Source organism: Pongo abelii, chromosome 1 (genome assembly GCF_028885655.2).
Source record: "Pongo abelii isolate AG06213 chromosome 1, NHGRI_mPonAbe1-v2.0_pri, whole genome shotgun sequence".
Lineage (NCBI taxonomy): Eukaryota > Metazoa > Chordata > Mammalia > Primates > Hominidae > Pongo > Pongo abelii.
The window spans coordinates 42,790,574-42,862,333 of NC_071985.2; the positions used below are offsets into that span (position 1 = coordinate 42,790,574).

Consider the following 71,760-nt stretch of genomic DNA (forward strand, 5'->3'; position numbering starts at 1 on the left):
TGGTGAGACCCCACTAACCACGCCAGACCCCTCCTGGCCCTTCGCCCCAGCCATTTTCCCTGAAAGCCAACCCCAGCCTGAATCCTTGCTGACCACAAAAGCATCCTCCTGAAATGGGCTGAGTCAGGGAAGGAAGCAAAACACAAGGGCCAATGTTGGGCATGAGGACAAGAAGGCTGTGCGACGGGCCTCTGTGGCAGAATCCTGGCCCCCAGTGATGCCCATGTCTTGGTCCCCAGACTGTGGCTATGTTCCCTTACATGGCAAAGGGGACTTTGCAGATGGGATTACGGTTAAGGGCCCTGCAATGAGGAGATTATCCTGGATTACCTGGGTGGGCTCAATCTTATCACACCAGCTGGGTCAGAGATGTGACCACAGAAGGATCAGAAAAATGCAAGGTTGTGGTTGAAGATGGAGAAAGGGTGCCATGACCCAAGGAATGCAGGAAGTCCCCAGAATTGGAAAAGGCAAGGAAACACCCTCCAAAGAGGAATGCAGCCCTGCTGAGACCTGGATTCCAGCCAGCCTAGTGAGACCCTATCACACTCCTGACCTACAGAACAGGAACATCATAAATTTGTGTTGTTTTAAGCCATAAAATTAATATGGCAGATGCTTTGTTAACAGGAAACTAATACAGCTTCTAAAGATAGCAGAACTCTGACAACTTCCTCTCCTTCTCTCCCTGCACCCCTTATTCCTCCTTCTCGGGTTATTGCTTCTAACACCTTCGTAAGTGCAGACAAAATAAGTGGATTTCTCTGAAAGCAAACCCCCATGCTGGTTTGTTTTGAGCTGTGATTTTAGAGTGATGAGTAGTGTCTCAAGGCGAAAACCAACCTCAGCAACCCACTGTCATGAAGGGGAGGTCCAGGGCCTGCTGTTCCCAGGAGCTGAGGTTGGAGACATGGTCCCTCTGGCAGCAAAGGGGACAAGCAGGTCTCTCCTCCAGCGGGGAGAGGGATCTGAGTTCCAATCCCACCATGCAACTGTGGCACATCATCCCACCTTCTCAGTCACTTTCCTCACACATTAAACAGCAATCAGCTGCTGCCCTGTACTGTCTCTTGCTGGCAGCTCTGAGGGTCACATAAGAAAATGCGGCTGACACAGTGAAGGATGTGCTATTTTCCCATCTGACCCGGAGGGACTGCAACGGAGCAGGTAGCCCAGTTTCTACTTTAGGCTCTGCTGCAGGTCAAGTCATCACGTAGTCCCAGCTCTGGGCTTCAGTCTTCTCATCTTGTGCACTGAGAATGGGCCACAGGAACTGTGAAGTCTCTTCTAGCTCCGAGGTAGAGCATTTGGTTTCTGCCTGACCCCTATCACCGCCTCCTGGAGAGTGCCGGTACTACACTAACCTGCTCCCCTGGTATCTTTACCAGGATTTCAACCAAATTCACCAGCACCCCCTCTTCCCGGGACCCTATACCAGCTGGCTTTCGCAGGCTAAAGGTGCCAGCACCTGGTAGTAGCTATGTAGGTCAAAGAATCATATGCCAAAAAGAGCTTGGCTCCTGATTCTGCATTTGGCAAAAGAAGATGGGCTTGAGCCCTTGCAGCCTCCCTGTCCTGCTTTAAGGATGCCCTACACACATCCTGCCCAGGTCCTCACCAATGAGGCGCTGGCTCCTGCTCGCCCAGGAGGCCCTCCGCTCCTCTCCCAGGAACCCCAACCCACACCCTCACCACCCAACAAAACCCCTCTGCACATAGAGGCAGTGGGGGGTAGGGCCTGAGCTCCAGGAAGAAAGAGAAAGAAAAACTCTCAACTATTAAATCTGTTTAGTAAAGACAATTTCGCTCATACAAAACAACAGTTTACAACAATCGAGTGCTGGACACACCATCTGAGACAAGGGAGGCGCTGCAGGCACCCAGCGCCTTCCCCCATACACAAAGACGACCCTGGGCGCCCCTCCACCACCTGCCCCTGAGGGAGAGGAAAGGTGAAGTATTCCTGCCACCTCTCCCTCCAAGGGAAGGGGGAGTGGGGGGCCATGGCACAGACAGCCTACCCCAGCTGCTCCTCATCTGTGCTGGGGGAGGCCCCTCCCCTCACCAACCCCGAAGCTGAGTTGTTTGGGGTGATGGCAAATGGCTGATGGGCAAGGGGGCAAAGTCGGGACATCTTTGGTGCAAAGACCCCCCCTGACCCACCAGGCCACACAATGGAAATCTGAGGGAAGACCTCAAAAGTGGCCCTGCCTTTGCCCACAAGGGGTAGCTGGCTGATGCCCCAGAACCCAGGAGAAACACAAGAAATGCAAAAGCTCTGTCAACAGAAGCTGCCCAGGCTCACCTACATGAGCTGGGCGGCGGCCCATGGAGAAATGGCTAAAAATTTAAGGAAAATAAAAATGGGTTAATAATGGCAAGAAGGGGAAGTAGAGAGGTCATTCAGTAGATGAATGCCTCAGAGGACCTAGGACCAGCACTAAGTAGGGGGAGGGGGGCTCTGGGGGCTGGGGGTCCAGTCTTCCTGATCGCTGTGCCAGTGCCCGGTCACTCCTCTCTGCCTCCCGGAACCCAGCTAACAGAGACAGGCCACAGAGGGCCTGTTTCAGAATCTGGGTGGGCTTCCCAGGCACTTTGGCAGGCTCAGTATGGGCAGGGCAGACCCAAGAAGGGAGAAAGTTCCTAAGCCCCAGCAGGGCCGTCTCCCTCTGCAGCCCTGCCTGCCCCTGGCCCCTCAAATGCACGATCCCAGGCACAGATCTGCGCACTCATACACACGTGTGCACACACACACACATACACTCACTATTTGTCTGGCACACTGGAGATGTCTGAGGGCTCCGAGAGAGGAAGTGCGTGGCATCCTCCTCCAAGGTGGCCTTGAGCTCCCAGAACGCCTGAGCCAGCGGGGACAACCCCAGGCTGTTGTGGAGAAACAGGGAGGGCAGATGGGACAACACAGGGACAATCCCTATGACAGTTTCCACAAATACCCTCTAACAAACCACAAGCCTTTGCAGTATCCAGAGAGGAAGGCGTCTGGTGGAGAGGAGTGGGGCAAGGACAACAAAAGAGGTTTCATAAAAACTCTAAGTCAAATTACTGATAAAATTGTAAAATGAGCACAGGTTCAAGAGCACCTTGCTCACTTCTCTCCACAGCCTCCCAACCTCCCAGCCTCTCCCACTCTGGGGTGGCCAGAACCAAGGCAGAATTCAGCCACTGATGCAGTTCCAGGCTCCATGCAGCTGAGGAGGAGAGGAGGCAGATGTGGACAGTTCTGTGTCTCTTCGTTTAAAAAATATATTCCTGTAGAGAGTTATTGCTTGTCCTCCCGTGGGCAGGAGGGTGCGGTGGCTCAGTGGGCCAGAGCCGCAGCCTCCAGGGCCCGAGCTTTCTTCCGCCTCTTCAGCAGCAGAGGGTTGGATGCATCTTCAATCTTTTTTATCTTGATCTGCTCATAGTCAACGCGCATTGTGGCCAAGGCACTGGTCATCTCCTCCTGGGGGCACGGCAGCACCAGGAAGGGTACAGAGAGAGCCAGAAGACAGGTAGGAGAGACAGCAGAAGAGAGACGTGAAAGACAGAGACAAGGGCAGGGTGAGGGCGGCAGGGGTGGGAGCAGAGAGAGAAGACGGGCTGGTTAGTGGTCCACGCTGCAGCCTCACCCCAGTGCTGGGCAGCAGAGAGCCTCGCCACGGCACTGCTGCTGTTCCCTGAGAGCCCCCCAGTGATCCCGCAGGAAAGGAGGAAGAGACTTGGGCCAGGAGTCAGGAAACCTGGGTCCAGTCTGCCCCAACCAGTCACCAGCTGCATGACCTTGAGCAGACTGCCCCCCGCCTCTGGGTCTCAGTTTCTCTTCTGCAAAATGAGAAGATGATACCAGATGGTCTTTAAGGTCCCATTAGAGACCCAGGGAGTAAAAGGATTCTAAAAAACAGCCCTGAGTTTGGACAGGAACACAGAATCCTCTGCTCATAACCTGGTCAGCCAAGTGGCCTGGTTGCTGTTCTTGTCATGAAGACACCCCTGGGATGAGAGAGGCAGAATCAAGCTCTCCCCTACCAGCACCACGCCTCACACCTGGGCACTCCCTGCAAGCTGCCCACCCCACCTGGAGCCCCTCTCATCCAGTGGTGCCCCTCACCTTGACATCCTCCCACCGCTCCTTGTCCTCCTTCAGGACCCGGCTGGTGTGCAGTGGGGTTTGAGGGACCTTCGTCGATTGCTGAGAAGAGAGAAAAGGGGTCCAAGTGAAAGCCTGGGGTAGGGTCCTGGCTAAGACTCTGTCCTGTGGAATAGTCCCATGAGACCCAAGGCTCCCCAGCCTGCCGAGCTTACCATGATCCAAGGGTGGTTCATAAACTCAGTGATGGTCATTCTCTGGGTGGGCTCTGTTTTCAGCAGGTTCCGAATGAGCATCTTCACTGTGGGGTGGGACAGGGGGCAGTGACAGCTCAGGGGTCACTCTCCCTGGACTGCTCCTTTCTCCAGTTTTCATGGGGAAACCAGGTTCAAAGAGGGGGTGCCTGGAGGCAGGCTGCCCGAGCAACTGGCCCCAAGGACCATTACGGCTGTGCTGTACCACTTGATAGGCCCTGCACAGCCCCACAGCCTCGGCCCTGCCTCCAGCCCTCCACACAGGCAAAATGAGGCAGGACGTACCCTGCAGGCGTGGGCACAGGTGCTAACCCACAGTTACACCACGCACACGAGATGGAGGCCCATACGTGTGTCTGCGTGTACACACATACACACACACACACACACACGGGCTCTTCCCCTTGTCCTGAAAGCTTGGGTTCTTACCTTCCTCTGATACTTCTGACCATTCTGGGTTGGGAAATTCATACTGGCCCATTCGGATGCGAGTCTTCATGCCCGGAGAGATGGCAAGGCCGTGGTTGGAGTAGAAGGGGGGATACCCACACAGCCTGCATCAACAGGAGGAAGGAAGTGGGAGACAGAACAGCTGTTACTTAGGGGCCCTGCATCAGGAACAGGATGAGAAACAGGCTCTTCTCCTTGTAAAGGTCACAGAGAAATCAGGGCTCATTGACACAGGCACAATATACAAAGTCAAGCACGGGGCCCGGGAATCCAGCATAGCAAGTATCTAAGGCACACACTTTCCAGCCCATGAGCTGGTTTACACCCGCCACTTAGCTATCGGAACTGAGAGAAGGGGCACACAGGGGACTCCCCTGTAGAAAGGGGAATGCTAATGTCTGCCTCTTCCTCTTGTCCTGGAGAAGTACAGGCCGCCCTGACTCCCTGCCCCACCCAGCCCCCTCCCCAGCACACTCACAGGATGTACATGATGACACCCAGGGACCACATGTCACAGGACTTGTCATACTTCTCTGGACCCAGCACTTCTGGAGCTGCAAATCAAAGGTCAACATGGGTGGGCCGGCCCTCAGAACCCTGTGATCCACTCAGTTTCTCTGTGAAAGATGCTCCCCATCCCAACCTTTCAGCCTATCATGAGGTGGCAGCAGCTGGGGCACAGAAGGAAGAGCTGAAGCCCAGCCCAGGGACTGGAACTGAACACCCTCCTCCACGAGGAACCCTGGAACTAGGATCTTAAGATTCTAAAAATCCTGAACTGCATGAGACTTTTAGACCCATGCCGTCCACTTAATTTCACAGATGCTCTGAACACGCTTTGAAAGCTTCTTCCATGCCAATCGGCTGAGGCTCCAGAATAAGACCTGAGTCCAGACTCCACTGAGAATCTGATGGAAACCATGGCTCTTCTCAGAAAGATCCCGGCAGATCCTTTCCTACAATTCCTCCACTGTAGCTTCGCTCTGACAAGCCCTACTTCTCAGCAGGTCCCAGCAGAACCAGCACCAGAAGGGGCCATACAGACACAACTCTCCTAGGATTTGCGGCCCCCCAGATAGCCAAGAGGAGGGGCTGAGAAAAGTTCTGGGAAAAGCCTAGGTCCCTGGGCCCCCTGTGGACTTACCCACATAGTATGGCGTATAACAAGGAGTGGTCAAAGAGTTGTGGCTGGTGGTTTCCTTGGCAAAGCCAAAGTCAGTGAGTTTCAGGATGGCGTTGGGCCTTTTGGAGGTGTATAAGAGATTCTCAGGCTACAGAAAGAGAGACAGAAAAACAGCAACCCTGCTGGACCTGGGAGGGGCTATCAGAAACCAAAAGGATCCTGGTTCCTCCCTTCCTCTACTCATCCAGCAACCATTTGCCTATCCCGGGCACTGCCCACCAAGAGGAGTGGCAGCTCTCTATGGGCAGGTGCCTGCCTCCGCAGGGTTTCCAGAGTGCCTGGACATAACAGACTGACACACAGAACCCGCAGTAAACACCACAGGAACAGAGAAACCAAACGTGTGACTGGGGGGTTCTGCCTGAGGAGAACCACAGGGCTGAGTGGGGCCGGAGAATGCTTCGCTACTGGGTTTAGGGGTTTGCCCATGGGCAGAGAGGGCAAGGCCCTACAAGGCAGAGAAGGGCATGCTCAGGAACCAGGCAGCAAGGACGCAGGGTGGCCTGGCAACCATCTCTGGGGTGGCCACAGCCCCTTTGTTGCCCCCTATAGCACTTGGGCTCAGGGTTATGAACAGCTGGCACCTTGACATCCCGATGGGCAATGTTGATTGAGTGCAGATACTGGATGGCCTCACCGATGCTCTTCATGATTTCGGATGCTTCTGTAGAGGGGAGAAAGAAAGTCACAAAGACACGTCATTAGGCTTGAAAACTCAGTGCACCGGTCCTACCTCTGTGCAGCCTAAGGCTCCCCACAGCCATCACCCACCCCAGAAACAAAGCCACCAGGAGCTGCCCTGGTCAGCTGAGGCAGCCCTTGCAGCATGCTGGAGGGGGCAGCAGCCTCAGCACCCTTCCCCAAGAGCAGGCACTGCAAAGGCCCCCTTCAGACCCCCACTGCCCTGCCTGCCTGCACCTGCTCCCACAACAGACCCTTTCTACCTCTTTCTGTGAATGCCTGGTCTCCTCGATCCTGGATTCGGCTAAAGAGTTCTCCACCGTCCAAACTGAAATGAAGCCACAGTGAGATCCGGAGAACACAACAGCCCGCCGCCACTCTCCACTGCCCCCCAAAAAATCAAGTGTTTACATTTCAGGCTTCAGGCCCATCCCTGGGCTGTCCTCAGAGGGCGAGGTGCCTGAGTGAGGAGTGGGAACAGGCTGGGCTGGGACCAGAACAGTGGCTGCTTACCATTCCATGACAATCAGCAGGCACTTCCTCCCTGCGTACAGATTCTCGTACACATCCACGATCCGTACGATGTGTGGGCACTGGGAGGCCCGCCAGTGCAGCTCCACCTCCCTGCGGGCCTTGGGACAGTCCTGAAGCATCTGCAGGCCAAACAGCTTCCTGAGTAACTGCGCTGTCACATGGGCCTGCTCTAAGCCCCTGGCCCCCATGCCCTGACATTGCCACTGACATACCACAAACCCCCCACTCCTGCTGGCCCCTCCCTACCAGCCCCCTTGGCACATTTCGTGAGGCCTCTGCAGTTCCTTATCTGCTCTATATGAAATCTCACGATGACTCTCTTGGGGCCTTGACAGTTACACTGAGATCAGCCCTCAAGCCATTCAGTCCAGCTTAGGCCTGTCTCCAGCTTAGGCCATGAAGTCTACTCTAGAAGGCAGGCAGCACTCAGGTACTGGGAAGCAGGGGGTGAAGGGGCTTCGGGGAGAAAGGCAGACTGAGAAAAACCAATACAGTATTGGAAAGAGGGCTAGAGAGAAGAGAGACTCCAGAGTCCATAGGAAAAGGCACCTTCTCAATTACTCAGACCCAGCACAACAAATCCAGAGAAATGTTCTCTCTACCTCTGTAGCTGACTTCAACCAGCCTTGGAAGTCAGCCGGATGCCAGTTTGAATCCAGTTATTACTAGATTTCCAAGCTTGAGCAAGTTACTTAACTCGTCGAACCTCACTGATGCCCCTTCTTCTCCCTGGACCAGTTAGTTGGCTAGGGGTATTAAAGAAGGCTGGCTTCTCACCAGCCTCAGGGGTTCAATCTTGACCTGTCTAAGCCAGTCTCGTTAATTCCAGTCCCTTTGCTAGTGACTGGCTTGGGAACAAGCCTACAACCCAACTGGCCAAGAGCCTTGTAAGAAATCTGCTGCCAGGCACAGTGGCTCGCGCCTGTAATCCCAGCACTTTGGGAGGCCGAGGTGGGCAGATCACGAGGTCAGGAGATCAAGACCATCCTAGCTAACACGGTGAAACCCCGTCCCTACTGAAAATACAAAAAAAAAATTAGCCAGGCGTGGTGGCGAGCGCCTGTAGTCCCAGCAATTCAGGAGGCTGAGGCAGGAGAATGGCGCGAACCCTGAGAGGCAGAGCTTGCAGGGAGCCTAGATCATGCCACTGCACTCCAGCCTGGGCGACAGAGCAAGACTCCATCTCAAAAAAAAAAAAAAAAAAAAAAAAATCTGCCAAGAGGCTTCTTAAAGGGAGCACAAGAAACCTACATCATCTCTCCTGTATATGGCACCTGGGACCATGACAGTCACATTATTACCAGTAAGGGGGGCCTAAGAGGATAAACCAATGCACTGAGGAAGGCAACCAGGAGAAATGGCAATCACCTGGATCCTCGCTGACATCACCAGGGATCCCTCAGGACTTCTTTTTGACAAGATAATGAACTCTTCTTACTGTTTAAGCTGCTTTTCATGAAATTTTCTATTGCTTGGAGCCAAAAGCATCCTGATCTACCCTTCCTTTGTAAAGTGGGGATGGATAATGGCTTCTGTTTCACAGATTTGTTGTGAGGATTAAATGAAATATTTCCACAAAGCACCTCACAGAGTATCTGACATGTGCTCACTAATAGCTGTCATTTTTATCACCAATTGTCTAAGTGCAAGCACAGGTGCCAAAATAATTAAGACAAGGACACTCACAGATTTAGCATCTTCATGGGAAGTCTAGATGAGCCCTACACAGTCCACACTCCAACTGCTTTGGACATTCAGAGGGCTGGGGTGTCCAAGAGACATGCTAGGAAGGAAATGGACAGGCAGAGGGAAGGCATGCAGGCAGAGAGAAACGTGGGAAGCAGGTGCTGACTGACCGAGATGGAGTGGAGCTGGGGTGACGCCTAAGAACCTGCTGGAAAGTGTCTGAAGCTTGCAAATAAGATCAGATGGCCATGATGGAGCCAGCTTGCAGAGGGAAGGGAAGGGCAAACGAGCATTTCCAACAAGAAAGCTGGCATACATTTATGCTATGGCCCATGATATGTTGGGTTTTCCCTAACTGTACATTTGCCATTTTACAGGATGGGGAAGCTGAGGCTCAGAGAAGTAGCATGCCCAAGGCTAAGTTTCTGAGAAAAGGCAGAGCCAAGGTTGGAATCCAGGCCTGGTAGACTCCAAAGACCAAGTCTTTCCACCACACCACCCAGCTTTTAGAGGAGGCGGGAAGCCAAGATTTCTCAGACTGACTTTGCAGAGGCAATTCCCCAAACAGGTGACTAGAAGGAATCAATGACTAGATAACTCGGTCTCTCCCATGGTGTAACAGGTGGCCGGAGCCAATAGTTGCAGGAGGCAAGGTTCCCAGGAGGTCACACTGCCACCTTGTGGCCATATGAGGACACCGCATGGGTCTTGAGTTCTGCCACTTTCAACTTCATTCGGGTTTGTTTGTTTGTTTCTAAGACAGGGTCTCACTCTGTTGCCCAGGCTGGAGTGCAGTGGCACAATCTTGGCTCACTGTAACCTCCGCCTCCCGGGTTCAAACAATTCTCCCACCTCAGCCTCCTGAGTAGCTGGGATTACAGGTGTGAGCCACCACGTCTGGCTAATTTTTTGGTATTTTTAGTAGAGACCAGGTTTCGCCATGTTGGCCAGGCTGGTCTCGAACTCCTGGTCTCAAGTGATACCCCACCTTGGCCTCCCAATGTGCTGGCATTACAGGTGTGAGCCACCATGCCCAGCCTTCAACTTCATTCATTTGGATGTACCAGGAAAAAAGTTTACTTTCCCATGCTCTAAGGGGAGCAAGAGAAGGCACTGGCCAATTTCCTTTGTATATAATTCAATCCAGCAAGCATTTACCGAACTCCTACTATGGGCCATGCATTGCACTGAATGTCAAAACCAAATAGAGCAGTCCTGATCTGGAAAAGCCTAGGCTAGTGTGGGGCAGAAGAAGATATGAGGGGAGACACAGAAAATCCTTAAAATCCAGTGAGATTACATACTGTAAGAGTGCTAAATTCAAAGGGTTCAGGAGGAACAAGGTTTCCACAGCTGCCAAGCAGAAAGAACCTCGATCGCCCCCTACAGGCACACAGGAACTGGAGTCCAGAGGAGAAGAATCAAAGTTGTCAGATTTACTCAGAAGCAATTCCTGGTTGTAGAGTTACAATCAGGGAAGACTTGGCCCAGTCTGAAATTTGTCAATTTCTTCTTGCACAGCCTCACAGAAAGGTCTACCTTTCAGAGCCTGTGCCACATGCATTTAGGAGCGATGATACCTGCCTAGCCTCCCTCTCATAGAAACATTATGAGCATCTAATGAAATAATACCTCTAAAAGTGCTTTATTATCAGAAAGGCATTCATCACTGTCAACCAGTACCATTAATGCCACAGTACAGGGGAGTCCCTCCGTCACCACTGAGTTGAGCCTGGAGCATGTGGATGTAACCAGCACAAGTCACCAGCAAGACTGTAGGCTGGGTTTCTGTCCTCAGCCCAGTGACCACCACCAGGACATCTGCCAACCAGAGCTGTGCTAAGTGAGGATGCACCAAGGTCCAAATCTAAATGCGTGCTCCTTAGCACCCCCTGAATTCCAAGCGCTCACTGCAACTTCCGCACTTTCTGCCCTAGACACGTTAGTAGTGCATGGCACAAGGCAAAGGAGAGTTTGCGCAAGAAGGGCTAGGTTCACATCGCACTTCCAGACTTGCACAAACTCTCTACCCATTAGAGGAGACGGATGTAGCACAGTGAACCTAGGCTTTGCAATCACATGCATTTTGAATCCCAGTTCTGCACTTCCTCGCTTGTATCACACAAGCCCACCTATCTTTCTGGAAAGGGCTTCCTCATCTGTAAAATTAGATTCAACTTCGTGAAATAACATCCTTGAAGGTGCTTCAGAAACTCTATATAGGGTAGTTTTCACTTTGAAAAAATTTACCATTTTGTATATTTATGCCTTATCTGCCCAACCTGAGTTTCTAATGGACAAGATCTAATTTGATTTCTGCTTACTCCCTCCCCTCTTCCTTCCCTCACCTAGTGGTTAGGAACTTCTGAGCTAACACCCCCTCATTCTGTTGCTTCTTCTCCCTACTAAACTCTCTCCCCCAGTGACTGAGTGAGGGTGAGCTGTCCTTTCCGTCCTGAAATAAATTGGAAAAGGTAGTATTTTAAATTTCTTAGAGAAACTTAGCAAGAATTTCCCATGAAGACTGGTCATTGCACATCCTGCATTTGTATTCCAGAACTTAAATTAAATTAAAAAAAAAAAAAGACTGGTAATTGACATCCATCTAGGCACATGTTTATCAGAAATCCCGGACTGGATAGGAAAATCAATCCAAGCAATGAAAGCCCTTCAGATGGGTGAGGCAGGCTGGCTGACGTCATGGGGGCACAGCCCTGAAGTGCCAAAGTGGCTCTGTGGACAAGTGTGGAGCGCAGAAGGCCTGGAGAAAGGAAACCAAGAATGTGCTAATCTGGAGTACAGGGCTAAGTAAAGAACAGCAGGGGAGGTGGCCTGCACTCCAAGCCAAAGAAGAGACAGGGAAGGAAAGCAGGACTCCTAGGGCACTGCCAGAGGCCACCAGCAGAGCGAGGCGGCAGGTCCACCCAGAAGCCAAGGCCCCTGCTCCTTGAGCATGGGCATGGCCATGGGCAGTGGAGGCCAACAGGCCCTGAACCACACTCTGAGGACTGGAGACTACAAAAAGGAAGGGTCTTCCCACTAAAAAGCCACAGATCATTAGTCAAGGAATGCCTGGAGGAATTGTGAAATATTTTAAGCCCAAACTAAGCCCCGGTCCAACATTGTGACTCACCTCAGCCCCACACAGTTTGTGCCTGAAATTCTCTTACATGTAGAAAAGGTTAATGATTGCGTGTGCTCAGCTGCAATGCAACAGGCAAGGCCCCCTGCCAACTGTGGCAGGGGCAGGGGGCCAAGCCACAGAGCCCATTGCCTGGGAAGGAAGCTCTAGGACAGCGGCAGTGAGGGAGCTGCGGGAGCTGCCTAAATACTGTCCCATGCCTCTCTGTCTCTTCCAGAACCTGAGAGGAAGAAGGACAGGACCCCTCCCCCTATTCAGGGTGTGCATGGTTCCCCTCATCTCCTCCTGCAAGTCTGCCATTGTGGAGCCACGTGGGAAGACTCAGGAGTGGTCAGCATTAGAAGCCTGGCTGAGCCAGAGGACAGGAAAGCAACCGGCACTCAGGGCCTGACGTGCTACTCGCCAGCAAGGTGGACATGAAGACAAGACTGGGAAGGAGCAGGCCCCAGGCCCTCAGGAGGACCCCCTTCACAAGCGCCACTGCTCACTAGCTATGTGAACTTGGGAAAGTTTCCAACCCCTTTGTGCGTTGGTTCCCTTATCCATTAATAGGACAGTAATAGCCCCTACCTCATGGACTTGCTATACGAGATGAGTTAATAGATGTGCATGATGTAAATAACTAAGAATAACGCTTGGCACGTAATAAGTACTGCATCCGTGTTTGCTATTATTATTCTGCTCCCCACTCCCCATGTGTTGGAAGTCCCACTGGGGTGGGCAACTGGGATTCCATTACACCCATTTCAATGAAGGTGTTATTAATAGCTCTGGGCACTGGACAGAGGGGGGACCCCAGGACAGGGGGAGGAAAGCAGGCTGTGGCATCCCAGCCCTGCACACTCCCTCACTACACCACCTAAGCTGGGCAGCTAGGGGCGGGGGTGCGCATGTAATGAGAGAAGGAAGACATCCCTCCCCAAGACAGACTCTGATTCAGCGCCAAAAGCGATGCAAAAGGCTGATTCTGGCACCAAGTGTGTTGTGGGTGTGTGGTGCGGTATGTGGTGCATGTTGTCAAACAAGACCTCCTCTTCACTCCCAGGAGGCAGCTGGGGGTCAGGGGGAAAGCCACGTGTGTCACACACTAACCCACCGTGCCTCCAGGCCAGGGCCACCCACTCTGGTTCCTGGACCACCGGCGCCTCTGCTGCACCACATGGAGGATGGCTGGCCCAGGTGCTCTGCGGGGTGTAAAGGAAAGAGGACTCGGGAGGGCAGCTGCTGCGGGTGAGCCTCAGCAACCTCTTAGCAAGGTGCTGGAGCAGGCTGCAGGCCGAGGGGGGCTGGCAGTGCTCTGTGCTAAGTGGCTGCTAAGTATTGTTGGCCCTTGAACAACCCAGGTTTGAACTGCGTGGATCCATTTACACAGGGATTTTCTTCCACTTCTGCCAGCCCTGCAGCAGCAAGACCAACCCTTCCTCTTCCTCAGCCTACTCAAAGTGATTTTCTTAATGATGCTTATTTTCTTCTAAGAATAAAGATATAATACACGTAACAGACAAAACATGTGTTAATCAACTGTGTAATCAGTAAGGCTTCGAGCCAACAGTAGGCTATTATCTAATAGTAGTTCTCGGGGAATCAAAAGTTTTCTTTTGTTTCTTTGTTTTGTTTTTTTTTTTGTTTTTGTTTTTGTTTTTGTTTTTGAGACGGAGTCTCGCTCTGTTGCCCAGGCTGGAGTGCAGTGGCACGATCTCTGCTCACTGCAAGCTCCGCCTCCCAGGTTCACGCCATTCTCCTGCCTCAGCCTCCCGAGTAGCTGGGACCACAGGTGCCCACCATCACGCCCGGCTAATTTTTTGTATTTTTAGTAGGGACGGGGTTTCACCATGTTAGCCAGGACGGTCTCGATCTCCTGATCTCGTGATCCACCCGCCTCAGCCTCCCAAAGTGCTGGGATTACAGGCGTGAGCCACCGTGCCCGGCCTTTTTTTTGTTGTTTTTTTTTTTTGTTTTTGAGATAGAGTTTCACTCTCGTTCCCCAGGCTGGAGTGCAATGGTGCAATCTCGGCTCACCGCAACCTCCACCTCCCGGGTTCAAATGATTCTCCTGCCTCCGCCTCCCGAGTAGCTGGGATTACAGGCGTGTGCCACCACGCCCGGCTAATTTTGAATTTTTAGTAGAGACAGGGTTTCTCCATGTTGGTCAGGCTGGTCTTGAACTCCCAATCTCAGGTGATCTGCCCAACTCAGCCTCCCAAAGTGGGAATCAAAAGTTTTATGTGAATTGTTGACTGCTCAGGGGTCAGTGCCCCTAACCCTTGCATTGTTCAAGGGTCAACTGTGCTTCAAATGGGTCATCTCACCCACTTCACCCCCACCCTGGGAGGAAACATCTTATTTTATAAATGAGAAAACTCATTGAGTCATTAGTTCACGACCTTTTGGCCAGTTGTCCCTGGCAGGGCTGGACTTTGAATCCTGCTCTGGCTGCTCCTAAAGCCTCCTTTCCACCACCCCACAGTAAGGCAAAGAGTTCAAAATCTGCCCAAGACTGTCCACAACAGCAACAGCCAGAAATGGAGGCTGAAAATGCCTTAAAGTGTAAACCCTTTGATGTTAAAATTCTACTTTTAGAATTTCATCCTCAGGTATTAATCATAGATGTATCTTTAAGAAAATATACATCTCAAGAGTTATTTACCTTTACTAGAAATAGCTAACAAACTTATTAGTCTACTTTGTGTTGCTATTAAGAAATACCTGAGACTGGGTAATTTATAAAGAAAATATATAACTGGCTTATAGTTCTGCAGCTGGTACAAGCGTGGCACTAGTATCTGCTTTTGGTGAGGCCTCAGGAAGCTTACAATCGTGGTGGAAGGATAAGGGGGAGCAGGGATGTCACATGGCAAGAGCAGGAGCAACAGGGGTGGGGTGCCACCCACTTTTAAACAACCAGATCTCCTAAGAACTCACTATCTTGAGAACAGCACCAAGCCATTCACGAGGGATCTACCCCCATGGCCCAAACACCTCCCACCAGGCCCCACCTCCCACATTGGGGATTACACTTCAACATGAGATTTGGAAGAAACAAACATCCAAACTATATCACAAACTTAAGGCCCAGAGATAAGTAACAGAGGTTGTTTTATGTAAAAGTGAGTTTAGCTACACAATCTGCAGCCACTAAAATGGTGTTTCAGATGAATATTAAATGGGGAAATGTGGATTCCTGAGTGTCTACTAGATTCTCAGGTATCATCACTGTCATTGTCTAGAATACTATCCTAGTTTTTCTTTTGCATCCCAAATCCCAACGTGTACTTTCTTTAAATTTCATTATCAAACATGTCTGATGGTAAGTGAAAGTTACAAACCCTTATGTACAGCACAAACTCAGTGCTATATGGATATTTATTGGATCTGTATATAAAAAAAAAAAAGGCATAGGGGCCGGGCACAGTGGCTCACATCTATAACCCCAGCACTTTGGGAGGCCAAGGCGGGCAGATTACTTGAAGTCAGAAGTTCATGACCAGCCTGGCCAACATGCTGAAACCCTGTCTCTATCAAAACATACAAAAAAATTAGCCACACATGGTGGCATGCACCTGTAAGCAATCCCAGCTACTTGGGAGGCTGAGGTGGGAAAATCACTTGAACCCAGGAAGCGGAGGTTGTAGTGAGCCTGCACTCCAGCCTGGGCAACAGAGCGAGACTCTGTCTCAAAAAAAAAACAATAAAGGCATTAAGACTCAATGAGTTGTTAATGGTAATGATCTCTGAAGGACAGAATCACAGATTTAATTTCCTTTATTATGTCTTTATTTTCTAGGTGATTTACAATTAGTATATGTTACTTTTTAAAGAGACAAAGAAGCTTAGCTCTCCGAATTTTAGTCAGAGGGCAGCCATCCACGCCTCAGGCCCTATGGCCATGGAGCATATCTCTGGGGCTTCCGGAAACTCTGCCAGGTGGAAGATCTGGAGCCAGAGAGGGACACAGGAGGAGACATACAAGCACTTGATCCCATCCTCACAGAATGGATCACTCAGTGAAACTCCAGAGTGCCTAGCATGTGCCACACACTGGTTTAGAGGATGCCAAGGGTAAAATAGAGAACATGACAAATAAGGCCCATGACCGCCACAGAACTTAACATTTTAGTGCAGGAGGTACACCAAAAACAAGCTCAAAGAAAATAGTTTTAATTATACACTGTGATTTGTGCTGCAAAGGAAAGAAATAAGATGCTGCCACAAAAGCAGCAATGGTTTAAGGGAGAATCCTTCTCATCTCTCAAAATCACAGACAGCTGCTTATAGGCTGGAGCAAGATGTCACACACTTCTCAATTAGCCCACCTTGGAAGCATAAGAGGTAGCAGACAGAGCAATCTTGGCTGAACTACTGACCTTCCTCTACGTTGATTAGGGAAGAGAGTATGTCCTCCTTTCAGAGCCTCTGCAAAGCTCAAGAGGAGTGACGATGGTTCTCCCCTAGAACCATGATCTAAACATAAATCTAACAACAGGTTTTAAAAGCCTTAGAAGGTTGATGAGATAAAGATACCACACAGACCCTTCACGTGGGTGCACACATTCCCAAACATTTGGTTGGGAGGCAAAAGCATGTCTCTATTTGTTATTAATGTTCATTAAAATGATGGGGAAAAGTCCCTACCCAAAACAAAGCTAAAACTTACAACGGGGAATCCCAGTACCAAAAGCCTTAAAACAACCACGCGTCACTGCCCAGAAGATGGGACCTGGCTCGACTGCGGGCCACCGTCCCTGTCGGCCCCCTCTCCAGAGCTGTCACAGGCAGTCACAAAAGCCTAGGGCTCAACAAAAAGTCAAGAGGCCTAAAAATTGCACTGTAGATGACAAATCTTTAAAATATTTGCAACACATCATGGATAAAAGGCTAACTTAACTCAGGCAAATCAATTGTTGAAGATCAACAACCTAATATAAAAATGGCCAAACGATAAGAACAGGCAGTTCAAAGCAAGAGAAACACAGATGGCTGAATGGAAGACGCTCAGTGTAGCTCAAAGAGAAATGTTTATAAAAAAGATGATAATTTCACCAGACTGGCAAAAAAAAATTTTAATGTTTGACCAAAATAAAACTCCCAGGTTTATGCAAAGATCTGGGGAGAACAGGCACTCTCTTACACATTCAGTTGGTAGAGAAACAAACTAGTATTTTTGGGGAGGTATTTGGCCATATCTATCAAAATTGTAAATGTTCAAACCTTGGACCCAATAATTACCCAGCAAGAAACCATCTTACAAATTATATTCATAAAGTATTTTAATGGCAAAAAAACTGGTAATAACCTAAATGCCTACCAATAAGAAGGTGGTCAGATAAATGAAATGACAGCAAATCCATACAATGGAATAACGTGCAGTGTCGTAGAAGAAAGAAGCAGCTCCCCATCCACAGCGACGGGGAGAGCAGGATGCTATTAAATGGGAAAGCAGATAAGGACCAAGATGATATAATACTTTGGCTTTATCTTTAACATCCTGATTTTTTTTTTTTTTTTTTTTTTTTTTTGAGATGGAGTCTCGCTCTGTCGCCCACGCTGGAGCTGCAGTGGCACGATCTTGGCTCACTGCAAGCTCTGCCTCCTGGGTTCACGTCGTTCTTCTGCCTCAGCCTCCCAAGTGGCTGGGACTACAGGCGCCCGCCACCATGCCCGGCTAATTTTTTGCATTTTTTAGTAGAGACAGGGTTTCACCATGTTATCCAGGATGGTCTCGATCTCCTGACCTCGTGATCTGCCCGCCTCGGCCTCCCAAAGTGCTGGGCTTACAGGCGTAAGCCACCACGCCCGGCCAACATCCTAATTTTTTAAATAGAACTTCTTCCACCTTACTTAAGTAGCTTTTAAAGTATATTCATAAAGACAAGAAGCAAACACACCAAAAAGTTAATTAGTGGTTAATTATAAGTGGTAGTAATACGGATGACATTTTCTTCTTTTGCATATTTTTTAAATTTTCAAAAACAAAAAAATACTGAACAGAATATATAGCATAATCCCATTTGTGTAGTTTTGTTGTTATTGTTTTGTTTTTTATGGAAGAGGGCAGAGGATATATGAAATTGTAGATGTTTAAATTTTTTCCTGGAGGAATTTACCTCCCCCACAAAAAAAAGGTAGCAGTGTTGACTACTGGGGAATAGGTACTAGAGAGAGGTGTGTATTTTTTTTTCTTTCTGTTTTTTATCTCTATGTATTGTTTGAACCTTTATCATCTGAATGAAATTTTTTTAAAAAATTAAGTGAAAGGGTTTGGATTCTGAGGTGCAGTACGATCCAGGTCTTATATTTGAACCCCTGGCTTGAGACAGTGACACAGATGTGCCCCAAATGTAGGCCAACCTTCCTGCTAGAGGCAGGAGAGCAGAGATGAGAAATTTCACATTGGCCACAGGAGGAAGAGAGGCCTTGCATAACTCTAGGTCAGAGGCCACACTTGACCAGGGCTGGCATCTTCCCAGAGGATGTAACCCTAAGAATTGATAAGGAGCGAGCAGAGGCCCCAAAGCCCCAAACCACTGCTGCAAACCACTTCTGACTTATATGGACATGAACACTGCACACAGCAGTGATGTCAACCACACAGGAGTCTTGGGTAGGAAACTGAAAGATGGGGACAGAGATATTTCTGCTTCTTCCAGCAAATGACATTGAAAGAGAAAGAGGAATTTTCATTTCAACCGCATCAATCATGTACCAGGTGCACTTTATATATAGCAAATATTGCTATATTTAAGCTTCCTAGCAGCGCTACAGAACAGGATCCATTGCTGACTCCATCGTACAGGTGCAGCAACCAAGGCCCAAGGAAGTATTAATAATTTGCCCAAGGCCACATGGCTAGTAGGTAATAAAGCCAGAACTCAGACCCAATTCAGATCTAACCTTTTATTCACAACAAAGGAGGCTTTGACAAATAAACCCTGAGCTGGTAATATTAGTTTACCGTTGGCCTCTCTCGTCCCCTCCTAAGTGACTCGTCTTTGCTCTGTTCACAGGCCTGCCCTATTCGCATCAGGCCTGGGGCCAGAGCCCCGTAGAGAAGAGTCACAATAAACACTTACTGATTAAATGGGCAGACTGTACACCAGAACAACACGATACACGGCATCTTTCCCTAGGAGACCAGGCAGACGGTGGTAGGAAGGAAACACCCTAAATGCTCCAAGTTGGCTTTAAGCTAAAATCCAAGTGGCAAGAAGAAAAAGATCACGTTCTTAGTAGCATCTAAGTATCTAGTATCTACTTTAAAAAATCCACAGAGATGGGCAAACTAGCAAGAGAAAGTAAGACGGAAGGAGGTCAGGAACACTGCGCCTCTGGCCTAAGCAGCCCCCATGCATATGACCCTGTGCGGCTGCCAAAGCAAATCTAAAATTTTACTTTGAAGCGACAAAAGCAATCTCACCTTCATCACCCCAGCTGAGCAGAACGAGACTCACGGCAACGTATACCTGAGTCCACAGGTCTCACAGGGGTTGGAGGAGAGTTGAGACAGAATGTGGAGGAAGAGAAGGATCCTACAAATCAAGAGGGCAGCCCACACACACACATCCCCCACCCAGTACACAATTCCACACGCCTAAGACTGGAGACAACTGGGTGAGGAGAGAAGGAAAAAGAACCGGAAGATAGATCATTGTTGTGCTGACACACAGCAGACTACATGGCCAGAGAGAAGACAGGAACCACCCTTTCCTACACACTGTGAGAAATGGCCCAGACACAAGAGTGAGTTCAAGCCACCAACACAAACACAAGGTCACTGTGAGAGAGAAGTCGAGGTCGTACCTTCTGCTACGAGCAGGGCACCTGATAAATAAATTCTCATTCTACATCACCTCTCACACAGCTGAAGATACAAGGAAGGGAACTATTACCCTGAACTTACTTCTGACCAGGAAGAAAAACCTAGTAAATTATGTTTAAAAACAAAAAAAAAAAAATGCTTCAGCTAGCAAAAACAATAATAACAAGAACACCACATTGGGAGGAAGTAAGCTTGTGAATTCAGAGTTCAAAGGAGGGAAATTACAAAAAAAAAAAAAAAAAAAAAAAAACTGAGACAAAAACAGTTGTTTAGCCTAGACTTCAAAAAAAACCAATATTTAGGTCAGGCGCGGTGGATCACACTGAAATCCCAGCACTTTGGGAGGCTGAGGCAGGAGGATGGCTTGATGACTAAGAGGATACAAAAAGGAGAAGGAGGAGTTCAAGACCAGCCTGGGCAACACAGGGAGACCCCGTCTCTATGAATAATTTAAAAAATCAGCGGGGCATGGTGGCACTAGCCTGTGGCCCCAGCTACTCAGGAGGCTGAGGCAGGAGGATCACTGAGCCCAGGAGGTCAACGTTGCAGTGAGCCAATGATCGTACCACTGCACTTCAGCCTGGTCAACAGAGTGAGACCCTGTCTCCAAAAAAAAAAAAAAAAAAAGAAAGAAAAAGAAAAAAAAAACAATATTTAGATGTTGAGACCAAGAAGTATGATGGGCAGAGATCCCAAAAGGGAATGCATTTTGAAAGACAAGGTCCAAGTCTCTAAAAAGTGAATTCTGATCATCTAAAACACAATAATCACCTAAAGAAGAAACCAGGAGGAGGCAGCCACAAATGTCAGGGAGAAGTGAAGAGCTGAGACAGTAAAGGATGTGTGCAAAGACACGAACAACTGGCCATGCGCCAGGACAGGCCCGAAGGGAGTAGTCTGCGCTCACTAAACGCAACAAGCAGAGCTTGTGAAAATGCAAGAGCTACTAGGAGCATGTCTTCAACCTATATCCAAAGCCGTAAGAAGAACCAGGGAGGAAGTGGCCCCGGGATGGGGACAGAGACTCTAACACACAAAATGACAGAGAATGGGGAATTTTCATCTCCAGTATTTCCCATCTTTTCTATGAAGGAGAATGCTCCACAGACTAGAACAAGCTAAACATTTACACACATGCTCTCTCCCAAGAGAAGCCTCAAATCTAAGCTAGACCGTAAACCAACTTAAAATCACCCAGAATTACATCCCAGGATGCAGAAGGAAAGTACAGGTTGATTCCAGAACCACTGCTGGCAGTGGTTCAGGAGCTGAGGGGAGAGAAGGTGGCAAAGATCTGCTTTCTGGCAGCACACATTCTCTCAAAACCTGGTACCCACAATGCTCCAGGCACTAGACCACGCTCACAGGGCTTCAAGGTTCACAGTCTAGCCAAGAGGGAAAAAGAAGCAATATGTAAACAAAACTGTAATAAACTATGATGACTAAGACGATATAAAAAACTGGGGGCTGGCACTTCTTTTTTTGTGTGTGACGGAGTTTCACTCTGTTACACAGGCTGGAGTACAATGGTGCGATCTCGGCTCACTGCAACCTCCATCTCCCAGATTCAAGCGATTCTCCCACCTCAGCCTCCCAAGTGGCTAGGATTATAGGCGCCCACCACCACACCCGACTAATTTTTTTTTTTTTTTTTTTTTTAAGTAGAGACGGGGTTTCACCATGCTGGCCAGGCTAGTTTCGAACTCCTGACCTCAGGTGATCCGCCTGCCTCAGCCTCTCAAAGTGCTGGGATTACCGGCATGAGCCACTGCGTCCAGCCGGCACTTTTGTTTGTTTAAAGGGAAGGGGATAATAAATAGGATAAACTCCTTAACATCTGCCTCTGGAAAAGCTCTAGAACAAATCATAATCTGAACCATCACAAGCTAGCCTGGGTCGCTTAAGAGGCCACAGCGAGCTAGTCTCGTTTCCTTTTTAGCAGAGTTTACTGAATTATAGACCAAAGGAATGCCAGACGCAAGGGGTCTGGACCTCTATAAAGTATATGAACACAGTCTCTTGCCCAGACCTTAGGGATGACAAAAGAGGAGGCAGTGAGATGACAAAGCATTTAGATAATATTTGCAGTTGTTATAAATGGCCAGTAATAAAGTGCTGTTTGGTGGATCTAGGACAGGCTGCTGAACATGCACCAAACTGAACTCACTGCCCCCTTGAATTTGCTCCCGGATCTCAGTAAACGGCAATGACATCACCATCTAGCCAGGCTCCCAGATATAAATCTTGAGTACTCATCCTCAGCCTCTGTCCCTCCGTCACCCACAGAAGCAATCCAATTTTGTCTCTGGGAAGATCTCCCAAATCCATCTTTCCTTTTCCAGTCCTGCTGTCGCTTACTGGGTTGCAGCCCCCTTTTCTCTTGTGTGCTTTCTCTTTTTGAGACAGGGTCTCATTCTGTCCCCCAGGCTGGAGTGCAGTGGCATGATTTCAGCTCACTGCAAACTCCACCTCCTGGGTTCAAGCAATTCTCCCACCTCAAGCTCCTGAGTAGCTGGGACTACAGACATGCACCACCACACCTGGCTAACTTTTTATTTTTGGGTAGAGACGGGGTTTCACCATGTTGGCCAGGCTGGTCTCAATCTCCTGACCTCAAGTGATCTGTCCATCTCGGCCTCCGAAAGTACTAGGATTACAGGCATGAGCCACCATGCATGGCCTACTCTTGTGTGTTTTCTAACTAGTTTCTAGAAGGGAGACTTACTCCATCCCAGTACATCTTGGGTCACATGCTGAAAGGCAAAGCTGAGCAGGACATTTTCCTCCTTAAACATCTCCACTGGCTGACATGATAAAATCCAAATTCCCTAACTTAGTCTTCCCTAGCTCCTATCCACATCATCACTACCCTCACCTCCCAACACATCCCCTATATTGAAGCTACGATGCACTTCCTGACCTCAGGCAAGCCGGGCCTTGTCATGACTTCACGCCTTGTCATGACTTCACGTCTGTAAGAACCATGGCAATGTCACCTCCTCTGTGAAGCCTCTCTGACCACTTCCAAGCAGAGTCAGGCCCTCTGCCTCTCTGTGCCCACAGACTCTTGCTAAACTCCTACTTCAGCACTCACCAGTGGGATTTATAAAACGGTTTCTCTTCTCACTGTGGACCATGTACCTCTTGGAGGCTGGGACAATGTCTTGTTCATCTTTTGATTTCAAATCCTAGACCCGGTACATGACATTTAGGAGGTGTTCAATAAGTATCTACTTGTTGACTGAACCCAAAGAACAACTTCAGTGGCAAACCTATTTGTGTGTGTGTGTGTGTGTGTGTGTGTGTGTGTGTGTCATGGAGTCTCACTCTGTCACCCAGGCTGGAATGCAGTAGCGCAATCTCGGCTCACTGAAACCTCCACCTCCCGGGTCCAAGAGATTCTCGTGCCTCAGCCTCCTGAGTAACTGGGACTACAGGCGCCCACCACCACACTCAGCTAATTTTTATATTTTTAGTACAGATGGGGTTTCGCCACGTTGGCCAGGCTGGTCTCAAACTCCTGACCTCAAGTCATTCACCCACCTCGGCCTCCCAAAATACTAGGATTACAGCAGGCGTGAGCCACCACACCAGACTGGCTTTGCCTAGTATTAATATTTTACCAACAAGCTGACTAAAGACATAGTAGGCAGTAAGCTTATCAAACTTCCAAGTGACACCCCCTAAGAAAACAATGGGAGAGGCAGTCTGCGCTAGGTAGTAGATTTTTAAAAGATTACAGTAGGAGAAAATATACGCCAAAACTAACAACAACAACAAAAAAAACCCATCTTCAACAGCACAGGATGAAAGAGACTTTTCTCTAGTCACATCTTTATAACATGAATGAGAGCCAAGGTTCTGAAGCCAGGCTGCATGGGGGCAGTCCCAGCTCCTCCATTAAACAGCTGTGGGCCCTGAGCACCTTTACTAACCTTCTTATACCTCCGGTTTCCTTCACTGTAATACAGGGATAACAACACTATCTAACTCGCAAGTTGTTATTTAGTGAATAATAACAATGTAATTGCACTTAGAATTGTACCTGACTCAGTAAGATCTTTTTTCTTTTTTTATTATTTGTTGTCGTTGTTAAAAGCTGCTTCTAAGAACAAGGAAGAGAAGGTGTAAAGCATTGTGATTAAAAGCAAGGGCTCTGAAATTACACTGCCCCAAGTTCAAACACCAACTCTAAAGCTTAGTAACTGCCTGACCTTAGCCAGTTACTTCACATTCTAAATCTCCATTGAACTCATTGATTAAATGGAGTTTATGATAGTATCCGTCAAAAATATTCACTTTAGCATTATTTCAAATTAGGGGACAGAAGGAAATAAACTAAACACCTGTTAATAGAAAACTGGGCCAGGCACAATGACTCACACCTGTAATCCCAGCACTCTGAGAGGCCGAGGCAGGTGGATCACTCGAGCCCAGGAGTTTCAGACCAACCTGGGCAACATGGCAAAACCCTGTCTCTACGAATAAAATACAGAAAAAACTAGCTGGTGTGGTGGCACAGGCCAGTAGTCCTAGCTACTTGGGAGGCTGAGACATGAGGATCACTTGAGCCTGGGAGGCAGGGGTTTCAGTGAGCAGAGATCACACCACTGCACTCCAGTGTGGGAGACAGAGTGAGACCTGTCTCAAAAAAAAAAAAAAAAAAAAAAAAGAATGAGGTAGATTAAGACATACTGAAATCAAAAGTTCTTCAAAAATACATTCTTCTGGCTGGGCACAGTGGCTCACACCTGTAATCCCAGTACTCTGGGAGGCCAAGGTGGGCGGGTCACTTGAGGTCAGGAGTTCGAGACCAGCCTAGCCAACATGGCAAAACCCCATCTCTATTAAAAACACAAAAATTAGGTAGGTGTGTGGTACACACCTGTGGTACCAGCTACTTGGGAGGCTGAGGCATGAGAATCACTTGAATTCTGAGAGGTGGAGGTTGCAGTGGGCTGAGATAGCGCCATTGCGCTCCAGCCTGAGCGACAGAGAGAAATGGTGTCTCAAAAAAAAAACAAACAAAACAAAAAAAAAAACTTCCATGAAAAAAGCAAGTTGTAATTTGATACATATAGTCTGATCCCATTTTGTAAAATGTTTTAAAAAGAGAAAAAGCATGGTGTGTGCACACGTGCATGTGTATTCACCCACACTTTTTGTAAATACAGGCAGCTCTTGCTTTGCACAGTAATGTGGAACCATAAAAACGACCATGCAAAGCAACCCTAATCATCAATGAGGAAAATTATGATTTTTCCATGACATTTAAAAATTTCTGTCAAAACATTAAAAATTCTTTTTCTGTCAAATTATAAATAAGGAAATGAGAAAACAGTAAAACTATTTTGTATACTCTAATTTAAAATATCAGAGTCACTGAGAATGAGTGTTTTATTGCTTTGTAAAAACCTTATCCAGAGTAATTTGAATAGCACTTGCCTTCTTGTTGTTTAACGTCCAATATGGAATGAGTATCTTTCATATGCGTTTGCAAACTGTCATACTCCTTTCTAAGTTTGGATCTGTTTCTAACGTTTTATCCTTTGCACTTTCAATGTTGTGAAATATCTTCAAGGCGCCTTTAATGTAAAGTTTCCTTCTGCAGTGTCACCTCTTCTGGGACCTCTTCATTCTTTTCATCAAACCACTTTCCTCATTTATGCTGACATGCCACCTTCGCTGAGTTTCCCAGGCTGTATATGTAGTCTTGAACAGTGGCAGTGTTGACATTCCCACAGTCAGCTATTTAGTCTATATAATTCCATTACATTTGGCTTGAATTTCACTACCAGCATTACCACATTTCATTTGAAATTTCATCTTTCTTGGCCAATTCCCTCATCAATTGTCCATTTTTGTAAAATGTCACGTTAGTTTCTCACTAGGAGACAGGGAGGCAACACAACTACACACTTTCCTGTCTGCGTGTGAAGTGAGCAGATAGGCAGTGACCAATCACCAAAAGACTCTTCAAGAAGAAACATGATTAGTCAGTGACCATGAAGAGCATCTGTTATGTACATAGTGATCTGTGGACTGAAGAGCTAACAGCAAAGTTTGTACTGCATGAAGTTACTTATAATACATATATGTTGGCAACTCAAATTTGAGCCAAATTCTTCGAGGACTGATGTTATTTAACAAAACCATAGTTAACTGAAATTCATGCAGATTAGAACCAAGAAAAATGAAGACTGTCCATAGAAAGAGCATAATCTGTAAGTATATATGCTAAAGAGCTGACAGTGATTACCTTTCAGGAAGAGCTATATTGTTTAAATTTTTTCTCAGTGACTAAGCTCTACACCTTGGGAATAGTTCTTAACCTGGTGTTAATTTGCCCCGCAGGGGATGTTTGGCAATGTCTGAAGGCATTTTCTATTGTCATAACTTGGGGGGATGGGTAGATGGTTGCAACTGGCATCGAGTGGGTAGAGGCCAGGGATGCTGCTAACTCCTACAAAGCGCAGGACAATCCCCCACAACAAACAAAGGCTTATCTGGTCCAAAAGGTCAACAGTGCCAAAGCTAAGTACCCTAGTTTTAAATCAAAGAGTTTTTATTAAGCTAATTTGAATAGTACCTTTCTCACCAAGTGGTAGGCAAAAACTAAATGACACAATGGCAAGTAGAAAGTTCACAATAAATGCCATTAGTATCAGAGGCTCAGACTGACTTCAAGCTGAATGGATGTCTTAATATGACCTTAGATTTGTGGTATTTTTACAAACATTAACTCATCTGATCTGATGCCATGATGTGGCTGCCAAAAAGTTAGTATTTCCTTCAGCTCATAGATCAAGTACCTAGCTCAAGACAGGGATCCAAATGTACCCACACTCTATATTACTCCCATACCTAGAATCCACATGTAGATCACATCGAGCAGCGAGAACTCAGTTCTGGGCAACACATCTGTAAAAGAGTATTATACTTCCAGAGGAAGACAACCAGGATATAAAAGATCTGAGGAGCATAACATATGAGCAACAGTTCAATAAACTAGGGTGATTTGCCGGAAGAAGAGAAACCCTGAAGGAGCAACTGAGGGACTGGATGTGATAACAGTACTAAAATAATTGGGTGCACAGTACAATGAGAGGGCAGGGCAGAGAGTCAGATAGGAACAATAAGTAACAGCCTCCTGTAACCCGGCAATCACACTCCTCGTTGTTTACCCAGGAGAAATGAAAACATTACGTCCACAACAAGACTTGTGCAAGAATGTTAACAGGAGCTTTATTCATCATAGCCCAAAACTGGACACAGCACAAATGTCCATCAACAGGGGAATGGAGAAGCATATTTTATCATATCTATACAATGGAATACTGCTCAGCATAACAAACTACTGATACATGTCACCATGCAGATGAAATTCACACAAAAGGGAGAGTTCATACTGATTATCCCATTTATATGAGGTTCCAGAAAAGGCAAAACTAATCTACAGTGAGAAAACATCAGAACTGTGATCACCTGCGAGGGGGTATGTGTTGGGATGATTGGGAAACAACACGAGGGAATTAACTAGGTAATAAAACTTTTTGTTCTATAGTTGACAGAGGTTTGGGTTGCACAGATAGAGGCATTTATCAAAGCTTATCAGGTGATACCTTAAGAATTGTGCATTTTTCACTGTTATATAAATATTATCATCAAAAAAATGCATGAACAAATATTGAACTCAAATTAATGCCTATGTATGCTGAGATGTTTAGGGGTAAAGTACATTGATGTCTGCAATTTACTACAAAATGCATCCCCAAAATAAGATGGACTGGTCAATGGATAGAGAGATTGAAACATGCAGAGACGTGATAAAGTAAACATAGTAAGAGGCTAATGGTAGAATCTAGGTGGTTTGGTATAATCGTGTTCACTGTACAATTCTTTCCAGTTTGCTGCACATCTGAAATGTTTCATAATAAAAAGTTGTGAGGAGGAACAGGAAGTAACAACAGGTGGGGAGCACCACAGGGGAAACAAGAGGTGGCTGGGAGGTCACAGGAGGAAAGTGCAAGGGGAAGAAGAGGGCTGTTTTCAGCCAACACAGGGGCCTGCGGAGGGCAGAATTGCAAAAGGCAAGGGTGACCTGGGAACAGACAATCCTAGCCAACAGGGAATCTTAGCATATGTGAGGCTGCTACCCAGACCTTTACTGTTGTTAGTTCTTGTTCTCACTGTGCGGTCAGAGCAAGCAAGTCCCTGCCCCTCTCTGGCTTTGGTTGAAGGGATCAATGTACAATGTAGGGATCTGTTTAAAGGATCCCTACTTAACGCTTTCCAGCTCTGACAGTCTATTCTTCACAGCATTTGTGGAAACCATTTTTTTTAGACAGGAATCAAAGAATGCAGAGACACAATTACAGCTTCAGCAAAATCCAGCTGGTTTCACACAGGCAAAATGCAAGGAGCCTCCTGTTACATCACTGTATTCCCAAACAAAGGACCTGGGTGCAAGTAGCTCTCAACTGTCTGCATGTGGACTGTCCACTTTGTAGTTTAGCCACAGCAAATGCTAAATCAGTGAGCAGGAGCTCCATGCCCTACCCTCAAACCCCCACACACACCCAGCAGGTCTCCCGGGCACAGAATCTGAGTGGAGCCAACATGTTCCCCACCTTAGGCATCTTGGCGGAAACTAAGGTGCAGAGAGTTGCAGGCGTTTCCCAAGGTTACACAGTGCGTTAACACAGTGAGGGCTACAACCCAGGGCCCAGGGCAGACCACGTGGATTCCCCAGAAAAGTGCTGGGACCCAGAGAATCCTCCTCAATTTCAGTGCCTACAACCAGCCCCTTTTTTCTCTACCTTTGCTGCTCTAGTTTCCAAGGAAACCAGAGTCTAGTGCTTCTGGCTTCACATCTTAAAGAAGAGGGAAAGATGTATGTTTCTCAAACCAAAGTCTATTACCTCACAAACCAAAAACAACCTCTGGCAGAACTTCCTTCCCATCATTCTCCATGGGGGGGAGATGGAGTTGGGGACAGACTGCTTAGTGGGGGCCTGGAGGAAGTCTCTGGAGTGCCTGGGGGTGGGGGAAGTCCTGCTCCCACCCTGGAATGACTGTGGTCATCACCTAGGGGAAATCTGGGATCCTCATCATGCAGGACAACAGGATACCCCGTCTAGGTCCAGATGTGCCACAGCTGCAAGCAGGGCCCTGACAGGAAGTGGAGGCCCAACAAGAAGAAGACCTGTGGGAGAGAGAAGAGCATGGCTGCAGTGCCGTCCCCTCCTCCAACTACATGCCTACTGAGCTCCAGCTGGAGCCGCAAGGCTGCCAAGCTGTTCAGGGCTGATGGATGGAATGACAGATGAGGGGAGAGAATGAACGAGGGGTAGGGAAGGGGCTCAGGCACTGCCCTGCCTTCTAGCCCCGAGGGGCTGCAGGTAAATGCTCAGCACTCAAGCCAGGACCTAGAAAGAGCACATCTGAAGTCTCTTCTGAACAAGTAAAGCCCCACCCACGGGCAAGAAAAAATTTCCATCATGACCGATTTGTCTAGAAGTGGCCTGAACGTCTTCCCAGCAGCGGTGATGCATACCCAGCTGAGGGGAAGGAGGGAGTCATCTGCACACTTCTCCTGCTCCCCAGGCCTTCTCCATCCCTACCCCATACCCACCTCAGTGAGCTCAGAGGTTCTTGGCAAGGGCTTGCTCCCTGGGGACCACAGCAAGCCCACAGGGGTCAGAGCTGCTGGTCCCCCCCAGAGAGCCTGGAGCCTGGGAGTCTGCAAGTATGAGCCCAGTTGGCAGCTGCAGCTAATACTCCCGATTCCCAAACCAAAGCCCGGCCCACCCAGACGTCCTGCAGGGTGGTAGGGGTAACTGCGGAGCAGCATCTGCCCTTTCTCCACTAACAAAGGGGCAATGATAGAGGGACTGGCTTTGCTCCTCCCCCATCTGAGTGACTCTGGGTCTCTGTGGCTGTGGCCAGGGAAAGGCAGGCAGAGGGCAAGAAGGAATGGGAGATGAAGGACACCTCCCCTAGCTCCTTCTGGGAACAGACTAATTCCCGTCCCTGTGGTAAGTAAATAAATAAATAAATAAATAAAACAGAGATAGGAAATCCTGACCCCGCCTTAATTAAACTGGAAGTGTATAATCCTCAGGAAGAGTAGCCGATTCCCATCCCACACTCCCATTTACTCCCAGTTGCCAGTTTCCTGAGAAATAACCACTGCCTCACAGCGAAGCTGCACCAGAAGGGTGTTGAGGCCTGCAACAGGCTCCGGGAATTCCCTAAGCCTGGGTTTGTTCCAAGCGAAAAATCCAGTCAGGCCTCCCAGTCATTTCTCAGGAGTCGGCCATCTGCAGGACCCATCATTCATATCCACCTCCGACCAACGTTCCAAGCACAAGTCCAGCCAGGACTCTCGAATTTTCAAACTCCACAAACTTCCATAAATCCAGTTCACAATTCTGAATTCCTCCTTGAATTTAACCCAAAATGCCTTCTCTCAGCTCCCCTGGGTAACGGAGAGCTAATCACCTTTCTGCCCTGGTCTACCCTCCAGATGCCCTTGGGTTGGTGGAGAGAGGAGAAAGCATCCAGCCCACCTGCTTCTTCCTGGCTGTCCCTCAAGGGTCAACACAATTGCCCCCGTCGGAAAGTAGAAGGCAGAGATAAGGGAGCTAAATCTTGTTCCCCTCCGCTTCCAGGATTAGCAAGCAGCTGCCTCAGAATCACCAGCCTCTCCCTTGTCCAATACCCAGGCACTCTCGGCAGCCTGGCCCTCCAGCAGGAGTGTCTGCTCATGCACCCCCATGCTGCACATTGCTGCTTCCCAGGCATGACAGATGCAGCTGCTATTCAGTGTTTTCATGCCAGGACAAAAGCTTCTCCAGAAGCACAAAGCCAACAGGGAGGCAGACAGAGCTGACTTCAATAGAAGCCACCTGCCGGGGCCCCTCCTCTGCCACACCCCTCCCCCCAACCCACCGTACATACACATGCAAACATACACACACCTTTTTCAAACCTCTCCAACTTGTGCTGACCCAGAGTCAGGTGACTTTTGCTCTGAATCCTGAACAGTTCTCCCAGAGGAGGGGGGCTGTTGCCATTTCTCAAATAGTATTCTGTAGGATGTTAATAAGTGCTAAGTAAAAAGGGGTCATATAGATGGCGGAAGCACTAGGTTAAACAAAGTTAAACAGATTCTTTCACCGTAGAACTTCTCAGAGCTTTTAATTCAGTAATGTGCATTGCAGAATGTTCCCCAGTTTAGGTGATCACAGAGTGTCTCGGGACTGGCGCTGCACTTGGAGAAATAGGCAGCTCCTTCTTCCAAGTTCACCCGGTTCCCTGAACATAGCTCCCCTACCACTTGGAGCACACAAGAAATACCTTGCTTACATGTTTCTTCCTCAATAAGCCTGCAGTGAACAGATGAATGGACAGATTAAGAAGTGCACACACACACTTGTGGTGCACTCATCTTCACTTATTCAGTTCAAATGATGATGAAGCTTCTGGAAGGACCATTAGACTTCATAAAAGGGACTGAACCCATGCACACCCTCAAGTCAACCTTGACTGCAGATCATCTGTGCTTATGTCACCACGGACAGATATCAGCCCCTAGATGAGCCAGCTGGTTTTATTCCCTTATCAAGTCCTCCCCAACCCTGGACCTCAGGCACTGTTTTGTATCTGGCTATAAAGGAAGTTGGGGGACTGCTTTCAATGTACTGTACACATCAGCAGTCAGTGAGAAGTCACCACCATAACCATCACACATGGTCTGGGTGAGCTGAGTCACCACCACCACTAATTCCGGCAACCTGAGAGGAAAAGCAGGAAGGCCCGCCAAGCTTGACCAGGAAGGGGACCCTGGGAGACCCCATCCGACCTCCTCCATCTGTGGGCCAGGTAACAAATGGACAGGTAACAATGAGTGAGAGACACCCAGACAGGCGTAAATCTTCAACATTTCCCAGAAAGTCTAGTGCATTCATATTCAAATGACATATCTCAGATTTTCTTTTGGATCTGAAAGTAGGACCCCTCCCCAACCCCAGGAAAAACTATCAGACAGACCCTAACTTTGGACTGGAAAAATATAGCCTGTGTACCCTGGGGTATACCCATCAGCCTCTGTGATTTCCTGGGATAGGCTTTTTGCTTCATTCGTAATGAAGCAGACCCTGAAAGGGTGTCTCCCACTGACTTCCACAGGCAGCTGAACCCAGAAGCAGATGCTCACCTCCCCCAGGATGGGGTGCAGGGCACTCTCAAGCTCCCCGCTCTCATAAGAAGCCTCTGCCTCTTTAGCAGGCTGCCCCTGCTTTGAAGCCACTGACTGTTCCTGGCCTGCATGTTTCTTACAATGCCTTCAGCAGAGATGGAGATTGTGGTTAGTGTCTGGGTACCTCAAGGGGCTGGGGAATTCCTCATGCTCTGGTTGTGATCTAGAAGGGAGGAGGCTCTGATGTCAGCTCTCCCCTCCTGCCCCCAGGAGCATCAGAAGAAAATACAATGAGATATTACCAGGCATTACGGAAAAGTCTCTATTGCTGAATACAAGTGTGTGCTGCATCACCTTAGGATAAATGCCAGGGTTGATGCCTACCCTCTGTTTCCCAATTTTTCTTGCTTGCTCACTTGGCAAAACTAGTCCAATCTATAGAAATTGGGAATGGAAGAGAACACAGACAGCCCTTTCTAGGGAAGCACCTCCCACCTGCTCTCCAAGCAGCCCCAGCCCCACTCCAGAGAAAAGAAATATGAAGGCCCCTTTTCCAATCTCCTGCCAATATGCCACCCAGGCCTCTTTCCCCTGGACTCTTCTCAAGGCTAGAGAGAAATCTTTGGTTCCACTCATTATTCCATTTATCTTCTCTAACTGGGCAGGATTATGTTTGGAAGTAGCTGCTTCTGAAGCTGACACTTCAATGCTTGATTTTTAAAAACCTTATTGTTTAAATACCGGTTTTGCCTCTGAGGCAGCCAAACCTCACGTCCTGTCTGTTAATTATCAGCTGCTAAGTAGCACTTTTCTCATTGGAGCTGATGAGCTCTGGGCCACTGAGGGTAAGAATGCCAATGCAGGAAAAGGAGGCTCCAGCACCGGTGCTTGCTTGCACTCGGGGATATCAAGCAAGTAAGACATAGTTCTTGTCTGCAAGGAGCTCGGTCTAGCAGGGAGGGCCTGGCAGGGGGCTGTAATTCGAGTGCATAGCCGTCATGCAGGCAGAATGAACCGTCACTAGGGCAGAGGAGGGAGGCAGTTCTGCCTGGAATTGGGCAGGGGAGTAAGGGGGTAAAATCTATTATGAGCCTTGAAGGATAAATACAGTTCTACCAGAAAAAACTGAAGATGAGCAAATATAAGATCCAAGAAAAGATGTGGAAGCAGATAAATGCACGGCAGAGCGGGAAGGAGTGCTCTCCTGGAAGGGAAAGTGTGGAAGGCAGGACAAACCAGCTTGCTTGAATGCCACGTTTAGGAGTTGGAATTTTACACTGGAAGTGAAGGGAGGCTACTGAAGGTCTCTAAACAGAAATGACATTTGTCATTACCGGGAATGGATGGCTGAATCTCTCAATGCCTCTGAAGAAAACCAGGTCGGTGTTAACAAGTGCTAACATGCAAAGAAACAGGGACTCTTCCCTATGGAGCAGGATGCAGAGAGGCAGACACACGCATGGTCCTCACCAGCTGGATGGCCCTTGGGCTGTCCCTGTAGGGCTCCACTGAGATTCAGACCTTTCCTCTGGCTCTCAGCAAGCCCTGACAATTGGAAGGATCCTGGAATGATGTTGCATCTCTGCATCTCCCTAGAGCCCTTGGCAGATCAAGCACTCTGATGCGTGCCATGACTTGGAGTGTCAGGGACCACACCACAGCTGCCCTCAAATATCTGCTGAAGACTGAGTGCAAGGATGAAGATGATGGTTCTGCGAGGCTCTAAAGACGCAATGAGCATCAAAGGATTTCACGACCTCAAAGAACCAAATCTCAAGATTTGAAAAACATAGAACTTTAACAACAGCAAATTTTTCCTTAATGGTAAGGTCTTCTTGAAAAGGGATAAGCTCCTCACCATTGGAAGAATTTAAGCACAGGTATGATAGGTTGGTGGTTGCCAAACCCAGATAATTATCACTTGGGGAGCACATTAAAAATGCACATTCCAGGTTACCTCCTCTGAAGAGTCTTGGATTCAATTAGGCACAAAGAGTGGTGCCCAGGAATCTGTATCTTGAAACGCTACCCACAAGTGAGTCTAACAATCGTCCTGGTTTGGGAGCCACTGGGCCAGGTGACCATCTGTTAGGATGTAGTCCTCAACAAGGTGAACTCCTTTTTTTTTTTTTTTTTTTTTTTTGAGACAGGGTCTCATTCTGTTGCCCAGGCTGGAGTGCAGTGCAATAACGGCTATCTGCAGCCTTGGCCTCCCAGGCTCAAGTGATCCTCCCACCTCAGCCTCCTGAGTAGATTGAACCATGTGTGTACGCCACCAAGCCCGGCTAATTTTTGTATTTTTTGTAGAGACAGTGTTTCCCCATGTTGCTCAGGCTGGTCTCGAACTCCTGGGCTCACGCAATTTGCCCGCCTCAGCCTCACGAACTGCTGGGATTATAGGTATGAGCCACTGCGCCTGGCCCTACAAACTAAATACTTTTTAAGATCCTTTTCTAAATGAATACCTTCTACTTGCCCTCTCACCTGGGCTTCAAAACCTCTCCCTGCACCCTTCCTCAAATCCCCTCCCAGCTAAGTGTTTACCAGGATTAGAAAAATTATCTCAGAATCTTGCATTGTCTAAGAGACTATTCTGTGATGATAAAATGTTCTCTATCTGTGCCGCATAAAACCGTGGCCACTAGCTAACTACTGAGCACTTGAAATGTGGCTGGCACTACTGAGGAACTGAATTTTAAATTTTATTAATACTTAATTTTAATTTTAATAGTCACATATGGCCAGTGGCTACCACAGAGGCCAGCACAGCTTCTCGTGAAAGAGAGCTTCTGTATTCTCAGTGGGATCCAGGCAAACAAGTAAATTCTGGCCCCACTCCCTCCACCGCTCCCCTCCAGTCTGAAGAGATGCACCTGATCACAGGGAGATTAAATTCAAAGAAGACTGCAGGAAGGAGGGGCTCTGCAGCAGCTGTACCAGAGGCAACAGGTACAGGGAAAACAGTGCCTAACCAAAAACTCTCGCCCCCAAGGACTTTACCCTGTTCTGCCCAGAAATATAATTAACACCAGCAGCTGTCATCCCAACCTGGGCAGCAGGGCCTGACACCTGGTGCCATTTCCCAGCTTCCCCAGAGCAAGCAGCTCTCATTCTCAGAGATGACCTACAACATCCCTTAGTTGACTAATGCTGGAGTCTCAAAACTGGTTTGTACTGGAACCTTTGGCTCTACTGGGGTATAGAAGTCCAAGGGAGAGAAATTGAATCTCAAAAGAGGGAAAGAGAGAAAGCAAGCTAAGTTTATTCCAGACCTCAAAAGGTTTCATAGGAAAATAGATCATCTGTACATTTCCAAATACAACTGGCTTCTTGCCCAGCTATAGCACACAGGCCAAAATCAAACCTGACCAAGTACTCCAGATTAACATGTGTGGTCTTCTAGCCTTGATTTCTACCTCCCACACACATTCTGGGCCCTTTTTCCCAGCATCTGCCTTGACACAGACACACACTGAATCTACAACAAGGTGGTTATCTGAGTTGAGAAGTAAGTTATTCCCTCAGCCTTCTGAGACACAACACAGACCTGTGCAGCAGCAAAAAATGCCAGGTGGGAATCAGGAACCACCTGTGAAATTTAAACAGCTCTCAGTGTCCAGGGAGAGGAGACCAGCAACCTTCCAGGTGTGAGTTGGTGCAACAGCTCTCTCACCTTGAGGACAAAGGAGAGGATTCTCTCTCAAGGTTCCCTCAGTCCATGCACTGACTACTTCCCTTTGGAGATATAGCTGGCCTGCTGCAGAGACACAATCTCTCAGAGGAAAGGAGAGTGGAAAGTGTGGATGGGAAAGGAAGGACAAAAGAAAAACTACACAGGAAAAGCATTGCAGGGGGAGGGGCAAGAACCACCCATCACAGACCAGATACTCTTTCTGACGTTTTCTGGAAGATAGTTTCACCTGTTTCTTTGTTTATTTTAAAAAAAAAAAAAAAGGAAGAAGAAAAAAGAAAGAGAAAAAAAGAAGAGAGAGAGAAAGAAAAAGAAGAAAGGAGAAAAGAAAAAGAGAGAGAAAGAAAGACAGACATGTTGCAACTTCCTTTGTCACAGGACGTGCTCAGGAACAAACAGACCCGACCCATTGCTTCACTTTCCCATCTGCACTAACGGTCAGCTCCATCCCAAGCCCTGACCTCTGTTCTCTCAGCTCCTGAGCTGAAGGACACAAACACGGCCTCCCTGTCTCCCTGCACGCAGTCTGCCCACTCCTTCACCTAGAAGGCTAAACTCAAGAAGGATGAGATTCTTCAGACCAAAAGAGAAGCCATATGAGGACCCAAAGGAGGATAAAAAGGGCTCTGCCACAGCTTTAGCCCAGCCATTTCTTTTTCATGCCTCCTTTGTGACTTCTCCCGGCTCTATGTGACAGGTCGGTTCACACCAATCTCAAGCATTGCCTATTACCAGATTCCTGGAGAGGCAGCATCTCTCCCTCCTCAGCCAGACAAAATATGGGAGCCCCATTGGAGTCCCTCACACTTCTCGTTAGAAACCATCCCACTGGACGTATTTTCATCTGCACCCTCCCCTGGCTGTGTCACAGGTATGTGTCCATGAAGTATCCTCTGCCCATGCCAGGCAGTGATCCCACCCTCTACTCCCTCCCACCTTGAAGAGTCCATCATGTGTCTCTGCGTCCTTTATTGGCCACCCTGGTGCCCAGACACTTACCCCCCACCCACTCCCTGAAACTCTTCCTTCAGATACAAAACGAGGAACCACACCATCTAGCCTACAAGGCTCAAATGACAAAAATGCAAGAAATGGTAAGATCTGGACTTTGCGAGGAAGTCTTCTTTCATTCATTTTTATACACATGGGTGTTCGTTCCTCTAAACTGTATGTTTCCAAAGGCAGGGCCTACAACTTATTCATATCATCGTAGCAATTTGCACAAAATAAGTATCCCATAAATACTGGATAAACTTAAAATTGCTAGGTCATCTAAGTATCCAATTATAATGGAGTCACAAAGGACCATTAGAGAGGCAACACTGTGAGCTGGAGGGAGCCTAGGTTTTAGAGTTAGACACACTCATTAGTAAGCCTCAGGCTTTTGCCTTTGCACTTGCTATTCCTCTACCCGGTCCCCCTTCCCACCCCCAAATAGCTTTTTTGTCTGTTTTATATACTGATGTATATCCAGAGCCCAAGATAATGCTTAGCACTTAGTAGGTGCTCAATAAATAATTGCTAATGAATTATTCTGTATATGAAAATGTTTCTTCTATAAAATGGGGACTTTTACTTTGCAGTAAAAGGATTATTTTAAGGATTAACAAGAATGTAAGTAAAATACCTAACACAATGCCTGACACATAGTATCTGCTCAATAAAGACTTGTTATTAATCTGGGAAACCTTCACAGAGTTGCTAAGTTTCCTACAGTGATCTGAACAATAGAAAATTGTTATATTGTATCAAAGTCTATCTGCGGTTTTGAGCTATCCTTAGGGAAGCTGTACAAGTCACTCTTGGCATTGCTAATTAATTTTCTTGAGTAGTAAGTTGCTTTGGATCTCAAGGGTATAGAAGGCACCCACAGGCAAATCCTGCTTAGAAAGGCAGGGGTCTAGTCTAAGCTGCTAGAAGGAATCAATGTTCTAAATTCTTCTCATCTCATATAGCAGAGGTATTAAAGGGGTCTAAACCCAAGAGGATGACCCTTGACTGTTCTGCCATTCCAAGCTAATCCTGCCATCTGGGCCTCCTGATGGCCAGTCAGCAGGGAAGACAGGAGGCAGGCATGGAGAACAATAAACATTTATAAACATTGGCTGAATTAATAAAAACACTGTAGCCAGGAGAAAGGTGAAGTAACACTGTCCTGCAGAAACTGAGGACAGAGATGATGGCTCTTAGTCCCTGAGGCTCCCTGGGACCCAGGCCGACCACTTGTTTCCCAGCATCAGGTTATTTTCCCAGCAGTGTGGATGCAACAACAGTGATGAAAGGTTTTCAGTGCAGGAGTCCTTCAAGGTCAAGTCTAATCCTGCTGATTTACAATGAGGAAACTGAGTGAGGCCCAGACAGGTCCTAGGACTTGCTTGGGGCCACACAGGTAGAGTTAGTAGCCAGGTCTCCCAGATTCCAGTCTAGTGTCAGGTTCTCTTTCTTGTGTAAATCTGTTGTGGCATGGAGTTAAGCAGCCCCATGAGGTTCAAACCTTTGATCTCAGTCCCAGCAACTGGGTACTTGATACAGTTTGGATATTTGGCCCCTCCAAATCTCATCTTGAATTATGATCCCCAGTGTTGGAGGTGGGGCCTGGTGAGAGATGTTTGGGTCTTGGGGGCAGATCTCTCATGAATGGCTTGGTGCCCTCCTTGTGGCAATGAGTTATCACTCTGAGTTCATAGACGATCTGGTTGTTAAAAAGAGTTGAGGGCCTCCCCCACCCCCATGCTCCCTCTTCTCGACATGTGACATGCCTCCTCCCCCTTCAACTTCCCCCATGAGCAAAAGCTTCCCGAGGTCCTCACCAGAAGCAGATGTTGGTGCCATGATTCTTGTACAGCCTGCAGAACTGTGAGCAATAAACCTCTTTTATCTATAAATTACCCAGTCTCAGATACTCCTTTAGTGCAACGCAAAATGGACTAATACAGTGTTTAACACTGGTCCCTCTTGCAACACACAAGAGCAGGACCAGCAGATAGAAAACCATGGACTGCATCTGTGTGTCTGTGCCGTGTCTGTAGCTAACTAGAAAATGCCAGGAGCTGTAGGAAAGTTGGCAAGCTCCACATCTGTCCCTCCCTCAGTTAAAGTTCTCCAAAGGGCAAAAGGGTCATCTCCATGACTGAACAGGAATAGGAGGGGCCCTGAAACAGGGAGAAGGAGGAGAGGCATCAATGAGAAACTATGGTCAGGGTCCTTGTAAGAATGAGAACTCTGTAAGCAGAAATAGAAGGTGCCTGCTTCAGTCAACAGATCCAAGTGGGTAGAGGGAAGAAATGCTCAGAAGACTGTCTAAGAGCAGCTTTTCAGCAGCAGAAGAATAAGAACAGACAATGCGAGAGATCATCACTCTACCCCAGCTCAGTCTCAGAGAGCATAGCCCAGTACTATCCCACTCCCGGGGCTGCCACAGCCCCTGACTCTGAGGATTAACTCAAGTACATCACATTTAATATCAGTGGCATCCACTATTACTCAGTTATCACACCTTTATTCAGCAGCTAAGTATAATGCGTATAATGCACAGTGCCAAAATAGGATTCTTTTTTCAGAGACAGGGTCTCGCTCTGTCACCCAGGCTGGAGTGCACTGACATGATCATAGCTCACTGTAACCATGACTTCCTGGACTCAAGTGATCCTCCCACCTCAGCCTCCTGAGTAGCTGAGACTATGGGTATGTGCCACCACAGCTGGCTAACCTTTTTAATTTTTTGTAGAGATGGGGTCTTGTTATGTTGCCCAGGCTGATATCGAACTCCTGAGTTCAAAAGATCCTCCCACTTGTCCTTCCAAAGCACTGAGATTATAGGCGTGAGCCACCATGCCTGGCCTGAGTTTTTTAATGAGGACATACGGTCACTACATGAAAATAAGAGGACACAAAAATAACGAAGATGTAGGTTTTCAAGGGATTTACAATCCAATCCGATATCTAAAGAGGTGCCTTGCGTTCCTATGTGGAGTCTGGAAACAACATGCAGAAATGGCACCTTGAAAGGGGAAAGAAAAGAAGGAAGAACAGGTCATCAGCCTCAGACCTCAGGTGGCTGAAGGAGAGAATGTATTTGGTGTCTGCCATATCTTTGCATCCTTCAATGACACTTTTGTCCACGTCACTGATCTTTGTGGCAAAGAAATCATCTGCCGTGTAACTGGTGAGATGAAGGTGAAGGCAGGCCAAGATGAATCCTCACCACATGCTGCTGCGTTGGCTGTCCGGGACGTGGCCCAGAGCTGGGTATCACTGCCCTACACATCAAGCTCCGAGCCATAGGAGGAAGTAGAACCAAGACCCCGGACCTGGGGCCCAGGTGGCCCTCGGGGCCCTTGCCTGCTCAGGTCTGAAGATCGGACGGATTGAGGACGTCACCCCCAACCCCTCTGACAGCACCCGCAGGAAGGGGAGTTGCCTTGGTCACTGTGGACAGGACTCCTCAAATATTTTCTGTTAATAAATTGCCTTCCTGTTAAAAAAAAAAGAGAGAGAGAGAGATGCCTTGCACATGGAGAAATGCACTTAAACAGAGAAATAAAAGGTAAGAGTGTATCAGCAAGTTTGATGGGGAAGGATGGGAAGACCCACTTTTGGTGTGAAAGGCTCTGGAAAAGCAGCATCTGTGCAGGGTGGAACAGGTAGATATAGACAGGACAGGGAACAGGCATGGTACAGAGAAGATGCAGATGGATAGATGCTAAGGTGTGGAAGTGGAAAGCACAGTTCTGTTAAAGAAACAACATATATAAGCCACTTAAGCTGGGGAGAAAAAAAAGCACGTGTTCCAAAAAAAAAAAAAAAAACAGATCAGGGCCAGATCTGGGAAAGATGTGGGTATCTCATGTATTCTGCAGGCAAAGAGACCCACTGAAGGGCTTAAGCTGGGAAGCTACATGATCAGAGCTGGGCTCTGGGCAAACTAATCCCGCATGCCGAAGAATCATGGGGGCAAGACCTTCCTTCCATAGCTGAGGGTTCTCAGAGTTAGCCACATGTTTCAACCACCCATCCCACCCCCTACTACTCTCTATTCCTTCCCTCTCTGGTTACACCTCAAACCTAATTTTATTTTCTTTTAAAGAATCCAAGCCTAGGTAGCCAAATCAAATGCATAAAGTCAGGAGAGTTTGAGACCCAGGAGAGGGGGCACTGCCACTCTTCCTCCTCCTCTCTGTGAGCACAGGTCACTAGAGCACATCAGGGAAGAGAATACAAAGGGTATGAAGTCACTAAGAGTCCCAGGTGGGCTCTGCTGGAAAGGACATGATGCTCGTGAGCCTGGCAGTCAGAGAGAATGACAGCACTTGGCGTGTCTGCAAGCGCAAGCGTTTCCAGGGCAGGTTACTACATATGCTCATTTTCTCCCTGTGGCCTCCCCATCTGCCAGAGATCTGGGTGCCTGTAAGGATGGAGAAGGCATGGGATGACCCCTCGCTGGGCTGTCCAACTCAGCTGTGCAGCCAGGCTGCTCTGAGCTGCAGGGCACATGCAGCCTCCTCATCAGGCCACCTGCATTCCTAGGATTCTCCAAGTTCCAGACACATGGCCTTTAGTGTCCAGGGCTCTCCCCGCAAGACCCTTTGAGCTCTGCAGAAGCCAAGCATGACAAGCAACCTGCAGATTCCTCACTTAGGCTATCCTTCTCCAGCTCCTGTGAAGCCTGGCCTTTAGAATCCTACTAACCTTCTTCTAGGAATCACAGAAGCCAAGGAAGGCAGTCGGGATAGGGAAAGACAGAGGGTATGGCTATTCTGAGGACAGGGGCTCCTTCTGTCAGAGTTAAAAATAAACGCTTGGCAACTATGCCCAACTCTTCCCCTGCACAGGCCAATGGGCCCTGGCAGATAAATCTTTCCTTGCAGAGGAAATGAGGCCCTGGGGGAGAGGTGGGAGAAGGAGGCCATGGACACATGGTCAGAGTATGTAACTAGCTGAAGGCAGAGGGTTCCTCAAGTCCTATGTCTTGGTTGTCATTGCCATCACTCTCCACCATACACCCCTTCCCCCCAAATAAACCATAATTCCCGAAAGCAGACATAGAGCCGTCCTAGGCCACGATTAGTATCAACACCTGTCTAGGGATTAGAAAAAAACAGAAAGAATACTAACGCCATGCTGAAGAACAGAATGCCAATGTCAGACTCTGCCCAGTATCTATCAGCTAAGCAGATATTCTAGCTACCTAAGCCCCTTTCCTCATCTTGCTCCACAAGTCTCCAGGATCCCTGGGGAATAGAGGAAGAGGACACACCTCCATGGACACACATCAATACTGCAGTCAAGAGGCAGAAGAAACCCATGCACTCGGTGACATTCTGCATGTGGCTGAGCTGGAAGGGCCAGAGGTGCCATGGCCTGACTCAGGAAGGAGATCCTGAGAGCCAGGGCCCAGTTATTCTTGGAAGCTGACAAGATGAGGTCACACTTTTGAATGTGGTAGCCCAAAGCCTCACACTGCGGAGGTGGAGAATACAATGTAGCAACAGGGCAGGAGTACACTGTAGGTAGCATGCTCAGTGACAGGGCAGTCGGGTTGAAGGCCTGGGGCAGACTGCCCATGTGGGGCTGTCCTAGCATCCCTAGGTAACTCTGGCAAAGAGGCCTGCTTGGAGGTAAAACTGGAGGAAGCCAGGGCTGGAGGAGAGCACAGTAGAAGGTCTGATCCACTCTGATGAGCTTGGTCACTCTCCTTTTTGTCTAACCCTTTCCCTACTGGGGAATAAGCAGGACAGCTTCACAGAGCTTTCATACACACAAATCTAGACACCTGAAGACAAAAACCATAGCACGTCTTCCAGCACTCAGAAGAGTGAGTTAGCCCCAAATCACCTACCAACCTCAGGCTGGAAGAGAAAGGGGCAAGCAGGGAGAATATCAGCAGAAAATGACAGAAACAGGTCAGCAGTGTGGCAGGAAGCACTGGGACAGCTAACAGGGCCTGGCTGTGAGGGGAGACTGCAGCAGTGACAGGTTTATTTTTAGCTGTTGGGCAGAGGGGCTGAGTAACAGTTCTGGGCCCTGGGCAGGAGGCCAGGCTGCTAAGGTCCGGTGTGTACTGAGAGCCTCCTAACAATGTGGATCATTAAAATGGCAGCAAACGATCAACTCGATCTTCTCCCTGTAGACAAGCAGGAGGATAAGGAGCCCTGCAGGAGGATGAAAGTGGAGGAGTCGGCAGGGGGACAGTCAGTAAATCTCCTGTTCAGCCCCTCCCCTCAGAGAGACTTCACCTTTGCTTCTGGTTCAAAAGAATCTTCATGGAGATGAGCCAGAGAGAAGGCATCAACAGTACAGCTCCCTCAGCTCCCTCATATGCTCTGAAACAGAAAAGGCTCCCATCGGGCGGCCACTAGCTTCCGCCTCTGGCCACCACTCTTCACCTCTCAGATGAGTCCTGGACGGACACTGGCCACAGAGATGCTTGGAAACGTCCCTCAAGAATAAGATGCCCTTTCATATGACCCTTTTGGAGGGCTCAGGTTCCCAGCAGAATGAGCACACAGCTTGGCTGGTCTTGGAGGAGAACACCAGACACAAATATGGGCTGACCTTGGGGCCCTGTCCCAGCTCATTCTGGCATACAGAGGTGTTTACTGATCAGAGAATAAAGACCCCAAGAACCTTTCACTGCCAGAGGCCCAGCCCAACTTCATGTCTCCTTCTACTGTTGCTTTCTTCCTCCTCCCACCAAACCTGACGGCCCAGCACACAGGACCCCACAGTCCAAACCTCCAGGCTGAAACAGCTGCTCTAGCCTTGCATGGGCAGGAAGAGGAGGAAAGAGAACAGACATCACCAGGCAACCCCTTTTCCTCCTGCTTCCTTGGATTCCTGATATCTCTTCTTACTCAGCCCTGTCTGAGGGGCTGAGGATCACCTGAATGTAAATCCTAACTTCCTCATCAGCTCTGGGAATCAGTCCCCAACTCTAACCTAAGAACAACCCTTAATCCGTAACTATACCTTTGGTGAATTAGAAGAAGGCACTCCTTTGAAAGAACCCAGCCACACACAAAGACAAAGCTGAGCAAGGGGACAGTGGCTAGACTTCAGCCTTCGCTTAGCTCCTCAACCAGATCCCTGTGCACAGGGCACAGCCTGCACCAGAAATCACAGTGGCCTTCAAATGCCCCATAACTTGAAACGAGAAAGGAATCTCAAGTAGGGAATAGAGTTCTTCATCTCTACTTTGCACCACCACTACACTATGATTCTTCTGATTTGAAGGAAAGAGAAGATGCACACCCTGCTAAATTACGTAGTCTATCCTCTCTGCCGAGTCACCAGCTAGAACACTTTCTAAGTCTTCACACAAGAGAAGGAGCAGCTGGTCAGTGATGATTATTCATTAACTGGACACAGGCTGCTCTGGAGCCCGGCACTAAGCCTACAAAAGGGCATCTGTGCTGACCCAGATACTGCTGATGGTCAGACCCGGAGCAAGTCAGCAAGCTATCCTGCCTGCCCTCCACCTCTGGCCTGCAGCACCGCCTTCTACTGCCTCACCACCTTCTACTGCCTCACCCTGCCGGTGCTCAGGAGCTGCTCGAGCCGACCCTCTGTGCAATGAGGCCTGGAAAGTTTAGCTGACCTATTCAAGGTCATGTAACTTGTTAGCAGCATACAAACACTGGAACCTTTCTATTTATGTATGTACTTATTTTTGCTTTCTTATCTAGCACATAACCCATGGTAACAAGCTCATCTCTACATATCTATATCTGTATATATATATATATATATCTTAAAATACAAAATACCAGTATTTTCCTAAAAACTAGAAAAGGTACACAGCAATCTGATTTGGGTTCTATAACTGCCATACATTATTATGCTGTCCAGTGACATGGCCCCTTCTCTTCACCAATGCCCCCATTTACAAGGTAACCTATGTGGAAAGATCCTAGCTGATGTGTTAGTGGAGCTCAGTTTTGCTCCACCAGGTCTACAGTCTTCTAGCAACCAAAAACCAAAGGAGCCCAGACCAAGAGCAGATCCCATGGAACCAGGTCTCAAGATGTGGCTCGGACGCTGACACCATGTAAGACCTTGGACATGCCACTGAACCTTTCTGCACTGGCCCAGCTTCTTCCTCAGTGATATGCAAGGAGTCAAGAAAGATGACCAGGGAGTGTGGATTCTAAGTTACTATGAAGTGTGGGTTGCTTTGCCACTGGGCCTCAAACCATTACCAAGAAAAGCTGCAGTCCCTGCAAAGAACAACTCTTCTCTGCCCATCCACCTCCCTCCAGGACGCAGAACAATCTGGAAAGATACAGTGCAGGGAAAAGAGGGGGAAAAGAGACCTCACATGACCCTTGGCAGGGCCTGAAGTAGAGGAAAGATAGGAGAATAGAGTGAATCCTGCACCACAGATATCACGCCACCAGGAAGAACCCCAGCTCAGAGCATGGCAAGTCTGCTTGGGAACTGGGCAATGGCTCAGACGCAGACGACTGTGCCCTGCTCTTCCCCATCTTGGCTGACATTCCTCCTGGCACCCACTCAGCACACTCCTGGGCTCTGGGTAACAGGAGCTTTGGCCCCTCCCCTAGCCCAAGGATTAAGTTTGCCTCCAGCAGTTCTGAGGCTGGGCTCTTCCAGGCCCTCCTCCCAATCCCCTGTACCTGCTTCCTAAGAAAAATCATCAACTATGGATGGCCCAACCTCTCAGGTCCCAAGTAGCAGAAACATCACAGGTCCCAATACCTTCCTCCTCCCACAAAGGGGTTCTTTTGTTTCCTAGACACCCACCAATATTTGGCCCTAAGGCCCAGGGACTGCTTGTCTCTCCCCTCCTGTCAGCCACTGATCCCATATCTTAGCTGGAGATTGTCTCCAAGCTCAGTCAAAGCCCAGAATTCACAAGTAAAAAAGGACAATTAGCTGACCCAGCTTCGATCCTGCCTCAGTGGATGCCAACGGCCCTGCTGCAGGAGCCAGGGGTCAGGGCTAGGGCCAGGAGGGACAGGATCTCTGAAACCACAAACCTGACCCTTCCCTCATAATTCTGTAAGCCCAACCTCAATGATTCCTAACCTTTTTTGACAACTTCATGCCCCTCAAACACTCTAAAGCCTGCTTTGACACAAGATGAGTTAGCTTCAATTCTGAGCCACCAACCCCCGACCACTCTGACCTCCTGTTCCTCCCCTCAGTTCTAGCCAGGCCAATGCCACCACACCTCTCACAGACTTGCTCACTCCTCAGAGGCACAGCCATGTCCCACTGACCCCAGCTGGAGCCTCCCTTAGCTCCTGGAGTCACCACAGATTCCCCTCTTTCAAAGCTCCTCTATTCCCAGCCACACGATTTAGCTCCCAGACCAACAAAGTCTAGGAGAACTTTCTGCAAGGATGAAAATGTTCTTCTGCACTGTTCAATTCAATAGCCATTAGCCACATGTTCACTGAACACTTGAAGTGTGGCTAGCAACTGATTTTTCAAATTTAATTTAGTTTAATCTATTCATGTTAATTAATTTTAATTTAATTAGCTATGTGAGGGTAGTGGCTACCAGATTGGACAGTGCAGCCCTAGCCTACATGTGTTAATTTCACCTTCTCTAAATAAGTTTCTTGACTCAAAATTTTACAGGCCATTTTTTACATGTGTATCCTCCATGCAACTAAGCTTATGACAGATACTCAGCAAACTGTTACCTACCTGTAACCATATTGCATATAAAAGAGGCTGGCTTGGTCAATGAAATTTTCCTAACCTTGTGACAACTCCAGCAAACTCCAGTTTGGGACACTGCCTCTCACCTAGCCACACTAACTGTCTTGCCCTCCACAGGTACACAGTATGAGGTGTGCTAGAAAGGAGATGGTGCCTGTACTGTGGGGATGTGGGAGCTCTGGCATTTCCCTCCAACAGCATCCAGAATAATCATGAGAGGCTCCAATCATCTCCCCTTCACCAGAACAAAGGAAGCCACATCGCAGTCGCGCTTCCACGACCTAGGGAGAGAGGACTGCTGGAGAAAGGAAAGGAAAAGAAACTACAGGACCTTGTTTTCTCTAATCCACACAATGGAAAGATACACAGAGATAAGTTACGACAACATTCTATATTTTATAAAGCAGTAACATGCTTCACCTAATCAGAGTTGCACAGCAGAGAAGAACAACAATACAGTCTTTAATTAAATTTGCTGAGCTAACACCTAAGGGTCACCATGACACAGTGAAACAGCAAGCAGCTGAGGAACCCTCCTAGGGAATACAACTAATTAATACACAAGTGGGTTGAGACTAGGTGTCCTTATCAAAGAAATAATAGAGGCCGGGCATGGTGGCTCACGCCTGTAATCCCAGCACTTTGGGAGGCCGAGGCGGGCGGATCACGAGGTCAGGAGATCAAGACCATCCTGGCTAACACAGCGAAACCCCGTCTCTACTAAAAATACAAAAAATTAGCCGGGCATGGTGACGGGCGCCTGTAGTCCCAGCTACTCGGGAGGCTGAGGCAGGAGAATGGCGTGGACCTGGGAGGCGGAGCTTGCAGTGAGCCAAGATCGTGCCACTGCACTCTAACCTGGGCGACAGAGCAAGACTCTGTCTCAAAAAAAAAAAAGAAAGAAAGAATAGAATTCCCATGTTCTTGTACAAAAAATAGTAAGTAAGATGTCTATCAAATACTCTCTCAAAAGGGGGAGGGAGTGGTTAAAAAAAAAATGCATGGAGCTACTGTTGAAGTTCCCCTCCAACTTTGAGGACTGCTCAGGAGCGGCAAATACCCACCCAGCCCCCTTCGCTGACCTCCCCTCTTGTCAGTCAGGGCCTGAGGTGACAGAACAGCTCCTCAGGCTGAAGGCACCCTGGAGCAGCAGCTGGCCATGTGCCTGAGCCTGTGGCTCAGTTAGGAAGTAAGTGGGAAGAAGCCTGAGACTAGGAGTCAGGCAACCTGGGTTCCAATCCTGCCTCTGTCAAGTGAATGGCTATGGTACCTTGAGCAAGTCACTCCCTCACTCTGGGCCTTGGTTTTCTCTTCTGCAAAATGAGGGGGCTGGACAAAATGACCTCTCAAGTCCCTTGCAACTCTGACTGGAAGCATGACTCAGAACTTAGCAAAAGCAGCCAGGAAAGATGGTGAGGTGAGGTCAAAGCACCCACCAAAAGCATTTAAATGGGAGCTCTCTGAGGTGGAGGGAGAGAAGCAGCAGGGTGAGCTGGGACTGTTTTTCAAACGCTGATTTCACTTAACAGGGCTAAGAGGTCACCGACTATAGGCAGGGAGAAGAGCATCTAAGCAGCTGCCAGCTCCCATCAACTCTCAGGGCTGCAACATAGCAGACTTCTGAACCCCAGGAGAGGCTGGGCTGCTGCCCTCCAGCTCTGCCCTAGCCCCCCAGCACTGGCCTCAGCACACTGCAGAATAGAGGTCTCCTCCCCTTTTCTCAGGCACCTTCCCAAGGGGGTAATCCCTCTTGCCCCACTCCATCTTCCTCTCCTGCTTTATAATCACGAGACTTCTGGTTTTGAAAACCATTTCACTACTCAGCACCTGAGGTTAATCAAAATTCAAGATCTAGAAATCTCTTTGGTGTGTGTCTCTGGAACAGCGTTCTTTGAACCAGATTCCCCCCACAGCTGTAATTATGTCTCAGTCAATATTTGGATATGGAAGTGCTGTTAACATGGCTGTCAGTCTCCAAATGCCTTGTCTCTCCTTTCTTCCTCCATTATTAAGTTTTAACACAAAGACGTGTGTGGGAAATCCACAATTTAACAGTTGAGTCAACTTAAAAGATCTGGGAGCAGGCTGCCTGTCAAAACAGACTGACTTCACTCTTCACCCACTTCTAACCTGAGAGGGATAAACTATGAGTGTTATTTAACACGCTGCTGGATTTTTCCTTCCAAAACTATTCAAAGTAGAAAAATATCTAAACCTCTCTCCCGTTAGTTACAAGAGAAATCTGAATTGCCACTCAAAAGCATTTTATAGGATGATTTTGTGCGTATGTCTATTAAACAGAATACAGAGCAGAAGTTGGGAGTTTTTGTTCTGAAGTCTTTACATAATATTCCAAATATCCAAGAGAATGAATAGCTAGTGTCCCCAAACTACTAATGGGTGAAGGCAGATGGTGTCTCAGAGGGGACAGCAAACACTCCTCTAAAGACCGTCTGTCACTTCCTCAATGATACAGGTTAACTGTGGTCAAACTGTATTCACCCAACTCCAGTCCCCAAGGTCAGAGCCACGCTCAATCCAAACAACTCCTCCTCCTCCTTTCCCTTCAGTTATGAGTAGGGAAAGAGAAGTCTAAGGCACAAATATTGAAGTGTTGAAGATACTTATCCCCTCTCCAACAGTCAACACTAAACAACAACCGAGATCCCAGAGCAATAATTTACAGTAGAAAGCAAAGCACTCTGACAGGGTTGAGTATGAGAGCAGCAGGAAAATAATTCTAGAGGCCTTAAAATCTAGAAATGGAACATGCTTGCCCCGTACAACCCCGAAGTACTGGTGTTTTTTTTAAAACGTCTGATCGTATATTCCAATAGTTCCACCCATACCACATTTCTGAGTTTTGTACTTGATAACTGAAATACAGCTCGCTGTGGGGGCTGAAGGGGAAGAGAAAAATATAACACAGGAAGTATTTTTCTCCTCCTCCAATCATTGAGACACCCCAGGGGAAACAGACCTGAGGTGTCACCTTTAGAGATTGGTTTGACCTGAAACCCCTGTGAGAGGAAAACCTTGGTGGTGACCCTGCAAGACCGGCTCACACTTCACTGGGGACCCACCCACCTCATGAGACCTCCCAGTCCATTGTGTTTAACTTCTGAAGTCGATATTCTCACTTGAATCCTTATTCTCCCCACCACCACACCCCTTAAAGAAAGAAAAGGGATGGGCTCCCCCGGCTCAAGGATAATGTTTCAGCAGACTGCCCATCACGGCGCGAGTCCAGGACAGCAAGTGGCCCTCTCCAGGAGGCGGAATCAGCACGGATCCGGCCGCGGGTTACAGAGTCGGTTCACAATGCTCAGCCGGGCCGCGGACACCGCCGGCCTCTCCCCGGAGCCGCCCCGCGCGGGCGTGGGAGGCGGCCAGCTCTGGGATCCAAACAATCCCGCCCCCGCAGCCGGGGGACGCCCAGGACCCTCCCGCCGCACACCTCCTGGCCGGCGCGCCCCAAGGCGGCCCGGCTGCCCTCGCGAGGCTCGGGGAAGTGAAATCACACATTCCGGCTCCCAAATAAGGAGCGAGGCTAAATAAACCTCTGCGATCCGACTTCTCCAAACCAACCGACCAACCGGCTCAATGACTAATGGGCCTTTTGTGCCCGCAAAGAGAGAAAAAGAAGGGAGGAAAGGACGGCGAACCACCACCCCCAAAATCACTTCCTTGAGATGGAGTAAAATTAGCAGAAGTCCCGAAGCCAACCGTTCCGACTCGGCTGGATCCCGCTCAAACCCCAAAATGGCAGGGTCCCCTGAGTCCCCGGAGCGGGTCCCAGGGCTCCCGCCCGGGAGCGGCCGGAAGCGGTCAGAGAGGCGAGGGCGCTGGGACCCGCCGCCCGCGCCGCACTCGGCACCCCTGGCCCGGCCGCCCCGCCCCGCCCCGCCGCGGCCACCCCTCCGCCCGGCGCCGCGACCCAGGCCGGGGCGGGCACCCGACGCCGTGGAGCTCCAGGGCCCGGGACCGGCCCCGCCTCCCCTCCCCGGGCCCCAAACCTACTTTGAGGGCGAATTTCTCCTGGGTCCTCTTGTTGAAGATCTGCAAAACTTTCCCGTTGATGCCCAGCCCCAGGACCTGGCTGGTGACCTTGTAGTCATCGATGATGGCGTTCTTCTTGATCTGCAGGCCGGACTTGACGTGGAACTGCGGGAACTGCTGCGGGGGCGGCGGCGGCGGCGGCTGCGCCGGGGGGTGCGGCAGGGCAGGGGCGGGGGGCTGCGGCGGCGGGGCCGGGGCGGGGAACGGCACCGGCGGGCTCTGGCCCTGGGAGTTGGACAGCATGGTGCCCGGGGGCGCGGGGGCACAGGCGGGGGTGCCCGCGGCCGCCCCCTCCTCCGGCTCCGGGCCCCCTCCCCGCCGCCCCCCGACCTGCTGCGAAGTTCGCTCCGGGCTGGAGCCGGCTTCCCCGACCCGGCCCGGCTCCAGGCTCGGCGGGTCGCGGGGCTCCGTGGGTCCCGCCGCGCGCCGCTGGCGCCCACCGGCCCGGCGCCCTCCCTCCCTCCCCCCGGGGGCCTGGCACTCTGGGGACCGCGGGGCGGCGGGGGCCCGGCCGGGGGGAAGCGGCCGCGCGACAATGTACCCAGCCCCGGGCCGGCGGCCGCGTCACAGCCTCGTCTGCGTCCGGGGCCGGTCCTTACAGGGGAGGGGCGGGGGGCGGGGCCTGGGGAGGCGTGGTGTGGGGGGAGGGGCGGGCCTTAAAGGGGAGGACGCGCGGTGCCGGGAGCTGGGAGGACCGCGAAGTAGGCTGGGGGCTGCTGCCTGGGGGACAGGGAGAGGGGACGAAGAAATCCTAGTTCTTAACCAAGGCCGTGCAAAGGGAGAGAGGAGGCGTGTCAAGGAGCTGCATAATTCAGATGGAAAATCCACTCCTCTCCAATTGTCTGGGCCTCTTAGCGGCAGCGAACTGGGAGAGGGGTGTATTTCCAAGGAGAGGGATGGCTCGTAGGTATCCAGCTAGATGAGACCTCGGGGGAGGGTGGGGGGGAGCTGGAATCACAGGGGTCATTCATCCCAGGGGTCAATCAAAGGCGGGCGTATTAAATATTTCCCTAACTTCAACATTTTCCTCTGAGGTTTTTTGCATCTCTTTTCTCATTAATTTGTTTTTCAGTAAAGACGTATTATTGTGTAACCAGGAGCACTTTAGTAATTATACCTTTGAACATGTTTTCATGTAAATAAACTAAAAAGGATACAGGGTGGGAAGAGGATGGGTTGAGATTGGGGACACCCGAATTCCAGCCATCCTTTGCCACGGATTGGCTGTGTGAGGCTGAGCAAGCCTTGCACCTCTCTCTCAGTGGGAAGAACAGCGAGACCTTTTCAAAGGTTGTGGGCAGATTCAGAGGAGATAACGAAACTGAAGGGGAGGCCCTGGGGAATGGCTTCTGATTTCCGATGTGGAAAAATTAGTCCCTAAGAAGTGGGTTAGCCCCGTGTATCTCAGGAAAAGCCCAGGGATCTAGCTGGACCCTGCATAGAAGCTGCCAGGAGGCCTCCACACACATTCTGATGGGGTTCGAGATGACCAAGTACATCCCTGCCGACTTCCTCCCACCTCTGACTGGCAGAACATTTGAGAAATGGCAAACGACCTAGACAGGTGAACACAAAACCTCAGCTTAAGTCTTGGTAAGGCCAGTTAGAGAATGAGGCTTGACCTATGGCCACACATGCACCCTAATAGGTCCCCCAAAACTCCAGAAGGAAGACAACACCTCCAGAAGGGGCCCTTGGGGATAGAACTTAGGTAGGTAAGGGACAAGTGCCAATGTCTCTTCCCTCATTCACCTTTCCCAGAAGATGCTTGTGGAGGCAGGAATGAGGGGGAGGAGTGAGGGGTGGGAGTTACCCTCCCAACGCTGTCCTTTCCTGGGGCAGGCAGGGCTCTGTGGACCAAGGAGAGACATGGTTCCCCCAACACAAACATATGCTCTTCTCAAGCAGCATCTGCTTAGCTCCATATACAAGGTGCCATGCTCAGCCCTGCAGCCGTGGATGGTGTTATCTGGTGGGGAAGAAGACAGATACCAGTGGCACAGAGAGGATGGCAGACACCTTCCTAGGAGCCCGAAGCACAGGGATTCTCTTCTGTCTGCAGCAGCCAGCAGCTTCCTCCCGAGTCTACAGGATAGATATGGTTATACAGCTCCCCAGATGCCCCTGACTCTTCAAAGACAAAGACACTACCTAAGGCCATGAGGATGGGAAAACACCTTCACTCCACCACTTCTATAGCACTGCGATCACCTCCCTGAAGCACACACAGGAGATGCCCAAGGACAAGAGGAACGCAGGGGTGGGAAGGTGGAAGGCTCCAACTGCTCAGGCTCTGGTCTGGGGCTGCTCTGGAGTCTGAGTTGGTCTTTTTTTTCTTTGCAGAGTCACTGGAGGCTCCCTCTGGCTTGGTGTTGAGGTATCACCTGCTTTTCTCCACAAAGCTAGAAAGAGAATAACTTCCTTCTGCCTTTTCAGAGGCAGCAAGGCATAGTGGTAAGATGACAGGATCTAGAGACAAATGAGCTGAAGCCAAGGCTGTCCTCCAGCTGGGTTACCTTGAGCGAGACATGTAACATCTCTCAGTATCTGAAAAAGAAAAGAGAAAAACAACAAAATATACTTTCAGGGCTGAGAGAGAATAAAATGAAATAGTAATTACAAGAACACATCCTAAAGCATAAACTATACATTATCATGAAATATTAAATATCACCATTATTTAGACATTGCTGGCTTGCTCCTCTGCTCTGTGCTCATGGCCTACGGATCTATTCCTGATATCAAAGCTGCTTTCCTACCTAGCTGGAGCTCCAGGAAGATGGTGAGGCCCGATGATCTAGGAATAAAAGGACAACTGAATTCCCACCTGAGAGTCCTCCCGGTGTTGCAAGAGCCAAATAGGCCTAGGGGGCACACAGGGACTCTGAGGGTACATACATAGTGGATAGAGATTATATGAACTGCACACACAGCACCAGAAAACACACACATATATGAACACAACACATAAGCACAGCATGCCATGTAACAGAATAAACTCCTAGTGGATGAATAATTGAGGAGTGAGATGTGCTAAATGCAGAAGCACTGGCCAAGAGATCCTGAGTCTTAAGTTCCATTCTGATACTGACTCGCTATGTAACCTCATGAGAGCCCCTTGCTCTCTCAGTTCCTTCCTTCTCATCTGCAAAATAGTGACCATAACATCTGCCTTGCTTACTTTGTAGGGCTTGTGCAAGGATAAAATAAAATACTTTCCTACAGGAAGCAGTCCAAAGTCCTATTTGTGTAACACCAGGCTCTTAGCCATCTATAATGAACCACTTAATAAACAGTTTTTATGGATGTGTAAAAGCGCTTCAAAACTTGAAAGTCTATGCAAATAGAAAGTACTATTTTTGTCTACTATTAACATGCAAACACATATGCCATGCAATATAGTACACACAAAGACAATTTAAGGACCTCAGGTACATAGAAATGGATTAATTATAATCCTTGATTCATGACACACTCTCATCATTGGATCATTGATCCACGCAGCTCCACTTTTATTGTTAGTTAATAATTATTTTTAATAATGCAGTAAGCACCTGTGAATCCACTGCCCAAAATAAAAACTAGAACTTCGACAATAATGTACATATAACTAGATGATTCCTCCACACACACTCCCCCAACCCCTCCATTTTCCTGGCCCAAGACCCCATCATCCTGAGTCCTATGTTCACCTTTCCCTTGCTTTCCTTTTTATATAGTTTTATTTCATGAAAGCATGTTCAAAGGTATCATAAAAGATGAAACGCAAATCATCTTAAAATGGAGGTGGCCAAGGGTGACGTTAGCAGCAAGACCAGGTTAAAATAAGAACATGCCTCGTCATAGTTTCAAAGTATTCCTCACCTTCTCATGATGATGGTGATGATGATGATGATTATGATGACAATGTTTTTTGAGTGCTTCCTGAGTGCCCAACACTGTGCTCATCCCTCTACCTGCATTGTCTCATTTAAATCTCATGACAATCCATGGCTGAGATTGCTAGTTGGGTGGGCTAATACCTTTTTTTCCTCTCTTTGATAGTAAAGAGCACCCCATATTTAGCTAAGCACAAGACTGCCTGGAATAAAAATTACATTTCCCACTTGAGCAGCCTCCATTATAGCCGGTTACATTCATAAGATTAAGTTATAACCAATGACTTGTAAATGGAAGTGGTTTATGGAAAGAAGTAGGTCCTTCTTCTTCTTCTCCTTCTCTTTTTTCTTTCCTGCTGGCTGGAATAAAAATTTCACAGCTGGAGCCATCTTGGATGGTGAAGTGGAGGTTACAGGTTGAGGAAGACAGAACAAAAGGACAGAAAGAGTCTGTATACTGGTGAGCCTGGATCCATCATAACAGCACTGAACCACCTACCCAGACTTTTATATGAAAGAGCAATAAATGGCCTTCTTGTTGAAGTGACTGATGGTCTAGGTTTTCTATCATTCACAGCCAAACCTTATCCTACTCTTACATAGCCCTATGAGGTCTGTACTGTTATCCTCACTTATCTGTTGTATAAACAAGAAAACTGAGTCCCAGAGAAATTAAATAACTTTCCCAGAGTCATTCCACTAGCGAAGGACAGGACCCAAGTCTTTCTGACCCAAAGTCCATGCTCATGGTCCTTACTATAGATCCTGAGCAGACATACACTCACATATCCTTCTTAATGTCAGAAATATGATATCTGCTATTTCTGGGCAGGAATTGCCTGAAGAGATATGGGCTATTCTTTCCATTTTAGAGCAACATAAATTTTCCACACCCCAATTTCCTTCCATCTTGGCCTAATCTGTTACAGAATATAGGTCTATGTTAATTTGCATGACTGGGTTATATGATAGGATACATTGTGACAATCTTTTTCTTCAGGATTCCCCCACCCAGCCTTCACACCATCAGGGAGTAAAAGTTTCCTGTTTTACTATGACGTGGCATTATGAACGAGTGACAGAGGGTGGAAATTTATGGAGGTGGATCTCTTGGAAATTTTCAGCTAACACTCTCTTGATGAGAGAGGATCATCCACAGGCTGGCGGATCTGCGCATGAACACAGATAAAGCAGCCTTTGTATCCACTGCTAGTACCGCAAACAAAATATTGCAAGAAGGAGCATGATTTACAGAAGAAGCTCTGTCCACTAAAAACCCAACCTTGGAAAGAAAAATGGCTTAGAGCCAGAGAGAAATAGTCTTCATGTCATAGGCTAGTATTTCTGTGATAAAATGAGAAATTCCCCCAAAGCAAAAGTGACAGATACGTATACATAAGACTCATTAGTCACAAAAATTTCTGACCCAGAAAATGAGCTCAAAATATTGGTCAGGATGGCCTCTATCATCCCTTCTATCTTAGCTCTCTCTGAAGGTATTAACGGCTGCCTCACAGAAAGGAATTCTACCCAAAGCAAGTGCCATTGGTAATGCCCTATTTAAGACATCCCAGAGGGGAAAAATCCTTCCCCCACCCACGGTGTCCTCAGTGCCCTCGGTGCCCTCATCTACACTTCATCCTTTGATAGTTTAATGCCACATCAGGGAACAGCTGGGGCAGTGGCAAAGAATGCGAATAGAAAGAGAAAGAAGGAAGTACCCAAAGGGAACAGAAACTTCACCTCTGCACATCAACAGACATAATATGGTCCAAAGGGACTACAAATGAGAGTAATTAGGACTACAGTATGCCTAATTCTTTTTTTTTTTTTTTTCTTGAGATGGAGTCTTGCTTTGTTGCCCAGGCTGGAGTGCAATGACGTGATCTTGGCTCACTGCAACCTCTGTCTCCCGAGTTCAAGCAATTCTCCTGCCTCAGCCTCCCAAGTAGCTGGGATTACAGGCAACTGCCACTACACCTGGCTAATTTTTGTATTTTTAGTAGAGACGGGGTTTCATCATGTTGATCAGGCTGTTCTCGAACTCCTGACCTCAGGCGATCAACCTGCCTTGGTCTCCTAAAGTGCTGGGATTACAGGTGTGAGCCACCGCACCCGGCCAGGATGCCTAATGCTAAATCCACAGTTTACAATGGGAAATGTAGGGAAGAGAGGCAAATATCCACCTGTATTCAAGAAGGCTTCCAAGGCTGTTGTCCTTGTATTAAAAGCATTGCCCTCCAACCTAGCTTATATCTGGCATATCAGTTGCTACTTAGATGAGTAACAACCTGGACAATGATTGGGAAATGAGGAAAGGAAAGGAGGAACTATCTAGGAGCACAATCAAGGTGGGTCAACCAAAAGGATCATCAGGTTCTTACCTGGTGACCTGGTGATGCCTGGATTTTTCTCCCTTGCTTAAGATAAGTAAATGGAAGTGGAAGGGTAGAAAAGGTAGGGGGGAGATATACACATGTGTATGTGGAATGGGTAGAGATTTCCTAAGGGTATAATGATCCATAGCTTCACATGAGAACATAACTTTGAGGCAGCAGAGCGTGGTGGAATCAAATCCTGGGTTCTAATCCCACCTCATCATTCACTACTATACTTACCTGCACTTCATTGTACTGTTTGTATAATGAAGGATGGAATAATATTCCCTAGATTAAATACAGGAGTAACATTTTCAATGGTTTCTGGCACATAGTACTTGGCCTCTATAAATGTGAGCAGTTACTATGCAGCAGGTACTTTCATACTAACCATCTCATTCAATCTTCTCAACAATGCTCTAAGTAGTAGTATTTCTGGTATTTTGATCACTGAAAACATGGCTCAGAAAGGTTAAATAACAGCCAGTCATCACACAACTAGATGGAGAAGATCTGTTTCCACATGTGTCAGAGCCTATATTCCTAAATGCTCTTGAAAGTGGTCCAGCTAGCTGACACCTGCCAGGCCGACCTGGGGAAGACATCCCAGCCTGTGTGCATGGCTCAGGAGAAGGAGACAGTCTGCAACTGCAACTTACTCAGAACTTCCAGAGACTGTCCCTACCACTGACACAGACAGTTAAAGGCAATGAATAGAGTCATTTGAGCATTAATGGGTTTGGAATCTTAGCATTTGTAAACTTTTGAGGAAGTACCTAAATATTTGAGGTATATGTGAGATAATTTATGTAGCATATGTGTATTGTATATACATATATATACACACACACTATATATATACACACTATATATACACTATATATACACATTTATATATATACACACTATATATATACACTTATATATACTTTTATATATATATACACTATATATATATACACAATATATATATATATATATATACACACACTATATTTTGTTTTGTTTTTGCTCATTCCATAACAGATCGAAGTAGGACCTAATTTTTCCTCCCACATTTCTTATGAAGTGGTGAAAACTACAACATTGTAGAGACAAAAGGGACATGTACAGATCAATCTGTACCTTTCCTCCAAAGACCACCTCTGCACTATCATATAGACAGGTAGGTGTGTGACTTTAAAAACTAGGCTCTCAACCCAGCTGCAGTGGCTCACGCCTGTAATCTCAGCACTTTGGGAGGCTGAGGCAGGTGGATCACTTGAGATCAGGAATTTGAGGCCAGCCTGGCCAACATGGCAAAAACCTGTCTCTACAAAACACACAAAAATTAGCCGGGCGTGGTGGTGTGTGCCTGTAGTCTCAACTACTAGGGAGGCTGAGGCAGGAGGAATCACTTGAACCCAGGAGACAGAGGTTGCAGTGAGTGGAGATCACACCATTGCACTTCAGCCCTGGTGACAGAGTGAGACTCCATCTCAAAGAAAAAAAAGAAAAAGAAAAACTAGGTTCTCAGAACTTCTGGTGCACATTTATTGTACCACGAGAGTGTACACTGGGTGCAGTGGCTCATGCCTATTATCCCAGCACTGTGGGAGGCCAAGGCAAGAGGATCACTTGAGACCAGGAGTTCAAGACCAGCCTGGGCAAAAAAGCAAGACCTTGTTTCTACAAAAAAAAAAAAAAAAAAAATAGCTGGGGATGGTGGCAGGAGCCTGTAGTCCAAGCTACTCAGGCGGCTGAGGTGGGAAGATTGCTTGAGCCTAAAAGGTTGAGGCTGCAGGGAATTGTGATGGCTTCACGATTGTCCCACTTAATGGACCACAGGAACCCTCCTGACCCAGGGAGGTCAACAGGGGCAGGCCCTCTGTGCTATTTGGTTAACCTTGTATTTGGGAGCTGACAGGGAGGGAATGGGGCAGTGCCAGCACCATGGGTACCCAGGATTCTCCTAGATGGATGCCAGACACTACTTCCATATTGTGTAATACACAATAGGCATTGTGCATTGATCTTAGTACTTTTGTTTCTTTTTTGAGACTGAGTCTTGCTCTGTTTCCCAGGCTGGAGTGCAGTGGCATGATCTCAGCTCACTGCAACTCCCACCTCCTGGGTTCAAGCGATTCTCTATCTTGTGCCTCAGCCTCCCAAGTAACTGGGACTACAGGCGCATGCCACCACACCAGGCTAATTTTTGTATTTTTAGTACAGACAGGGTTTCACCATGTTGGCCAGGCTAGTCTCGAATTCCTGACCTCAAATGATCTGCCTGCTTCGGCCTCCCAAAGTGCTGGGATTACAGGCGTGAGACACCATGCCCAGCCACACTTTGTTTCTTTAAAAACATTTCTCTCTTTTGTATTCCAAATTCTTATATTTATAAAGTGTGTTGAACTTTGCACAACACTTTCACATACATTACCAGTAGCTCCCTATTGACCAAAGTCCAAAGCCTGAGAGGAATTTCTAGCCCTTAAATCTGCCTCTCGCCTTACATCTTGACACCCTCCCCTACAAACCCTATCTTCTTGCTGGTGCTAACCACCTGCTGCCTCTAAATAGGCCATGCAGTTTCTTGTCTCTCTCCGTTCCTTTTTTCGTTAAGCCTTTCTCCTATGTGGTTTTCCTCCTCCACCTGGAGAATTCTTGCCCATGCTTAGAGGCCCAGGTCAAATGTCACCTTCTAGATGAGGGCTTCCTGCATATATCTCTCCCATTTATGAGCCCCAGGGCACCATGCTTAAACCTTCTTAAGGCTATCCCCATTGGAATGGCTATTACTAAAATAAAAACAAACCCAGAAAATAAGTGTTAGCTAAAACATGGAGAAATTGGAACTCTCGTGCACTGCTGGTGAGAATGCAAAATGGTGCAGCTGTTGTGGAAATAGTATGGCAGGTCCTCAAAAAATTAAACATAAAATTACCATATGATTTAGCAATTCCACTTCTGGGGATACACCAAAAAGAATGAAACAGATATATATATATACCACTCCAGCCTGGGCGACAGAGCGAGACTCCGTCTCAAAAAAAAAAAAAAAAAGGAAATTCTGATACACGCCATAACATGGACTAACCTTGCAAATATTGTGCTAATAAAATAAGCCAGACACAAAAAGACAAATATTATATGATTCCACTTATCTGAGGTACCTAAGTAGTCAAATTCATAGACACAAAAAGTCAAATGTACTTCTAGGCCTGGACAGAAGCTCAGGCCCATCCTCCTCCCTCTAGGACTATCACACTCAGCAACACTACCCTCCTCGTGCAAGATTCTAAGTCATTCAGATGCTCAGAAAATCTCAAACCCAAGAAGCTACCTGCCCTTGTCAGCCCCTTCTAAGCCTGAAGTCCGGCCCAAATGAGGCCTTTTCCACACAGCTATCCCACTCTCCCTTCCACCATGAGGACAGGGGCCAGAAATTCTCTATATCTGACATACAAGAGGTTTACAAGATCACAGAATTCTATTTTTGAAAACTTTTAAAACATTCACATGGTACAAAATGCAAAAGCCCTAAAGGGCATCTTGCAAAATGTCTCCCTGGCCAACTAAGCCCTCAGCCACCCAGTTCTCCACCCCAGTTTCTTGTGTATCCTAGAAGTATTTAAGTCAGTTCAACCTTCCATCTAGGAACTAGCAAGAACTGTGCTTGGCCTAAACATCCAGGAGACCTGATCCTACACTCAGAAGTCACATTGTGAAGATGAAGGCCCTGGACCAGCTTTGACAGCCTGTGGGCCAGTGCCCCTTCAGGGCAGCTTCATTCCTGGGTGCCCAGGATCAAGGCCTCTGCACAGGAGCCTAAGGCTTCGCCTGGCCTTGGTGAGGGACATGCATGATTCTCCCTCAAGAAGGAAGGCACAGGGAGTGCAGGATGACAGCCAAGGGTGGGAGTCAGACACATGAGTAGGGGAGAGGGTGGGGAAAATCCTGGAAAAGGAGAGGTGATGGAGGAACCTAGTCTGGTTGGGAGATCGGGGCTGATGGTTGCCCACTTGTGTCTGCAGAGCCAATTGGTGCCAAGGCCCCTGTAATTCAGGCCAAGAATGACTAGAAGGGTAGCAAAGAGGGACACATGGGCAGCTTCTCCCCCTGGGCCTTCCCCAAGCAGGCCAAGGCCGAGCAAGAGGTGTTTCTTCATGTCTTGGTATAATCACAGCTGCCTCAGCCACAGAGCTCCCGCCTGCGTCACTCCCCAGGAATCTGGTTCTTGTTTACCATGAAGAAGTGTGGTTATTACAGGGCCTAGTGGCCCTCTTCCAGCTTCCCCAGAGATCTTGTGGGAGAGCTGAGGGCCTGGGAAGGGGAGCCTGGCCCAAGAGGGATTGCTGAGTGAGAGGAGCAACAGGCTTCCCTGGGGACCTGCCCCTCCCAGGGCTCCCTCACCAAGATAAGTCCTAGAAGAGCCTGGCGGGATTCCAGGGACCTTCCTTGGAGGAGACACCTGGGGCCTATCTTCCTACAGAGTTGGGAAAGAAAGAGCAAGGAAGCAGAAAAAGCAAATGGAGAGAATGGCTGAGGAACAGGACCAAGGAACAGTGAAAATTGGGTTCAAACTTGTTATGTGTTCTGCTCTGGATTAAGAAATGAGAGAAACCTGGGGGGAGGATAAACCCTCTGACGAGATTTACAGTCTGCTAACTTTGTGTCTATCCCTGGTGACTTACCCAGCGCCTGTCACAGAATATGGCATTTGTATTTTTGCTGGATGGACGAAATGGAGGATGGTGAATGGCACATACAGAAAGACAAATTTAAAAGGTCACGGTAATAGCTCCCATTTAGTGAGCACCTATTATGTTCCTACAATGCCTGTGATTCCAGGTGTTGACTCAATCAATGCCCCATAACAACCCTGCAAGATAGGTGTTACTAATATCCTTCCAGGGGCCCAGATGAGGAAACTGAGGCCCAGTGAATTTAAGCAACTTAAAGTAAGGCCTGGAGTGGGGATTTGAATGCAGGAAGCCGGGACCTAACACCTGTGTTCTCAGCCACCATGTTCTCCTGTGCAGGGAGTAAGACTCACAACTGCTGCAATTCGGGGCATAAAGCTCCATACTAGAGTTGTTCTTCCTCAATCAAGTACCTTGTTATGATCCTCATCCTCCATCCCAGCCCCTGGGTGGGCTTCACTGGATCCCCTATTCTAGGCTCAGAAAACATCATAGCGAGAGTAAGACAGTTTTATGTTTTTCCCAACCCAAAATTCCAATAATCTATTAATCTAGCTCAAGATCTTGGTATGAAAGCCACAAAAAAGGTGTGGGCCCAGGGACCAGAACGTGAGCCCAATGCCCTGCACAGCTGAAATGCTCTTTCTTTCTCTTTCTTTGCTATCCCCTGCAGATGCCTTCTTCTCTTCTGTTTCCTATGCATTTTTTTTTTCAGAATATTATCCAAATGAGGAGGTGTTTCTGAAACATCAACTTGGTTCATTTACTCCCCACATAGCTGCCTGCTCTTTTCTCCCTAGGAAGTTGAACTAACAAGGTAGTATGAAAATCAGGTCATTTTCATTGTTTCAGTGTTTCCAGAGGCCATGGGGCTGAAAATGGAAATGTCAAAGTGGGATAATTACATCGGCCCTGAAGCCCTGTTTTCTAACTACCATTTATCCATAATCGATTCCTGAAAAAGACAAAGGACATGAATAATCAACCAAGCAGATGGAGCCTCAAGCAGTGAGGCAGAAGAGAAAACATGGCCTCCTGAAGGGAGAGGGAAGAAAGGCCTCGGGGGCCCAGGGAATATGTCTGCCCTGGAGACAGACCCAGTGATCAAGAAAGGCACACAGCTCAGACCTGGCCTGGGCAGATAAGACATGTGTACTGGGAAGTAATTAATCATTGGACTTCTCCTTTAACGTTTTCTGACAGCCGTGAGAAGCTCTCTCTAGGAAATGGGGAAGGAAGTAGTAAGGAAGAACCCTGAGGCTATCACATGAAGAGGGAAGCTTGGGCATAAAAATAAGGTTGAAAGATCACAAGTTCTAGAAGCTGCTTATTTAAAGACACTCCTTGTAACACACACACACACACACACACACACACACACCCCACCAGAAGTTGTTAAAGCTTGTGGCAGGGCTACAATTTTCTTTGGCCAGTTTCTCCTTTGCCTTTAGGTCCGGCTGAGGAGACAGGGTCAGCCACATATCACCGAGCATTTTGGTCAGTTTCACTTCCTGTTTCTCATGCTGAAAACATAATCATCATCATAATGATAATAATAATTCTGCAGCCTTGCCTCTGGCTTCTATTTATATAGGGCCTCCCAGAAGTGTGTGCATCAGTGGGAGGGGGAGTAGAGCATATCTACTCCATCAATCAACAGCTGAGGGTGGAGGCAGGCTTGGAGGAAAGGGTGGGGACATAGAAATTAGCAATGGAAATTATTAAACTCATTTTTTCAAGAGGGGGAATCTAAGTGGCTTGGTAACTCTCCAAATGGCTATTCTTACCTTAGAGACATTTGTAAAGCCCTTCTCCCAAGGTCCTCTAAAAATAAATCATTCCCAAACACTTTTCACCCTTCAGTCTGTCCCCAGTTAAGTTAATCTCTGTGATCTGAGGCCCAAAAACATTTAAGCTAACTTCCCAGAGTTACACAGCAGGTCAGGAGAGAAGACAGGACCAGACTAGGCTTCTTCTGCATCTATCAAGAGCTGTAACAAAGAAGGGAATTTCCAACTTTATGGGGAACTTGCAAAGTTGTCAGGAAAAAGTACAACTGCTTCTGCTAAGGAAAAAAAATGCGTAGTTCTTGCAGACTTAAAATCCTAGGACAACGAGAGAGAGTTCCCTCTTACTAAGAATGTGCTGGGAATGTCTAAGATTAGAATAGGGGTAGGATGGGGCAGCTTTCAGACTTTGGTCAAGACAACAGTTTCGTGGAGTAGAGGTGTTGAATCAGTATTTTAATTTTTTATCGCCAGTAAAGGGTTATACTCAAAGGGCATAGGTTGAACGCTCCACAGGCTCAAGAGAATGAGATGGGAGTGGAGGGAAGCGGGGGAGGGAGCCATTATCCTGATGACAATGGTGACACAGTCATCCTTTAGATCCTGGCTTCCCCTGGGGACCTGAGGAGAAGCGGTGGCAGGGAGGAAGCAGGTGGTTCCAGGGTCCTGTCTATATGAACCAAAAAGGCAGGTAAAGAAAAAAAAAAATTAAACCACCAGAGAGAGCCTCTAATTAATTGAATTAAAATTAAATGGAAAAAAAAAAACCTCCCTCTCAGACACAAACAAAGACACACAGAGTACACAGACACACCCTGAAGCACTAGCTAGCTACACTAAGGATCAAGAGAGGATGTGATCTCACCTATGTATTTATTGTGATAATTATTGTTGTTGGAGTTTTTTCCCCCAAAGGACAATCATAAGCCTGGGGCTGGATGGTAAGTGACAGGTTAGAAATGCAAAAATGAGAAAAGCCCACTGTGACCCTTTGAATAATCAACTTCAGGCTGTCAGGTATTGAACCAGGACAAGGAGGGAACGGTAATGATATTAAACACTTCCACAGCATTCCCTATGTGCCAGACACTGTTCTAAGCACTTTCCACGTATTTTCTCATTCAACACTTGCAGCAACCCTGTGAAATAGACTACTGCTATTAGGACATTATCATTCATATGCATTTCCACCCTGGCTGTCTTGGCATCTCTGAGCCTGTAAAAGATGAGTCTCTTTAGTTCCCTACCTCTGTACAGGGCCAATTACCTCCTTTGCAGGACCCAGTGCAAAATAAACATGCATAGCACCTTGTTCAGAAATTATTAAGAATTCCAGGCCAGGTGCAGTGGCTCATGCCTGTAATCCCAGCACTTTGGGAGGCCGAGGCAGGCGGATCACGAGGTCAGGAGATAGAGACCATCCTGGCTAACACGGTGAAACCCCGTCTCTACTGTCTCTACTAAAAATACAAAAAAAAAAAAAAAAATTAGCCAGGCATGGTGGCGGGTGCCTACAGTCCCAGCTACTTGGGAGGCTGAGGCAGGAGAATGGCACGAACCCGGGAGGTGGAGCTTGCTGTGAGCCGAGATCGCGCCACTGCACTCCAGCCTGGGTGACAGAGCAAGACTCCATCTCAAAAAAAAAAAAAAAAAGAATTCCAAGTGAGTATTAAACCCACACAGGGTCCTTATAAGTGCAGGTCCCTGTGGAACTGCATGGCTTGCATGCCCATGAAGCTGGCCCTGCATAGAACCTCCCCAAATCATTGCACAGGACAATTGTGCTGTCTTCTGTTATCCTATCCTGGTGCGTGCCCAACTCCTAAACAAGGAAAGGGGAGGGAAAAAAACACATCCTGCCCCAAATATATTGGCTGTATGTAGATGGCTTTGTTGAAGAAGATATTCCTCAGCTAAATGAAAGTTTGAGAACCATGATCTAGATGATGTTTTTCTTCTCTTCCTATCCTCCCCCCATACCTAGAAGACAATACAGATGATTCGTTAAAATCTCTCCCATTGTTTTTTCAGGAGGTTTGTCCTTTTATTCACCCATCTCCTCACATCCCACATCTACTCAGCTGGCAATTCTTACTGACTCTGTCTCAGCAAGGCCTCCAGTATCCTGCCCTCTTTTCCATCTCCCCTGCCACTGCCCTAGATTTCTCTCACCTAGAATATTCCACTAGCTCACTAACTAGATTCCTTGCCTGCAACCCCCTGCTTTTCCAATCCATCCTTTATGATGCTTGTTATACTTGGGCTTTTATTCGTCACTTTTGGACTTTTTTTTCTCCCAGGTTGTCAATTTCTCAAGGGCAGATACTCCATTCCCAGTCACCTGTGCCCTCCTCAGTAGCCCCGAGAGGAGCAGTCTGTGCTTGCTGAGTACGCGTGCAATGACTCCCTTGCAAATATCTCTCCTTTTCCATCAGGCTCACATTCTAGACAAAAGCTCAGCCTTTTGAACTCTCAGTCTAGAGAGTTCCTTTGTCTTAAATTCTAGAGAAAAGCATGACATCCGAAGTCTTATCTCATATTACAATAAAAATGCAGCCAATTGCAATAATTAGGAGGGTTTACTTCCCAGTGTATCAATAAAGCATGGTAATAATTATGAGAAGCTGTGGAGAGGACAAATGGGTGTTTCTTCCTTGGAAGGCTAGTTTGACTTGGCTTCAACCAAAAAAAGCAGAAAGGCCTGACTTCCATAATCTTCACTACCCATGGCAAAGTAATTGGTCTGTTTAAACAATCAGGATTGTTTTAAAGAATGATGGCCTTGAGTGCTACTTTAGGGAAGAAACCACAGTCAAAGACGGTTTACCTCAACATTTCAAAAAGTCTTACTGGTACCGTAATCTCATTTAAAAACCAGCCTAAATTACCTTGGATCCAGAATATGAGAACCATCCTATATCAGTTAGGACTCATGCAGCTGAAAAGACAACCGGCAATGGCTTAAATCATAAAGATGCTAATAGTTTCTTAACAAGACTAAAGGGAGGTGATCTCAGGTTGTTCAGCAGCTCAACAAAGTCCTCAAGCTCCATCAAGGATCCAGGTCTGACCATCCTCTGCTTTGCCATGCTCAGCAGACAGGACCTCTCCACCATCCAGCTCAGCATATCATTTCATTGTTGCAAGACGGCTGCAACAGCTCTAAGTCTCACATCTTCACATGGCGTGATTCAACAGAGCAAGAAAAGAGGCAAGGGTGAAATAAAAAATAAAAGTAAAATTTTTTAAAAATTGAAGTCTTGGCTGGGCTCAGTGGCTCACTCCTATAATCTCAGCCCCTTGGGAGGCTGAGGCATGAGGATTGCTTGAGGCCAGGAGTCCAAGACCAACCTGGGCAACATACAGAGACCCCGTCTCTATGAAATATAAAAATAAATTAGCTGGGAGTGATAGTATGTGCCTCATCCCAGCTGCTCCGGGGATGCTGAGGCGGGAGGATCGTTTGAGCGCAGGACATCAAGGCTGCACTGAGCTGAGATCACACCATTGCACTCCAGCCTGGGCAACAGAGTTAGACCCTGTCTCAAATAAATAAATAAATAAATAAATAAATAAATAAATAAATAAAAATTTCCTCCAAAACTACCTTATTTATCAAGGGAAAAATATCTCCCAGAGAACTTCAGTTGGCTTCCCATAATGTCCCATTGGCCAGAAGTGGGTCACATGCCCACTCCTAAACCAATGGCTACACAAAAGAACCAGAATGTTTCCCGGGTCGGGGAGGAACCAACCTTCCCCTGGCACTTTGCTACCCACCTGCTGAACCAGGTATGGGTTCTGTCACAAGGAAGGAAAAGGGGGATGGGTTTTTGGTTCTGGTATTGTTTTTTAGAGAAAGAAGCTTCAACTGGTTTGTCCAGGCTAGACTCAAACTCCTGGGCTCAAGGGATCCTTCGGTCTCAACCTCCCAAAGTGCTGAGATTACAGACACATCACAGGGGCCCAACAAGCAAGGGGGATGGTTTTGAGTAGGGAACAGCATTTGCTCCATTTCCACTCAAGTGACACTTTCCCCTGTCTGTAACATCTTTAGGTATTTCTTGCCCGCAGTCCTGCCTCTTCCTGACACCTGCCTGGTTTCCTCTTGTTCCTTTCCTAGAAAACTCACCGCAGGAGCAATTTAACTATACTTCCTGTCTCCACTTCTTCAACTCCTGAGCATTCAACTCTTCTGAAATTCGGCTTTTGCCTTGGCCACTCACTCCTCCAATCTCCTTATCTTAGCTCACCGTCTCAGTTTAGATCTCTCTGCTGAATTTCACACTTTGCCCCAACCCTTCCTTCTTCCTTCAAAACTCCGTCCTGGGCCTCTTTGTAGCACAGGACTTGATTATCAGGACCTCACACTCTGAATTCTACTTCTACATCCTTGCCCACTTCTTCTCAGTTTCCTTCAATTGCTCTTCTCCCCGACCTCCCTCTAAAATGTCGAGGTTTTCCAGGGCTCCTCCCTTGACTGTCTTTACTAATCATTTTATACAATTTCCCAGGTTTCAACTACCAGCTAATCTACACCCGTGACCCCCAAAGTTACAAATTCAACCCAAATACTTTTCTTAAACTCATACCCATAGTGGACTTTCACTACTATTTTCAGACAACTTAAATTCAATATCTACAGAACTGACTCTATCTACACCATACACACACACATACACCCTCCTTCATCCTGCCACTCAGAGAAGGTACCACTCTCCATCTGGTTGCCAAAGGCTGATGCTGGTAGTCAACCTTGACTCCTCACTGTCTCTCACCCCCAATAATCAATTACAATTCCAGCTAATGTCACCTCCCCACTGTTCCCTTCTCTCCATTCCCATGCCACTGCCTTGCTTCAGGCAATCACCAGCTTCCATCTGGATTATGGCACCAGCCCCCTGATTGCTTCTGGTCTTCCCCTTTCCAATCCATTCTCCAAATATCACCTCAATAATTTTTTTAAATGCAGATCTGATCATTTGATTCCAGGGGGCTTAAAAATATTTGAATAGCTCTGCAGAGCCTAGAGAAATGGGCCGAACTCCCTAGAGTACATGGGACTCTTCACAGTCTTGACCCCTAAGTCATGAGCACTATTTATATAAACTGTAAGTGTTGTGTAGATTAGATTGAGGAGGGGACAAATGGTGACTGGGATATTAGTTAAGAGGCTATTCTAAAATGCTATTTTAAAATCTCTGCCATCAGATTTGCAGATTTCATAAGCTCATATTGCCCCAAAGCCTTGAATATTCATAGCATCCAATGAATATTTACTGGTTTGAAATTGAAATGCATTCCTTTCCTCTGGGTTTTAACTTTTCCAACTACTCCACATGGTAGACAGAGTCATATATCCAACAGGGCATAGACCTTAGCCAGCTCACTTAATTTCCATAAATAATTTACTCCATGCCTTTATCTTAGAATTTGGAGGTGAAAACAAATGTGCCAAGTAATTGGAAGGAAGGGGTGGATGAAAGAGGCATTGTGAATGATTGATAATTCCTGGCTATTATTAAAACCTGAGTGCCTATGACAAGCACTACGCCCTCTGTCCCAGGGGAATGTGGCCAAGTTCTTGGATTTGGAAATAGTAAAAGACATGATAGTTTCAGTTTAGTGGGTGAGAGAAGCAGCTTGTGCCAGTGATTATGCATTGGAGGCGGGGGTGGGTGGTGAGGGTGAGGGCACGGGAAGAGAGGAAGGGAACATATAATGTGCATAAGAAAACACAAATCCGGCCAGGCGCAGTGGCTCACACCTGTGATCCCAGCACTTTGGGAGGACGAGGTGGATGAACTGAGGTCAGGAGTTCGAGATCAGCCTGGTCAACATGGCGAAACCCCATCTCTACTAAAAAATACAAAAAAATAGCCGGGCGCAGTCGCTCACACCTGTAATCCCAGCACTTTGGGAGGCTGAGGCAGGCAGATCACTTGAGGCCAGGAGTTCGAGACCAACCTGGCCAACATAGCGAATCCCTGTATCTACTAAATATACAAAAGTTAGCTGGGTATAGTAGCACGCACCTGTAGTCCTAACTACTGGGGAGGCTGAGGTAGAGAATCGCTTGAACCTGGGAGGCAGAGGTTGCAGTAAGCTGAGATTGTGCCACTACACTCCAGCCTGGGCAACAGAGTGAAACTCTGTCCCAAAAAAAAAAAAAAAATGAGCTGGGTGTAATGGCGCACACCTGTAATCCCAGCTACTCTGGAGGCTGAGGTGAGAGAATCGCTTGAACCCAGGAGGCGGAGGTTGCAGTGAGCCAAGATGGCACCATTGTACTCCAGCCTGGGTGACAGAGTGAGACTCTATGTCAAAAAAAAAAAAAAAAAAAAAAGAGAGAGAGAGAGAAAAAAGAAAAGAAAACACAAGTCCATCCAATAAAATAGAAACTGAGGAGGCTCAATTTCAAAATACAAAGAAAGTATCATTTCCCTTTCACATTTTAACAGCATTAGAATCCAACTTGAAAGGGCTAAGGTTAGAGTTCAGAAAATAAGGAGGATTCTCACTCTTAGGAACTGACAATAAGTGAGGCAATAGGAAAAGGAATTGGCATGGAGAAGAGAAAGTCATTTCTGGAGATGCATCTGTGAGATTTTCTAGTAGATGGAAGGGAGACAGAACTAACATCATGGAGCTTCTGCTACTCTAAGGTAAAGTACCTCATGTACATTGCCTCATTCAAACTGCACACCATAAGGTAAGAATTGTTATTCCTACTTTGTGGCTCAACAACAACAAACAAGCCACATACTTAGGAACAGGGCCAGCACATGAACCCAGACCTTTCTGACCCCAAAGTGCATGCCCTTGTCAATTCATTGTGACTATAAGCAGCCATAAAATTTCCTTTTCCGGGGATGGCAAATCTATCTGTCCAGATTCATTTATCAAACAAATCTTTATTAAGTGCCCATTATACATCAGGCCCAGAGCTAAGCTATGGGTTGGCTCTGGTTCTGATTTGGGGAGAGACATTCAGGACCCCTGGAGGCACCCCTCTTGCCAAAGAATTCAGCAACTATAGGAAACTGAGGAAGCCCCAGCCCCCTTCTCTGCTGTATTATCTGATTAATTCTCCTGGAGAAGGAGCCAGAACACAGTAGCCACTACTCTTGTGCCCAGTCTAGAGAGACCAGGAGAGAATGCGTGCAGTTGAAAAGATAATTAGCAGTGGCTTAAGTCATAAAGAAGCTAATAGTTTCTTTATGGTTCTTTAATAGTGGCAGCCCAGTACAGAGTTTCTGTTGGAAATGATGAAAAAGTTCTAGAGACAGATGATGGCGATAGTTGCACAACATTGTTAATGTACTTAATGCCAATGAATTATACATGTAAAAATCATTAAAATAGTAACTTTCGTGTTGTATTTTGCCACAATAAAAAAATTGAGGTACACCTAGCAAAACTCTTGAAAATAACTTTTAAACACACAGTGCAACATTTCTCCCAAAGAACTGACCTTTCAGACCATTCAGACAAATCAGTTCATTTTTGTTTTTAAGCCAGCAGTACAAAAAGAAAGAAAAGAAGCCATAGCAAAAGCTCCACTAACTGACCTGTGGAAAGAAAGTCACAAGCATGGGCAAAGTATCTCCCTTAGGGAGAACAAGAATTTGTTATCTGTCTTATGTCTCACAGACAAAATCCAGCATCTGATAGACAAAGAGTCACAATGCATAAAAGAAATGTCCGGTAAGATACCTAAAAACAAATGTCAATAATAAGACTGTTAAGTGGCAACAACAACAAATAGGCCCACGACTCCTCCCTATGTCTTTCCAGCCCGAGTGCCATAATCACCATGTCATCCCGTCCTCCTCTGGCCATCAGCCTAGGCAGCTGGAAAGGTGACTTCCTGACCAGAATGAAAGAATCCTAGCAGCTGTGAGGAGCTGAGCCTTGTGGCATATCTCAGGACCAGGCATGGGTGACAGTGATGCTGGCTTCTGACAGGGAAGACCACCCTAGCCAGCAATGGAACTAACTGGGTCCTGGGACCAGGAAGCATCCCTCTTCCCTTGTCTGTGATTAGTGGTTCACACTGGATCTCACAGCCTCCTTGGGAGGCAGACAGTGCCTCTAGCATCATCTCCAAATTACAGATATGTAAACAGCTAGGCTTAAATAAAGAAATTCAAACTCAGATTCAGGGCACAGCGCCAATGCTTCCTCCACTGTGCCATGTTGATCCATAAAGTTGAAAGCCTCTGGCTAGGGACCATAAATGCAAACAGGAGAAAAAGAAGGAAGCTAGAAAGAAAAGGAATCAGCCCGGGACTCACACCGCAGGCTCCAAGTCACCTTTCGGAGACCTGGGGGAGAAATTGCAAGACCAAGTGAGGGCCAAGTAAGCTGCCCCTGTGTAACCTTATCCCGATATTCACCACCAGGGGGGGTAGTTGCTCCACATCGGTGGTCTTTCTGCGGCGCTAAGGAGGTATTTGCTAAGGGTGAGAGACCCTCAGGGTTCTAAGGGGTATTTTTCTCTTTCCCTTGCCCGCCTCAGGGCTCTAAGGGGTATTTTTCTCTCTCCCTTGCCCGAGTAC

At 47.6% G+C, this 71,760-nt stretch overlaps 1 protein-coding gene and 1 pseudogene across 2 annotated transcripts; one reads left to right on the top strand and one right to left on the bottom strand.

The window, feature by feature from the left end:
- Positions 1–1,773: 1,773 nt before the first annotated feature.
- MAPKAPK2 (MAPK activated protein kinase 2) lies at positions 1,774–51,040 on the bottom strand. Of its 2 annotated transcripts, none has more exons than XM_002809542.6 (10): positions 50,433–51,040; positions 7,169–7,308; positions 6,919–6,983; positions 6,559–6,638; positions 5,936–6,062; positions 5,270–5,345; positions 4,771–4,895; positions 4,303–4,388; positions 4,109–4,189; positions 1,774–3,463 (listed from the first exon to the last, which is right to left on the bottom strand). In XM_002809542.6, exons 1-10 carry the CDS (start codon positions 50,712–50,714, stop codon positions 3,320–3,322), a joined length of 1,206 nt encoding a protein of 401 aa, XP_002809588.1. In that variant the 5' UTR covers positions 50,715–51,040; the 3' UTR covers positions 1,774–3,319. The 2 variants fall into 2 exon arrangements, with proteins under 2 accessions (XP_002809588.1, XP_054377786.1); XM_054521811.2 differs by having other exon boundaries at positions 4,109–4,222; positions 50,433–51,000.
- Positions 39,720–44,301, top strand: LOC112135054 (small ribosomal subunit protein uS11-like; annotated as a pseudogene).
- Positions 51,041–71,760: the final 20,720 nt, after the last annotated feature.

Coding starts and splice junctions, on each gene's coding strand:
- MAPKAPK2 (XM_054521811.2), bottom strand. CDS start 50,714: ATGCTGTCCAACTCCCAGGGCCAGAGCCCGCCGGTGCCGTTCCCCGCC. Junction 4,389..4,770: donor GTCAGAAGTATCAGAGGAAG/GTAAGAACCCAA, acceptor CCCACCCCACAG/TGAAGATGCTCATTCGGAAC. Junction 4,223..4,302: donor TGAACCACCCTTGGATCATG/GTAAGCTCGGCA, acceptor ACCCTACCCCAG/GCTTTCACTTGGACCCCTTT.